The following is a 72089-nucleotide window of genomic DNA, read 5'->3' on the forward strand; positions in this document are numbered from 1 at the left end:
GTGTGTGTGTGCGTGTGCGTGTGTGTGTGCTTGTGTGTGTGTGTGTGTGTGTGTGTGTGTGTGTGTGTGTGTGTGTGTGTGTGAATGCATGTAAGCCTGCATGAAACAAGCAAAGGGGTGACACTACATATGCAATTATAATTTCATAATTATGTATGTATTAGGATGCTATGTTACACGTTTGTTAACCAAGTAGGCCCACTGGACACACATTACAGACAAGCTCACTAATTTAGATATAAACCCTTTTATCACCCACTGGATAGCCAGCTGTCTCGCTGCTATGATCCAGGAGGTCAAAATAGGTGAGACCACCTCCGCCAAAAGACCAATAACTAGCAGAGTCCCCCAGGACTCGGTATTGGGCCCACTCCTTTTTGGCATCTATTTCTCTTAAATGGAGGCAAATGCTGAAGGTTTACAGCTAACTAAGTTTGCAGATGATTGCAAGCTGGACTGCCCTGCAGATACTAGCATTTTTCAAGAAGACCTATTTGTGACTACCAAATGGTGCCAAAGCCATGGTCTTAAACTCAGTGCTAAGAAATGCACAATTGTACATTTGGAAAGTCAACCATCCCAGCTAATTGCCATGTTAATAATACACCCCTAAGGGTCATCCCACTGGTCAGGGATCTGGGTACGCACATAGACAGTAGCCTTACCTTCAACCACCACATGGCCACTGTGGTGAGGAAATCCTTTTATATTGCGCAGCTTATAAGTAAAGGCATGGCATCTAGCTCCAAAGAGGTCATTAACCCACTCCAGTCTGCCCTTATCAGACCAGTCATAGAGTACAGTGCTCCCTTTGGTATGTACTGTACCTGACCAGGCACATGCAGCAACTAGAGCAACTTCAGAGGTTCCTTACAAAACAAAAAACACAAAGTGTAACATACCTGCCTTATGCAGAGCACTTTAAATCCCTTTCGCTCTACTCAGTCTCCTAAAGATTGCTGAGGGGTGATCTATGTCTGGCTTACAAGGCATCTGCAAACCCCACACTTATGAATCTCCTGCATATTGGTAAGTCAGACAGTACCAGAAATACAAAGTCTAGAGACCTGAATGCTGTCTGTGACTTAAGCAGAACATGCTGGAGAGACAGATATGTGTCCTAGAGATTGCCCCTCCTATGGAACAGGCTTCCAGCCATGTAAAGCTGAGTTTGTCTATTACCTAGGCATAACCTAGACCAGTGGATGGGGAATATGAAATTTACTATTGAAAAACTGCACATTAGTTAGAGAAACCTATAACCTCATGTAAAACTCAAAATACTTTTTAATAATGCTAGAAATGTAAAAAGGCATAACAATACGATGCACATAAGCACTTTTGTCCTGTTAATTTACCAAGACTTCATCAGATAAATTCCTACCCAACAAGTATCATTTAAATACTAAATATAATAAATCATATGATTCAAAAATACGAATCCATCCCTGAAAGAGTTAAAGTAATATCATGCTTAAAACAATCTTTTTGGCGCCCCCATTTTAAAACACTTATACTAACAAAAATGATCAAAAACATGCAAGCATATTGAATAAAACTTAAAAACATCTTCGACCTCAAGGTCTACCTTCTTAAGGATCTAAGTTTTAAAACACTAGAGATCGAAATAATTTTGTTAAGTCCAGGCCAGTGATCTACGTTCAGCAGTAATTGCCAAAAAAGTTGTCTTACTTCCAAAAGAAGATGCCATTGGCCAACTCTTGGGGTTTTAAGCAACTGTTCCACCACCATAAATTTAAAATGATATTCTTTATAATCTGTAATATGTTTTGCCAAGGCATTAGTTGAGTTTTGTGAACGTATGTCATACAAATGTTCATACATTCGGTCCTTTAACATCCGTTCTGTCTTACCTATATAAAAACAACAACACCCTTAGCATAATACAATTTAAACTATCCCACTGCTACAACAGTCAGATTTTCCTTTTATTATATAAGATTTCCCTCTGATGACAAAGGATTGTCCAATCTGAATCCATTTACAAAACTTACGCCTGCCACACTTACTCATTACTTTTGTCTCATTCTTCCTCTCTATTTTCGTAGTGACTCCTTCTAAAATATTTTTAAGGTTTGTTTCTCTCCAGAATACTATCTCTGGTTTGCATAGAGTTACTCCTTACAGGTCTGAACTTTCTTTTAATAACAACCAATTTTTATTTAGGTTCCACCTGAGATGGTCATTGTCCATGTTAAAATTTGTGATAAATGAAGTTGAATGTGAGGTAAAATCCTCTGGGCAGTTCCGCGGAAAAGCTGAACTATTACAAGTGGTTCCTCCCAATAAGGGGTTAAAGATCTTCCTACTCCGTTTTGTGATCACCTCATTTTTAAGCTCCACTATTAAGATGTGTGGATAACCCCTGTTAATAAACATTGTTTCCAATAAAATACATTCCTCCATTAAATCTTGATCATAAGGGGTCATTCTCGCAGCCCTGACAAACTGTTCTTTTACCACTGATCTCTTTTGAGTAAAAGGGTGGGTACTTAAGAAATGTAAAAAAGAGTTTGAATAAGTGGCTTTACGGTGAATTGTGGAAATATAACAACCATTGTTGGTGTCCTTTTCAAGTAAAATATCCAAATAAGAAAACTTACTCATAATTTACTGTAAAGTAAAATAAAAAAAATATGTAGAATGATTAATATAATCAAAAAAATTTGTTCAGGACTTCACATGATCCAGACCAAACCAAAAACAAGTTATCTAGGTATCTCGTAGAGTACCTTATATCATGTGCAAAAGGACCTTCCAACACAAAATATCTTTCCCATTTTGCCATAACTATGTTGGCATAAATTGATCCACAATTGGCCCCCATAGCCACCCCTTTCTTTTGACGGTAGTGTTTCTCATTGAATAAAATAAAATAATTGGCCAGCACAATTTCCAATAAAATTTCTAACACATAAACACTTATAGAGACCACCCCTTTAAGTTCCAAAAATTCTCTAAACCAAGTTTGTCATATATTGTGGGGAATCATGGTATATAAATCTCTGACATCAATGGTCACTAAGATGTCCATGTCATGAAATTCAATGGAATTAATCTTAGTTAAAAAGTCCTATGTGCCCCTACATATTTGGGCTTCTTGCATTAGGATGTTCTTCAACTTAAAATCAATGAACATGCAGTTTTTCAATAGTTTGTTTGTTTTTCATGGTTTCCTGGAATATGAAATTTACACCGGGTTTGGTATCCATGTCCTTTATGGACAGAGGTAGCACATAAATGCCCGGCACTCAATGTCCTATTTGAATACAGTATATCATTATTATTTTGGGAAAACTTGGCTAAGCTTAGAAAAACTCCCTGGTTAATTAGCCTAGTAATAATCTGTGAATCTATCTGTCCATATTGCCTTAGCAACTTTAGTGTAAATAATGGGTGTATTATTTATTTATTTATTTAATTAAATTTGTTTACCAGGGTAGAACACTGTTCTTAGAAACACTAACTAGATTAGCCCGTGCCTTCAAGAAGCTCTAGAAGGGAGGGCTGGCATAATAGTTAAGGTCTTCACCTCATAGATGGGTCTATATTACTTCACTAAATAGTAATTGCAATGAAACTGACTTCATCGACCCCAAATCAGCAAAATGAATTTCCACGAATGTTCACTACCTGGAAAGATTTCACCAGGGAAAGGAAGCAGTTGGCCAACAGCACAACTTTGTCCTTTTCCCCACCATAGTGTGATCTCAAAATTGGTATCTATATTTAGGGGTGTGGGTTTGATATACTACGGTTTGCATTCTGTTGTGGTGTTGGCCATGTGATTACTTTCCCTGGTGATTTTTTTTTTTTGATGGGTTAATTCACGGAAATTCAATTTGCTGATTTGGGGTCGATTAAGTCAGCTTCGTTTAAATTACTTTTCGATGAAGTAATATAGACTCCTCATACATACAAGGTACAGTGTTTGATTCTGACCTCAAGTTATATCATTGGACGGGAAATCACAAATTCACACCTGATCTGGTCATCATGTCTCTGATGGACAGAGCTCAACATTAAGCAATCCCCAGCTAACATCCCCCCAATAACCCTTTGCTGCCTATTTACTAATATACCCCACCATATAAGTGTTCAAGGAACTCTGGGACAAAGCTGGGTTGGGTTGCACAGCTAGGCTTGTAAAGACACTGGTAGTCATATAGACCTATGAACCTGTATTCCTATCTGAAACAGTGTTGTAAAGAGATGTGTAGAAGCTGCAAAAGGACTTTCTAAGATTATCATCTCCAGTAATAGTATGTTCCCTTTTTCCAGGGCTATTCCTATTATTAATGAAAACATTGAAATATCAGGTCAAAGCAACTCTACAGGCCCAATCCATTTTGGATGGGATTGTCCTCTTCTTTCTATTGCTTGCTGATGACTGTATGTTAATGAGTAACAACATACCTAATGTGCTAGATAAAGTGTTGAACACTTTTCATCTTTTTTATGAGATCTCAGGCTTAGTTTACAATCTGGTGCTGCTGCAATTTGGAAAGCCAGAATATGTGGTAGACAGGCATTCCTGAACAACAGGATAGTTGCCCGCTGAGTTTGTTGTTGAACGATCTAAGCTATAGGGCGAATTTTTTTGACAAGCATGTCAAACACATAAGCTGATGATGGTCAGCGATCCTATCATAATCTTCAATAACTTTTCCTAAACTTTGCCATAATTGCAGTGCTCCATATACTACATTTATTTTAACAATAAAAACTACAAAAAAATATGTATAAAAATGTATCTTCAGGTAACCCACCTCCAGAGCGCTCATTAGAAGGAAATAATAGATCTTCTAGGGATAGAGAGGCAACATTACTGCGTGGTCCATTTTTTCCCAAGTAACACACACTTTGTTGGGCATTATAGCTTGAATATTTTTTCTTCACTATAATGTTAATCTTGCAAAGGTCTGTTGTAGTTGGCTCCCTGAAAAATACATGGAGAAACATGTTAACACATATATGTATTTTATAGCAGTACTTTGACAAATTCTATATGAAATCGAGATCGCTTATGCAAGAATCACAGCCACAAAAAGGTTTTTTATTCCCTTTCAATTTTGTCATCTAAGCACTTTTGTCAGAAGCACTTCCTATTTTTCTTCCATTGAGTTGCTGTACCCCATGAAAATATGGTATCAGGTACTGAGGATCCAGGCATCTTAATGTCATAATTGTATACCATATAATAACCCATAGGTAACCATCATGAATCTTTCTAGATTAGTATACCACTGTCCCTATATATGATGAATTATTGCATATATTCACTACTCTGCTCTTACCTTTCACTTACAGAGCAAAATCCTTTCAATAGTTTAATTGCGTAATGTGTATTCCCCATTGCAGATCTGTTCTGTAAAGATGACTCATTCTTGAGTGACTAATACCAAATTTTATTACCAAGCCTAAATTAAGATTTTTCCTCTAAGATTTACTTACTTGAGAAAAAGTTACAGGTATTCTGTACTAAATAAATCCTAACTGTACAAAAACTTTAAGCAAGATGAGTGTCTTAACCTTTATAACCATCTCAGATAGATAACTCCGAATGCTGAAAACAATATCTGAAAACTACATTCCTTTAAAATGCTGACGTCAATTAAATATAGAAAGCAACATTTTCTACAATTTCCTTTTCTTAAAGGAGCAATATGGAGGATTGTGACTGGATCTCAAACCACAGTCCACTTCTTAAGTGTTTGTAACAAGAATGCCAAGAAATTTGTCTGAAGGGCAAAGAGGTGAGTCTTGGCATTCATGTCAAAAATGTATAATAAGGATGCTGATCGGTGTCCTAATCATACTTCTTTGTCCTGCTTAGTGCCATATCTGCTTCATGTATTACCAGTTACAGAAAATAAGAGAAAACATGTAGAAGCGCAAAGTGTTTTACCAGCTGCAAATGATGGTTAAGAAGTTAATGCTATCAAAGAAACACCAGCACACCAGTCAACTTCTTTGCTTCAGACAAATACCAAAATAATGGAAAAATAAATGATTAAAATCAAGTATAATTTTATATGCTGCTCTAATTCACTTTAAATGTTAATAGAACAACATGTTTTATATCAACATACCTTTTCTGAACAATAAGAATCATTTGACTCTGAGTGGCATTATTGAATAACTGACCAATTCTTGGTGATTTAGCAGAAAATCAAAGATTTTATGAGGGAGGCAAAATCAGGAACACACCGCAAAGTCAGGGACAGTTGAGATATGCAGCATGCAGAAACAAAGTGACCCCATAGAATAAACTCCCCATCCACATAAAACAAAGTTCATCCCTGTTCATTTTCAAGCACAACTTTGATCTGTGGATGGGAAACTGAAAATTTACCCCAGGACTGCCCCCGTACTACTAATGGATAAATGCAGGTCCTAATGCTTTTTTCCCATGCATTTATTCCCTCAAATAATTATGTTATGTTCCCAGTTATTTTCATTAGGGGCAATAAATAATTATTGATGATTGGATGGGTAAGGCCAGTCTATAACCAAATGGGATAGGTTATTTTGAGCACAAAAAGGGAAACTGGCTATGCTTAAAATGGCCCACAAGGGAAACCAACCTAGCACTTGACAATGAAACCGTATATGTCAACTGTCCCATGTTCACAGGGACATGGTTAAATTATAATACCAGTGATATTGTGGTGCACGTGGAAGGGCTGACATTATTTACAGCTGACAGGAATCAGATCCTCAGTGGTAAATCTCAGGGGGGAGGTGTCTGTATCTACGTAAATAAAAAGAAAAATCTAGCAAAGCTAGACTTCTAACTGTGTGATATCTTAAACCTCTTGCAACAGAGGCCTCATGGGATATATGCAAATAACCCTTTAAAGATATCAGGTGTTTCAGCTAAATGGCAATTCTGAATGTCCATGACTTTTTCTTTTACTTTCATTTTTAAGTCTATTTATGTACAATTTCAGGCCATTAAAGTCAAACCCCTCTAGCTGTAGACATGCATGTCTCTGCCTTCTTATGACATCATCAGCACAGCATAAGAGGAATGTTTGACCTTTGGAAACACAGGGTTGTCATACCCAGCTGATATCCATAAACATTAGGGTGTCTACAAAATATCCCAATTAACAAACTATAACAAAGAGTAAAAAGGTCACACAGATAACCAACTGGTTAAAAAACACAAAAAGCAAAATCTAGCAAAGCTAGACTTCTAACTGTGTGATACCTTAAACCCTGTGTTTCCAAAGGTCAAACATTCCTCTTATGCTGTCTGTGAAGTCTCAACCATCAAGCCTGAAGAACTATTGTGTAGCAGCTCTCACCTCTACCATAATGACGTGCTTCAAAAGACTGTTCAAAGACTATTTAACAACAAATCTCCTTGCAGAACTGGATCCACTCCAACCTGCTTATCAGTCAAACCAATCCACTGCAGATGCCATCTTGCCAGCACTGCACACATCCATCAGCTGGAAAACATGAACAGTTATGTCCAACTATTATTCATTGACTTCAACTCTGCCATTAACACAGTTATACCCCAACATTCGATAAAGAAACTGATTCATTTGGTTGTCAGCACTCCCATGTGTAACTGAATTTTGGATTTCCTTATTGACAGACTACAAAGAGTGTGCGTAGGCAATAACACCTCAGAGAGCACTACACTGAGCAAGGGAGTCCCTCAAGGATATGTTCTCAGTCCTCTGCTGTTCACCATGCTGACCTATGACTGTGAAGCTAGGAACAGCTCAAATTACATCATCAAATTCACAGATGTCACTACATGAGAAGGCTTAATCAGCAATCATGATAAAACGACATACAGGGAGGAGGTGAAATATCTGACTGACTGGTGTGACAACAACAACCTGGCTCTGAACGTAAACAAAATCAAACGGGTAATAGTGGACTTCAGGAAAAACCACAAGGCACATCCCCTCTCACAATCAAAGGAGAAACAGTAGAAAGGGTGAAGAGCACCAAATTCCTGGGGGTGCACATCACAGAGCACTTGACATGGTCCATTAACACAAATCACATTGCCAAGAAGGCATAACAAAGGCTCCACTTCTGGGTCTATATTAAAAACTCGAACATTTACTTACCCGAATACCTAAACACTGACACGTCTTCATCAAACCATGAAAACATCGATCGTCCTGAAGCATGAAATCCAAAACGTCGAATCATCATGGTTCTGTGTTATAGCTCCGTAAGGTAAGTGTGCGATAGTTACGGACCTTAGGGTTAGGGTGCGGGTTAAGGTAAGTGCATAGATGGTAATGTATGTTAGATTTAGTGTAGAGTTAGAAGTAGGGTTTAATTAAATGCATGTGTGGGGATTATTTAGTTTGTTTGGGTATAGCTTTTTAAGGTAAGTGTGCGATAGTTACGGACCTTAGGGTTAGGGTGCGGGTTAAGTTAAGTGCATACATGGTAGTATATGCAAGATTTAGTGTAGGGTTAGAAGTAGGGTTTAGTTCAGGGTTAGAAGTAGAGTTTTGGTTAGTGTATGTATGTGGCTTATTTAGTTTCTTTGTGTAGGTAGTATGTAGCGGGCAGTGGGATGGGACAACTATGACATTTCGAGTTTTTGAATTTCGCGGTTTAGTGCATTCGGTGTATTTGCAATGTTCAGGTAAGTAAATGTTCAAGTTTTTAATATAGACCCCCACTTCTTAATCAGGGTGAAGAGAGCAAACCTTTCATCTTCAGTCCTCACAACCTACTACAGAGGTACCATTGAAAGCATCCTGGCAAGCAATATCACAGTATGGTACAGGAACTGCAAGGTTACAGATCATAAGGCTCTCCAAATGGTGGTGAAGGTGACAGAGAGGATCACCAGGTCCACATTTCCATCTATACAGGATCTGCACTCTGCATGGTGTCTCTATAGAGCTACAAAGATTGCCAGAGACTGAACCCACCTGGCTCAGGGACTGTTCTTCTGCTCAACTTTGGGCAAGTGCTACAGAAGTATACGTTGCAAAATGACTAGATTCAGAAATAGCTTCTTTCCTTAGGCTATCAGACTACTAAACTTGAGTAGCAATACAAGCCAACAGGTCACCTAGTCAGAGGCCACACAGTCTAAAGGGCATGTCTTTCTTAAAGTTCAGTCAACCCACTGTTAGGTTCTTCTCACCTGTGCAATAGCTCAACAGCTTCTTACTTTTTTGTGGAATAACTCACAAAACAGTTACACTGCATATAATTGAAAGTACTCTAGTCTCATAAGGCTCAAGTTTCAACTGTGCAATATATCTACCTGTGCAATACTAAGTGCTACTAATAGACAGAGATACAAAAATGTGATTATGTTTTAGTGTCATGTCAAATGTTACAAATGTTTTTTTTTTTTTATTTATTTTTTTTTTTATCTGTTATATTTATATGTATTGTCTGCACATAGAACTGAAAGCAACAAAATGTTGTTTAGCCTGCACTGAGGTGTGGGCCTACATGACAATAGGTAACTTTGACTTTGAACCCATGAAACTATAAAAAGCTTTTAAAAGATATTAGACACTTCATTGTGCCACACTCTGTTTATAAGTGTGGCACAGTGGTGTTCTAACAGCTTTTAAAAGTTGTTTTACCTTCTGTCGCTGATCTTTTCCAGCTGGCATGGTCTCCTATGCATGAACCCATCATGACAGCACTTAAGGGTGTGTAACAAACTTTGTTAAGTACCCCAAAGCACTGTTACCACTGGATCTAGTGCTAGGGAAGCACTTAACAAGTTTGTCCTTTTCCTGATATTGGAACAGCACGCCATACACTAATTTTTTGTAGAATACTGAACACTTCAATTACTCTACAAAATCAGGAGAAAGATAACTTTGTTAAGCATAATTCTGACTTCAGAAAAGTGCTTGACAAAATTTCACCATTGTTATGCTGTAGTCTCACATTAGAGCAAAAACAGCAGCCACCGTAGAAAAGGGGTAACAGGCTAAAGCAGCTTTAAAAGCTATAATACAGTTTGAGTTGCCACACTTCTTTTTTTTTGTGTGTGTGTGTGTGTGTGTGTGTGTGTGTGTGTGTGTGTGTGTGTGTGTGTGTGTGTGTGTGTGTGTGTGTGTGTGTATATGTGTGTGTCTGTGGCACCAGTGCAATATGTATTACAGCTTGTAAAACGATTATAGAAACAAATATGCAGTTGGCAACTAGCCACTGACAGCAAGTCACTAGTGTGCTATAACCCTTAAAGCTATAAAAAACTTTGTGCTCCCAGACTTGTTTTTTTCCCTCTTTATCTTATAGTACATTAGAACAGCTGAAGCTCCGTGTAGTGGAATTAATCAGTACTCCTACACTTTCATTCTCTCTTTCTCTCTGTCCCTCTGTCTGTTTCTCTTTCTCTCTCTCTATTCTGTAACTGGTAGTACATGTATCAGGTAAAGCTCTATGTTGTTGTTGTTTGTCTTTCGGCTTTTTCCCAGTAAAGGGTCACCACAGTGGAACTCCAGTCCGCTAATGATTGGCAGTAGATTTTTTACAAAACGCCGAGGTGCCAGCTCAATGCCCAACCTTCAACAAAGGCACGCCCATTTATGCACGCATGTCTTTCGAATGTTACTCAACCGTGGGGAGGACATGCAGACTCCACACAGAAGGCACTTCCAAGCCAAGCCGAGAATCGAACGGGAGAACCTCTTGCTGTGAGGTAACAATGCTACCGCCATACCACTGCGGCATTCCAGGTAAAGTTCTATGTACTAAACGGAATTATGGCTGGGCACCTCGATCATAACCAAGTAGTGAAACGTTCAGGAAAAAGATATCAATATTCACTTTTCAAGATTTGCTTCACTCTGCTTTCTAGGAGAAATTGTTGTCATCCATTTTGTTGAACATCATGGTTAGAAACCCAATCACAGTGCTCTGTGAAAATGCATTCCTAAAAAAATCAACTGTTATTGTAGTCTGTTTTTATTAAAGTAATAACAGTTTTCTGAAGGTTACATAAATTAATAATTAAATAGAGAATGTCTGAAAATAGAAAGATGTCCCAAGCTCCATTCAAATGTCTTCAAATGTCCTTCTTTAGATGTATCACCCCCAATTTAGCTTCCAACCGACATTCATTAGTTTTATCAAGACACATAAAAAAACTAAAACCTACCACCCTCACTGCTGACCTCCTCCCTGCAGAGTACCTACAAATAGCTGCAAATGCCATTGCATATCCCATATCTATCCTTATCAACAGAACCTTATCCGAAAGTGCTATCCCCTCCCTCTGGAAAATATCCCACATCATCCCATTCCATAAAGGTGGTAATTCTACATACATATCCAACTATAGACCCATTGCCATTCTTTCACCAAAATAATGGAGAAATGTGTACACAAGCAACTAATGCAATACCTTACACAGAATAACTTACTATCCAACTCTCAGCATGGTTTCAGGCCATACGACAGCACCACCTCAACCCTCCTTTCCTTTACTAATGCCATAAACCAAAACAGGAATGACAATAGGCTATCCTCCACCCTCTTTCTTGACCTATCAAAAGCCTTTGAAATGGTCAACCATGAACTTCTCATTCTTTCTCTAAAATCTATTTCCCTCAATAAGCACGCAATCCAGTGTTTCCAGTCGTACCTGACTGGTAGACAACAGGCAGTACTATGGCAGGGCAAACTCTCCAGCCAGCTACCTCTCACACTTGGTGTCCCTCAAGGCTCCATACTAGGCCCACTACTCTTCTCTATTTTTATCAACAACCTTCACACTGCTATCCCTAAAGCTACCTGTATTCAATATGCGGATGATTCCACGCTGATCTGCTCAGCCACCTCCCCATCCGAACTGCAAATCCTAACCCAAAATACATTTAACACTACTGAGAACTGGCTCGCCAACCAATGCCTACTGCTGAACTCCAATAAAACTAAACTACTCTTCGCCTACACTAGTAGATCTGCCACACTTTCATTCTCTGTCACATCTAACAATGGTACCACTATCTCCCTAGATCAACACACCAAACTTCTAGGGGGTTATCATAGACAATAATCTCAGATTTGACCTACAGGTCAACAAAACCATACAGATCATCAATAAGAAGCTTGGATCACTGTATAGAAAAAAATACATTTTTAACCCCACTGGCTAGAACTGCAATCGCTCGGTCACACCTACTCTCTACTCTTTTATATGCCTCGCCTGTACTCTCAAACCTCAACAAATCCGAACTAGGTAAGCTGTCCCATAGCTACAACCATGTTGCCAGATTCATCGCTGGCTCCACCTATATAAACCACCACTGCCAGAACCTGAAACAACTAGAGTGGCTAGAACTGCCCAGCTTAATTCAATTCAATCAGATCTTAATAGTGAACAAAATTCTGTACCATCCTGAGGATACCCACTCACTTATAAATATTATTAAGCCATATAGCACCCTGAGATCCCTACGGTCAGCCAACAAACTACTGGTCCAAACCCACAAAGCTAATAACTCTGCTGGTGAATCCCTGTTTGCCAACTTTGTTGGCAAAACCTGAAATTCGTTGCCAAACTATATAACCCTACAATCCTCTCTTAAAAAAAACCTCAAGGTAAACTGGCTTTGCCCATGTACGAACACTGATGAAGTTATAAACTGAAAGCGTAATCTGTAAATATCATAACATGCAACTACATCACCAAGCTCTATATACAATTTGACATCACTTGCTTTTAATTGTGTCTGTCCATGAGAATTGTGAATCCCTACTAGGGAACACTACTAAACCATTGTACATAATCACTTTGTTTTATATTTTCTAATGTTATCTAACTTCTTGTATAATCTATGTAAGTTTGTCTAATTGGAGCTTTTCTTCCCGGGCCTCCGCTGAAAATGGACATGTATCCAGTCGGACTATCCCGGTAAACAAATGTAAAATAAATGCAAATAAATAAATAAATTGTATAGAATATTTAGGAATGAAGGCAACTAAAATGCTACTCTCGATTATAATCCGAACAAGTATCTATGCCACTCATGCCATTATAATTTTAAAACAAACTGTCCATCTTCCAGGACCTCATGTGTATGTGAACGTCTGTCAATGTTTTCTTTTTTCTCTGTTTTCCTTATTATGGTTACCTAATGCAGATTAACAATGTTTGCTAAAATTGGTCAGTCTCCTAACACACATATGATTTCTTCAAGTTGCTGGGTGGTTAGCCAAAACGAAGCAGATCCCTACAAATTTTTATGGGTTAAATGTAAAAAAATAGCCATTAATTTAACAGATTTTTTAAAGTATTTGATTTCTATTTCTTGTTTTATAAAGCCATTAAATCTGCTTTGAGACATTTTTGGTTAGCAGTATATACAGATATTTTTTATGTTTGTATAAGTTTTATAAGTGACCTAGATATTACACACGACCACATTAGAAGTGCCTAGCCAATACAGTGGGTTCCCATGTACATATAATTTGACAATGCCCCACTTTGCAACATAGTATTGATGTTCTAAAGCAGTTATTCAATTACTAACAAAACAAGATCTGGGACATTTTTGAGAGCTGCAGTATTCCTAGAAGTAAAAGCGGAGCAAAACTAGATCATTACGTCCTATCACCGTGTAACAAACAAATCTGAACTCAGACAGAAAAGCATGTGATAATACTTGTCTTGATTAGGCTAAAGTACCTCCACAACTATATGTCTTCATCATCAACCCCCTTTTTCCATTTTTCTACATGGTGTCAGAGTGTCATGTCAACAGTCATCATCTCTCTCAATTCAGTGCTACTCTCCTACCTTCTCTGATAGTCATGCCTGACTGTCACAGGTCTTTTCTCACAACTCCACCTGCCTCTTTGCTGGATGGCCTTATTTCCTCTTGTTTTCTTCATGTCTGTTTTATATCTTTTGCACCGTATTACCTTTTGCTTTCCTGCACATGTACCCAAACCACTATAATCTGTTCTCTTTGACCTTATCTGCAACTGAAACTACTTTGGCTTCTGCTCTGATGTCCTCTTATATTCAGTTGTCCCACAGTGTGCATTCTACCACTCATCTCAGCCGCTTCATCTCCATCACTTCCAGCTTCTTCATCTGCTCTGCTTTTACTGCCCATTTTCTGTACCATACAGTACTACTGGTAACACCACTGTTTTGCACACCTTACTTTTCAGCTTCTTTGACATTCTTTTGTCATACACTACCCCTGACACTCTGTGCCAGATGGCCGTAGCCCCTCCTATTCTAGCCTTGACCTTCTCATTCAGACTTCTCTTCACCTCAACCATCCCTGCCAGATACTTGAAGCTGCTAGTCTGTTCCACTATCTTCCCTTCTATCTCATATTTCAGCTTTTTCTGATTTCCAATTTACTGCCATTACAACTGCCTTATCTGTATTCAGTTTCATTCCATGTGCTTTGAGATTTGCATTCCATTCCCCTATCCTTTGTTGATGTTCTTACTTAGAATCTGACTGTAAAGCCACATCATCTGCATACAGCAACTATGTTGATCTGTCCCCTCTGACCTGTTTGCTAATGTAGTCCATCACCAGTAGGAACAGCAGCGGGCTCAGAACTGAACCCTGATGTACACCCACTCCAACTGGGAAACTCTTGTAAGACTGAACACTGTTCACACTTGAGTGAATGTGTCCTTGTACGTAGCCTGAAATAATTCGACTAGTGTTTTTGCAACTTCAAACTACAGAAAGACTGACCAAATCAGTTTTCCATGGAACCTTGTCTTTTGTTTTCTCTAAGTCTAGGAATGCCAGTTTGGAATCTTTCCTCATCTCTAGCTTTTTTCATCAATCTGTCTCACTGAGAACATCAGGTTGGCTGTGCTGCATTTAGATATAAATCCAAACTGTTCATCTCTCATCTTTCTTTCTTTCTACTTTGCATAATCATTTATTAGTCACAGTCTCCAGAACTTTCATGCAGTGTGGTAAGAATTTGATACCTCTGTACTGCCCACAGTTGTGGATGTTCCCTTTACTCTTGTACACTGGCACTAGTATGTTTATTCTCCAGCCATCTAGGATACGCCTTTCTCTCTCCATATTGCAATGAGTACCTTCAGAAACCATTTTTTCCCTGTGTCACCCAACTTCTTGATCATGTCTGCTCTGCCTCATCTTAGCCTTTCCCTAACTTCATTTTCCTTAATGCTGTTCTTACTTTTTCTAAGTCGTTTCCTCCTCTTCTTTCATCGTAGCCTGTGTCTGGGGTAGTACATCTTCTGTGTTGCTTTCCTCTTTCAGAAGCCACTGGAAGTACTCCTTCCATCTGCCTTTGATATCCCGTGGACTGATGAGGGTGTTGTTGCTGGTTTCTCTTATGAAGGGTGACTGAATATCTTCATCTTTCTGTCTTTACCTTACAGCCTGATAAAGTTTCTTTGAGCCATCTACTGAGTCACTTTCCAGAAACTAGTAGAATGCCTCTGATGCCTTGTTCTTTGTTTTTGAAATTCCTCTCTTAGCCTCTTTGTTAACCAACCAGTATTCATTCATAGTCTGGTCCATTTTTTTTCCCACTTTTTCCTTTACTCCTTCTTTCTTGTTATGACTTCCTGGGCGTCTGTATTCCAACATACCTTATTTCCATACCTTGCTTGGTGTATATCTGTTCTATAATCCTCACACATATTATTATGAGGCACTGTCATTCTTCTTCATCTCCACCTATTTCCTCTTCTTCCTGAGGTACTCGAGCCTTGAGCTCCTGTGACTTCTCTCTAGCCAATTTCTATGTCTTCAGCCTAGTTTATTTTGATCATAGAGCGTTTTTTGACTTCTGTTTTCAGCTGCCGTGGCAACCAGTGTTATGCTGTGGACTGACTGTTTCACTGGGGATGACTTTGCAAGTGCCATTTCCTTACTAGGAGGAAGTCTACATGAGTTGCATGCTGGCCACTGTCAAGCCATTTGCCAGACAGAAGTCTAAATAGGCCTCTCTGATTTTATTCCTGCTGCCCCACATATGTGAACCCAGGCAGTTCTCCTATACTGTTCTGTCTGTCTTGTTTCTCCCAATATGTGCATTCAAGTCCTCCATTATCAACACCAATTCATGTTGTTCTTCTTTATCTTGTAGGTCCTGCAACCATTGCTAAATGCATTCTTTTCCTTGCTATTGCAACCCTGCTGTGGGGCATAGGCATAGACTGAGATTACAAATACTTCCCTATCATTCAAATGAAGCCTGACTACCATAAGTCTGTCACTAATTTTGATTACATCCTTCACTGTCCTCTGAAGTCTCTCCCTAGCCACAATTCCCATACCATTTCAAGTATGTCCTCCCCCTGCGTAGCAGAACCCTGGATCCCAAGCTAAGTGGCTTTGCAGCATTGCCCTTCTATCTTGTCTTCTGGATACATAGGATGTCCAGCCTCCTCCTTACCACCGTGACATACACTTCAAAGCTCAATCCTCTCAGTAGTGATTCCTCATTCATGTTTGGCAGATTAATTGGTTTTATATATAGATTTCACTCAAAGGAGCTATCCCAGGTAACCTAAGCTACCCAAATGGACACAGGCTTGCCAGTAGCTTATTGACTCAGAGCTGCTGGTCTTTATGGTGAGCACACACACTGACTGATAGGGGCACATATATGCCAATTTTCCAATTTTCATGGGTCCCTGGCATAGGTTGAAGTAAGCCAGGTCCACAACCCACTTATCACCAGTAAATACTCATGCTCAGTTGTTGACAACATTAGTCAATGTAATCAAATTGCCTAGAGCCATTTTTACACCATTGAGTGGCTAACCCTGATGCTGCATGCAGTCCGTTTTCCATGTTCACCTATCTTGAGAATACCGTACTCCAAAATTGATGCCCAAAGCAGCTGTTCTGTACAACTTTTCCCCTATAGGCACTATCGGTCTGTGCTGCTACCTATAACTCTATTCTTGGGTGAGTTTGAGGTGAAAACACTCAGCATGTTTTTGGAAGGTGGGAGGAACTCACAGAGACACAGGGAGAACATGCAGTCTCCATATAGGCACTGGCAAGAGGTCAGAATCAATCCATGTATCTTGTGTATGGGTAGCTACTACTTCCACTACTATATGTGACTTACATGGTTTTCTTTAGGAAAAAAACATCAAACAGAAATATTTATGAACCAGCTTAATCTGAAATCATCACCTTAACATCGTGGATGCCTTGGATACAACACTTGGACTCCTATAATGATCACATTCTGTTATGCATTTTAAAACTCAGCTAAATAAAGAAAAGTCTGAACACATTTGTCTTTGTAGGACTATTAATGCTGATAAACACATTGTGAAATGCTGTAATCCATCATACCTAAAGGGCAGCGCTGCAGACTGACAGTGGCTTGGAGTAGCATGGAACATAGGTGCTCTGCACTTGTTCTGCTACGAATATACATGGAAGTCAGCATTTCTGAGACTAGCAGGGTCACACAATCCATTTACTGGAAGATGGGCAAAATGAAAGAAAGAATCATTATGCAGATTTAAACACTGAATCTGGAAAGTCATCCAGAGCGTTGAGATCAAATAGTGGTTTCCCTTCAACTGTTTTGTTCTTTGTTGGAATGGTATTTTAAATTGTAACTTTACCTGTCATTCTTGTGGAACCTTTTTATACTTTTGAAAACCGAAAGGTAAACTATTCATGGCTGGGACATGAAATATCCTGAAAAAATAATTATTTTGTAAAAAAAAGCCCGGTGAGGGAACATTGCCTACTAACAACAATGTTCACTTTCTGAGTGATGGTCTGCCAAATATATGTAGAAAATAGATACACACACACACACACACACACACACACACACACACACACACACACACACACACACACACACACACACACACACACACACACACACATGCACACACGCACACATGCACGCACGCACGCACACACACACACACACACACACACACACATACACACACACACACTCTCACACACACACACACACACACACACACACACACACACACACACACACACTAGCAGTTACAGGTAAACCCTGTACTCAATAATACTTCCTCAAAAATGAAGAAATCATGCCTAAGTTATGCAATCTTTGGTGAAGGAGAGGCACTCCTTTATGACCCATCATACAAAAAGCAAAATTGCTTTTAATCACTTTAACAGGGTGCACTTATTTTTCTACCAACAAAGACTTGGTCATAGAGAGGACATCCAAAACATTAGCCTATATATCCTGGGAAACTTTTTTTTCTTCTTTTTTTTTTTCCTTCAGTCATGTTTGGAATTATGTTATAGCAAATACTGTTACCATGGCAGCATTATTACTAGTGTTTGTTGTCAAAAGAAACTATTATTTAATACCTTTTAGAGCCGTATGGATTAGCTCTCATAGGTCACATGACTGCAATAATCCCGTTTGTCATGGTTGCCATTATGATTCAGTGTCTTTAAGGATTCTGCTAGGAGTGTCATGTGAGCTGTGCGAAAGGAATGAAATTGCCACCTACCCTCTATTCTGCTTTATATGATTGTTTTTAGAATCCTTATCAGTAGAATTTGAGAAAATTGTCACCAAACAATTAGTAAAGTCAGCTAACTGTAGAGGTCTGTCATGATAAGAATGGGCAAACAGAAGCATTGCTTTTGTCCTACTGAACTGGGACTTTTGCTATTTTTGGTGACAACTACAAATGATGTGGCTGTGCTCAGAGTTTTAGTTATCACCTTTTTCAGACGTGCTTAAGACCGGTTGCTTACACTGATATAAGTCTATTATGTATAAGATTTTAGCTTCCTTTCCATCATCATCTTCCAGTGATTCTGTTGTTAGTGCCACAACCCTATGCCTAACAAAATTATTAAAGCAGCCTCACAAGAAGAACAACAGCATATTTAAAACATGTTTCCTGCCCAGGACAGCCTGATCATGGGGCATAGAGTGGCACTACACAGATTCACAGTCACTTAGGTCAGAGTAAGAGGACCACTTTTACAGAGCTACACCCACTGCTCAGTACACCACACAAGACACAGGAGCAATGTACGGTAACCTTAGTCTACATTTCTTTAGCACCTTAAAGGCGAATGCCACAGAATGTCACCTCTGTGTTTGCCAAATGGATTTCTGTTTTAGCAGTATAAATTCTTAAAATGCAGTTTATGTTACTTGTACTTATACCCATATATACTAGTAACTGCAGTGATGACTGATATTGTAATGAACCATACTCTAGGCTGTCAAACCTTTACTCTAATGCAGGGTCATGTCACTAACCACTAGGTAGCCCTTAGTTCTTGGTAATCAGTGATGTACAGTTAATTACAGAAAACTGGATAAAGATCATTGTGTGAAAACAGCAACAGACTGGAGTTTAGCACAGCATTCGTCACTGTTTCATATTAAGACATAACTGTCTGTAAGGGAAGGAGTGAAGACTGGGGAGACAGCTGAGAGTTAAGTGAGAACCAGTAGTCAGATAGGTTCCACAAAATGTGTATGTGTGTGTGTGTGTGTGTGTGTGTGTGTGTGTGTGTGTGTGTGTGTGTGTGTGTGTGTGTGTGTGTGTGTGTGTGTAGATAAAGATCTACACATTTTAAAATTAGCTGAGTAATCTGCTGAAATAGGAACTTGTCTTTCAAACTGAGTTGAGTCACCATCAAAATTAAAAATAGAATTGAGTATCTGTTTGTAACGCATTCTGTTAATATTATCCAAATGTTTCTTGTTTTCAAAACAGTTTCCAAAAATCTGTACCAGCATTTTCACTGAGGAAACTGAGTCAAATGGGGTGTGATAAACTATAATATATTTGCATCCCAGAAAGTGCTATGAAGGAAAAAGTTAAACAGAAATTCTAAATGTATATGGTATTCCTAATGGATTAATGACTGTTAAACCTAAAATATTTTGATTTGCAAATGAGCAGATGTGTGCATTCTACAAAATAATTTTGAGTACTTCCAAGCCTTTGTTCTATCATGCTCAATGTGTATGGGGTATACATAATACATACGTGTAGCATAGACTAAATCCAGGCCTGCTGAATCTAGCTTTGTTTGTATCCTTGTTGTTTGTTTGCTTATTTCCCTGAAATGCTAATTTCACCTAAAACGCGGTTTTTCAGCGCTTCTGTGGATCCCTAGTGATATCTGCATTGCTTACTGTACTTATTTCCTTGTTTCACTTGAAAGAAAGTTACTGTTTGTCATTTTTGCATTTAAGTTACCTGTAACACATTGCATTTAAGTTACCTGGCACTTGCTCACTAAGTCAGCACTAAAAAATTAAAAGCACTACACCCTCACAAACTCCCCTTGAGTACCTTGTTCCCCATTGGCCCTTTTTTCAATTATAAAGGAATTCCCAATACTATTCTAGCATGTCCAAAGGTCAGTTGTCAATCTCCTCTCCGGTCCAGTTGGTGAATCTGGGAATCTTGAGGCAATGTTACAACTGCCTCATGTACACAGACAACCCTCTCCTCCTCCCAACAAATTCCAACACATGTGAGAGATGCAACCATACAGCCAACTCAGTACTGGCGTAACCAGTCAGGAGGAGAAGGAAACCACACTCACTACAATTCCAGTCTCACATAGACCTACCATGACTGCAAACCAAACACATAAACACACAAAAACGTACTCGGAGGCTCTAAATAAAAATCTGCCTAAGCAGCAGAGACCTCCAAAGCAGACACCCAAGCAACCGCTACCTCAAAACAAAACACATGCAACACATAGCTCACAAAGCCAGTGTGCCGAACAGTCACAGCCCTTAAGGCTAAACAACACACCTGATACACTTGTAATAGATGACTCTATCGTCAGGCACACTGACATCCTGCTCACCAGGCTGAACAAGGAGAAGGTCATGGTGAGCTGCCTGTCGGGCGCTAGGATCCGCCATATAACACAAGCACTCAGGTCACTCCAAGGCAAGTACAAATATGACTCAGTCATTGTCCATGCTGGTGTGAATGACCTGAGACGTACCTCCCTGGACTACATGAAAAGAGACATAGAGGAGATCTCTGAGCATGTAGATCTCTGAGCATGTAGCCTAGGCCAGTATGACCCTGACCTTGAGTAGCATCTTACCCTCACCAAGAATGATGCCACAATATAAAGACAAGATGATCAATTTCAACAATTTGCTTAAGTATTGGTGTCATCCAAAGGGGATCCAATGCCTGTCAGCCTGGGATGACATGCTCGACAAGCCACAATGCTTCACTAGGGATAGCTTGCACCTGTCACCCCTGGGCTTTTGGATATTGGCAAAGGCTCTTGCTACCCCCATAGTGCATTTTTTAGGCAAGGCTCAAAAGACAAACCCACCTCCATAGGTATCACAAGGGATAAGAAACTAAGAGTAATGCTACTCAACGCCAGACGTCTAAACCTCAAGATGCACGCACTCAAAACTCTCCTTAGCATGGAGAACATCGATATCTGTGCAGTAACAGAAACCTGGTTCAAGGCTCCCAAGAGCACCCCAGCACTACCAGGTTATACCTCATACCATGCTTTTCGGCCCCAAAACTTGGACTGAACCACAAAAGGAGGGGGAGTATCAATATTCGTCAAAGATACCCACACCTCCAGGTTGGTGGCACAGCACGAAGCATCAGAGACTATCCATGTGCAACTAACAGTGGGTAAAACTGCCTTCCAGTTTATAGCCTGCTACAGACCACCCTCCCAAACCCAGGAACCCCACTCGGTCTTCCTGAGAACACTGGAAAATATGAAGGTCTCTCCAAATACCATTATATTGGGTGACTTCAACTACCCAAACATAGACTGGGAGCATTACTCTAGCTCCAACACCCTAGCCCAAAGGTTCCTAGAATTTATAAACTCAAATGCTATGGAACAACTTGTTACCACTCCCACAAGAGGGGAAAACATACTGGACCTGATCATCACCAACATGGGGACTCTATGCTCCAGACCAGAAGTTTATCCCTCACTGGTAAGATCAGACCATAAACTAATCTCACTGGATAGTCACATCCCGACCCCATCCCCTGCCCAGAAAACCACAGTGAAAAACTTCTCTAAAGCAAATTTCACACTCCTCAAAACCAAGGTGGAATCCTTCAAAGCCCCCGGGCATGTGGAAAATATGGCCCAGACTGCAGAATCCTTTATAAATGCATTCTATGAACACCTTCAGGAATGCATGGATCTTGCAATCCCAAATAAAACCAAGACCCAATCCTCCAAAGGCAGACGTCCTGTCTGGTGGACCTCAGCCATAAACAAACTATACAACAGAAGGAGGAAACTACTACATGATAGAGCAAAATCCCAAAAAGGGAAGGCATCTCTGATCAGTATTAGCAAAAAACTATGGGCACTCATAAAATCGTCTAAGGCCAGCTTCGAGAGAAAAATTGCACAGGACACTAAGGATAATCACAAGGCTTTCTTTAGTTATGTTAGGAACCTGGGTGGGAATTCCCAGATATGCTCAGTATTAGTCCAAAATGACAAAAAAATACACCGAACCCACAGACATTGCCAACATCTTCTAGCTGACAGGTTCAGCGCAAACTCCCCCCCCCCCTCCCCACCAAAAGGGCAAATATCTATCCCAGCAGAGTGCTGCCCCCCTGACATCTCGGATGCTCAGGTAAGAGCCGCCCTCTCCAAAGCAAAAAACACAGCATCAATGGGACCAGACGGTGTCCCGGGCTGCGTCCTACATGAACTCCAAGAAGAGCTAAACCCAAACATAAAACTACTGTTCAATCTCAGCCTTACTACAGGATATGTACCCAAAGAGTGGCGTACAGCAACAGTGGTCCCTCTCCACAAAGGTGGTGCCTCAACGGATCCTGGAAACCATCGCCCCATAAGCCTGACTAGCTTGGTCTTCAAAGCTATGGAAAGGATCATCATGGACCTCATAAATAAAGATATTGGGGACCTACAGACACTGGATCCCACCCAGTTCGGCTTTGTTAAGGGCAGATCCTGCCTCTTAAACCTGGTCGATTTCTTTGAAACAGTCACCAAGGCCATTGATGAGGGGAAGGTGGTCCACACAGCCTACCTGGACCTCGCAAAAGCCTTCGATACAATACCCCACTCGGGCATTATAGATAACCTCACCAGCTTAAATATAAACCCCTATGTCACTAGATGGGTTGCAAACTGGCTCAGGGACAGAACCCACATAGTTAGAATTGCTGGAGCCATGTCAGACTGCAAACCAGTTACAAGTGGCGTCCCACAAGGCTCAGTCCTGGGACCTCTCTTGTTCGGTATATATTTCTCGGAGGTACAGGCCAACACGGAAGGACTGTGGCTGGCCAAGTTCGCAGATGACTGCAAACTGGGTGACATAATCAACTCTCCAGCCGACACAAGCATCCTGCAAAAGGGCCTCATAGAAACAGACAACTGGTGCCAGAGCCATGGCCTCAAGCTAAACGCCAAAAAGTGTATAGTCATCCCCTTTGGCAAAAACAAAGTGCCCACAAATTACCACATAGGTGGTAATCCATTAAGTACAGAAGAAGTAATTAGGGACCTGGGGACCCAAGTTGATAGCAATCTCTCATTTGACAACCATGTAGCCAAAGTGGTTAGAAGAACATTTTATATAGCCCACCTAATCATGAAGGGATTCACATCTAGATCAGGGGAGGTCATCATGACTGTTTACTCATCCCTCATCAGGCCCATAATTGAGTACAATGCCCCTTTTGGGATGTACCTTACCAAACACCTGCAGCAACTGGAAAGACCCCAAAAGTACCTCACCAAGAGGATCAAAGGGCTCAAACAGATGCCATATGCTGCCCGGTTAAAGAAACTCCAGCTCTACTCAGTGGCATACCACCTGCTCAGAGGCGATCTGTGCCTGACGTATAAAGCCATGTCCAACCCGGAATTAATGGACATGCTGCACCTCAGAAAATACAAATCCCATCGAGCTACGCGCACGAGAGACTTGAACGTCAGCACTGAAATAAATAGGACATGTTGGAGGGACAGATTCATAACCTAGAGGCTCCCTTCACTCTGGAATAAAATCCCAGTCCAGGTTAGGCAGAGTCCCTCATTGACTCTCTTCAAGAGGAATCTTGATGAGTGGATGGGAGATTGTAGGTTTACCTCGGGTATCACTTCTGTGTCACTGTTAGACAGAGGCACAGTATACTAACCTCGAAAAAGGGCATAGCAAAATTAATTTAAAATGGGTGGCGAAAGCCAAACACACTCTGGCTAGGCTTATAAATGCCCTAGGGCAGATAGCCTAGTATGAACCTATGAACCTATGAACCTATAAATGGCAATTTTCAAGATGTTTTTCTTTTTCATGCCTCAGTACCCAGACATTTCTTGGAGCAGGGAATGTAGCCATCTGTTTGACTCTGACATTGCCAATATAAAGGTGGAAAGCTAGCAGTCTATTTGTTTCCATTTTCAGGAGGAGGATATGTTCATTGAAAGTACCTTTCAGAATAATTTCGTTCTTCAGTCCAGCATGTTGCTGTAAATGTACTTGGCACATTTTATCCATTCCAGTAGTGTGGTCATATGTGTTTCCTGAGACAGAGAAATAGTTGCTTTATGCAATCGGGATAATAGTTTTTAGACACCAAAACAGGATATGCACACAAGGTAGTTTGTTTTTAAGAGCTGTGACTTGTATCTAGAGAGTTTGGTCCACTGTACTTACTAAGCATTAGTGTACTAAACATGTTAACATCTTTTCATCTGTAAACCATTTGTAGCATTAGAAACTAAAACATGAAATAGTAAATCAAGTCCAAGAAAATGTTGAGAATGGTTCGTACAGTTCATCCATTAAAATGCATAATGAATGAGAATAGTTTTATGCTCCTAAATTAAATATCAGCATAGGGTCAGGTAAGAAAGTATGCCAGTTTAAAAAATACAAATGTTTATCTAATGGTATATATTGCTAAATCTGGGATGATGAAACCCATTTCAGTATACAAGTGGTCATAACTTGTCAAGCTATTCCTGAAGATTTTCTTCAGCACAGGAATTTAACACATTTTTTGTTGTTGTTGCTGTAAGCATTACTGAGTTAAAAGGAAATGGAAATGTTTCTTAAGTATTTATTTATTGACATTTGTTGACCGCGTTAGTCCAACTGGGATTTTGTCCCATTTTCAGTGGAGACCTGAGGAGAAAAGCTCCAGAATAGTACAATAAAAATATTATAGTAGTATACAAGCACAGCAAACAGTAGTATACAAGCACAGCAAACTAGTCTTACAATAGTAACACAATATACAAAACAACATCAACAATAGTTATATGACAGTACAAGGCTTTTTTTTTTTTTTTTCGCTATGTAACTGTACTAGTGGGGATAGACAGAGCGATTCCTAAGTGGGGGGAGGAGAGAAATTATATTGGATCATAGCAGGGGCAAATTTTGTAATTGAGTAAACGAGTCTTTAGTTTCTTTTTAAATAGTGGGGTGTGAGAGATTGAGCGAATGTCAAGGGGTAGTTTGTTCCAGTCTTGGACCACAGAGTAATTATGATTCATAGGTAAGGACAAGGCTAGCTGCCTTATAGGCCATTTTAAGCCTAGCTAATTTCCCTTCTGAAAGTGAGAATCAAACATTGTACTTTGTGTTTATGAGATAAACATCTTCACCATTATACAACCCTCAACCAATATACTAGTTCATAGGTAAGTACTAGGCTAGTTGGCTTTGGGAGTTATTTTAAGCATAGTCAATTTGCCTTCTAAAGGTGAAACTCAAACCCTGTATGCTGTATCTGTGAGGTAAACACCTTAACCATTACAACAACCCAGAACTCATAGCTTAGTACTAGGCTACCTGTCCTTGTGTGTGACAAATTTCTCGTCCTAAAGATAAGACTCAAACCCTATCTCTTGTGTCTGTGAAGTAAACACCTTAACCATTATGCCAATCCCTAACAAGATTACATCACCCCAGATGGGACTAGAACCCACAAACCCTTGGCTTAAAAGGCCCATATTTTACTAATCCTTAGGCCACTGGGGCCTGACAGATGCTGAGAATCTTCTGTCAGAGAAATTCTATCCATCTACCCTCTTCCTCTCCATCATTTCCCCTCATGTATCCTCATCTATTTTCCTTCATAGTCCTTCACTTCCCACTACTCACTTAAATCTTACTCCCTGTACTTAATGAACTATTGCATTGTCTACATTTTATTTCTACCACCTTTTTGCTGTCACCATCCACTTACATTCTCTAATTTATTCTACCTGACCTATTTAACTCCATATCCTACATGAAATCTCTCCACTATAATCTGTGTTCTGTTCCCTAGTCAGTCCCACTTCTATTGTTTTCATGTCTTCCCCAATATGCTCTTCTTGCTCTAACCTTTCTAGCTAATGGGATGAATCTAATCCAGTCTAGCCCGTAAAAGTTTTTTTTCTTCTACTTTTTTCCCATTATTGGACTAGCCTTTCTTACACATCAGCATTAAGTACCTTTCTAGGTTATGTACTTGACATAGATATCACCTAAAATGTTCTGTTGCATCTCCTATTGAACATTCGTGACATCTGTGACCTCAGGTGTATTGTTAATTGCATTTAGTGGCCATATCTCTGTGGTCCATGGTGGTGGTGCTGTGGTAGCATTGTTGCCTCACAGTAAGACGCTGTCCGGTTCGATTCTCAGCTAGAGCGTCTTCTGCATGGAGGCATGCGTGAATGGGCATACCTTCGTTGAAGGTTGTGCATCAGGGATGGCAACTCGGCACGTAAAAATCAACTGCCAATCATTAGCAGACCGGAGTTCCGCTGTGGTGACCCCTAACCGGGAAAAGCCGAAGGACACAACACAGTGGCCATATCTCTGTGAACCATGATGTACATGTGCAGATATTACTCAGTATCTATTATTTGTATGTGTTTAATGATCCTTAATGTTACTGCATTATTACTTGGAGCTTTTCTTACTAACCCTCCACTGTGAACAAGCTATACCCAGCTGGAACATCCTTGTAAACAAAATTAAATAAAACAATAATAAAATAGCATTGATACTTTCCTTAAAAGAAATATGGAGCCTTATTCAACAGGATGTAATTAGTTGGAAGTGCTTCTTCATCCATTCTGCATTTAATTCAGTAGCTCTTTGTATGACTGTTTAAAAACTACATATAAATTTCATTGCTAGAAGTAATGTTAAGCTTTAGTGGATTATAGCCCGAGAAATAATTTTTTCATGAGTTTTGGACCAATTAATTTTGCAGCATATAGCTTTTTATAGGGGACTATGACTGGGCTGCTGATCATAACCTGCTCATTATGTGTTCGAGACATGGATACCAAGAAATTCACCTCAAGAGTGAAGCTCTCTAGGTGAATATTGGCATCTATGTCAAGAACACATAATTAAAGGTTATGATCAGAGACCAGATCATAATTCTTTGTAGTGCATGAAGCTTTATCTGCTCCTTGTACTATTAGTTACAGAAAAAAATGGTACGTGTTTTACTGGCTTTCAAATCCATAAAGCACTGAGCAAGCACTGTCAGAAAGACAGTGAACACAGTCTGGTATGCTTACACTCACCTTGCCATTCTTGTCAACTGTCCAGATTCTCACAGAATGTCCACATTTTTGCTTCATATGTTTGATCTGTTCCTCACAAAATCTATTTTTCAGACAAATTATTGAGGTCTGACTTCACAAAATAATTACATATATTTGCATTTCAGACTTCATATCCTTCAGAAAAGGCAGGCAAACAAGCATCCTGTTATTCTAGCTACTTTCAATATTTATAACACTAAGTCAAGTACACATTACTAGTAGAGACGGCAGGCAGAAACAAGTCTGTTGTTATTCTGACTCTGTCTGGTTAATACTAGCAGATTTGACTGCCTAGTGCAAGACCTGACCTTAACAAGTTAAGCAGGGGGATGCTTAAATTTTTAAGGTCATGTCTCACACTATAGTATCACTTAACTGATTTGAATTTTATCAGATATTACGGCATAATCACCACGCTCCATGCAGTACAAGTTGTTTAAGCTTCATAGCGGAGATGATGTTTTATTAGTCTTTCTTTCTTTCTTTCTTTCCTTCTTTTTTGCATTTATTACATTTTCAGCCAGGGTCACCACTACAAAGCAGAGTCCATTTTCATAGGATTATTAGAGAGTAAAGTTCCATTATCATAGGCAATGGGATTTACAAGACACAACAGTTACTATACATCACTCATTTAAGATTAGTGTTTACCAAAATGTAAACCTTACAGCAGTGTATGTCTCAGGATAACAGTCTAATATGCTTAATGCTTGATAGAACATGAACTTGTATGCACAGCAAAACACAACTGTTTTTGAAGCATAGAACATTATAACAGGTAGTACTTGTGTGACCTAACAAAATACTGGAAAGCATACACTTTTTAATATTGTACACAAGAGGCATCATCAATGTAAGAGAACAGAGCTGTAACAAAGGAATGTAGCATCTAGATTGGCGCAAACAATTTGTCACATGCCCTCTAAAACTATAAAAAATATATATAACACATAATACATACCTTTCAACTGTTCAGATTTTCAGTGAATATACAGATTTTTGCCTCTTATTTTTGGTCTGTTCCTCATAAAATTTGTGGTTTTCTGGCAAATCATTGAGGATTTACATCACTAAATAATGACAGGTGCTTGAGTTTCAGACTTCATATCCTTCATAAAACATATAACAATGTAAAATCTGTCATTCTAACAACCATGCAAGTTTATAGGAGCAATATTTAAAATCTGTCCCTATTTTGGACCTTTGTCCCCCAATTATTTTTGGCTTTGTCCAAATTACTTGCTCTGAGATGATGAGAGGTATGACACAATAATTAGTTGGTGCTAGTGTCCCATACAAACTCGCATCTTAGGTTAGGGCCCCTTCAGCCATTCTGTTCTTATTGCTTTGTGAAGAGATTTTCAAAGGTATGGAAGAAGGTGTCTATAAGTGAGTAACTCATTACTGGAATAGCAACTAAATGCTAGTAATGTAGATATGACTGGATGTAAGAAAATAGCGAGTAGAAATGTATCAATGGATGAACTGTGCAAGATAAGTTTGAGAGAACAGGGTGGCGTGGGAGTTATAACATAATGGTATGGAAGTGTGCATAAACTGAACGCATTTGTATTTGCATTAAGCAATAGATTACAGTGTGGTGAAAAACAGGAAGAGACCCATATAACAGGAATCAGAATAATCTCAGGTAATGACATAATGAGTGCAGTCAGAACCTTGTCTCTAAATTTACTTAATGTTTCAGGGATATTTAGCATGTCAGCCTATAATGATATGATCTGCCTTGGAGGTGTACACCATTAATTACACAAAGTTAGAAAACTGTGTTAGTTTGTCAGCAAACAGAGGTGGTATGAATGATATAGTGCTGCAAATGCCTTTCCGATATATTTTTTAACACAAAACAATGGTAAGTGCTTTTCCTACGGTCACAAACAAAGCTTGCAGTACAATGGCAGGCCTACTTATGCTCACTGAGTAACTGAAAAGGATATGTGACAATTACAGCATAACATAATCATTTTAGGAGAGCTGCCCTTACAATTTTCAGATTAAAATTGGGTGTGATGTAGTTTATATAGAAGACAACAGAGTTTTGAACAAAAGTTTTCAAACAATCTGGTCAGCATATGTGGAAAGTCAAGTTTCAATCTAGAGTACTTTTAGGAGGACCAGTTCACCGTGCATTGTAAAGAACTTGTGTAAATTTGAAAAATGGCCTGGCTGTCAGTTAGCCCTGTTTTTTTTTTTTTTTTTTTTGTATGGCATTTTATGCAGTTTCTTTTCCTCTGAAAATAGCTGATTACCATTCAGACACATGGAGATATCTGTTAAACCCTTTTACAATGTGCTTGCGAGTGTCTGTATGATATTTGTAAGGCAAAATAAGGAGTCTCATCTTTATGCTGAATGCACATTATCATCAGTAAAGATCTCTCATTACTTGTTTCATTAAAAAGACATCATGTCCTCTTCACTTGGGTCTTATGTTTGCCATGCATTAAGGCTTCAGGAAAACTGGAGGGCATGTACATATTTGTCAGAAACTATATCGCCTCTAGGCAGATTTTCCAAGATCCACAAACCACACTTATTTGAACTCCAACTTTCCAGAGCAAATTATCAGTTTGTAGTTTGCTTTAGGACTCATTCCATGTTCCCATATAACCACCAGAGATTTCTAAATGTATTCATTGGGTTACCCATAACAAAAAATAATTTTAATGACAGGTAATTTTAACTAGTTATCAATGGACTGCTCCAGCTATGCCTCAAAAAGTAGATTACGCCCAACGATTTCTAGATGTAATAACTTGTAATTTCCTAGAACAAACAGTAAACTGGTCTACAAAGGAGCAAAAGATTCTAGGTCTTGTCCTTGCCAACATTACCTCCACATCTACCACTCCTCCGATTAAATCCACAATTACAAATCAGTGTCTTTCTCTTTCAAAGTTTCAACACCCAGTGAGAAAAATTCTGAATTCAAAGACTTCAAATGGACACAGCTACTCAAGATCTGTGATAAGAGTTCCAAAACTGACCTTCAAGCCTTAATACTGTAATGCTTGCCTAGCTGGGAAAGGTTTAGAAAAATAAAGTAAGTGAAATTCTACCACTGTGACCTTAATGAGAGATCAGACTACAGTTAAATCATTACAGCAATGAGGACAAGGTATTTCCACCACTGTCCAAACAGCTTTCATGCTCTTCACTGAGCACATACATCGCTGTGAGGAGGACTGAAGGATAACCATGAGTGTGTTCATACTAGGATTTCCTAAAAGTGCAAGTGTCGAGAAGATGTATTTACAGCACAGTAAGAGAAATCTGTATTAGCAACAGTAAAACAGTTATTTGTACTTGTTTATTGCATGGAAACAATTCTAAGTGAAGTCAGCAGTGATGTATCAAAATGTTTATAATATATGAGTCACTGAAAAAAAACATTGTTATACTTATGCTATGTGCAAAGCTGTTGAGGTTATTTTTTTTCTAAGGGGTAGAGTTTTGCAAAAAAATAAAGTCCAGTCACAGGTGGCTCAGTGACACAATGAGTAACATTGTTGCTTCACAGTAACAGGTGATCTAATCCAATTCTCATTTAGGGTGCATATTGTGCCAACCTGCATTTTATGCAGACTGTTGAAATCTAAATTGCCCCTAAAGTAAGTGTGTGTGTGTGTGTGTGTGTGTGTGTGTGTGTGTGTGTGTGTGTGTGTGTGTGTGTGTGTGTGTGTGTGTGTGTGTGTGTGTGTGTGTGTTACAGAAAAAAGATCTGTGTCAGTGGTGCAAAAGGTAGCTCACTTGCTTTTGGTGAAGAAAGCTGTGAGTTCTATTCCTACACCATACAGACGGATTATTGATACTGTAGCCCAGTATAAAGGGTTTGTCATCCTTTGGATGAGATATTAAACCTGTCTATCTCTATCTACTTGAATAGGTGGTAGCTCAGGTGGATGTAAATGATCCCATGATGCCTACTGAAAAGAATAGGGGGAAGTCACCTGATGCCTTGGCCAAATTTCATCCAGTAGTGTAAATACTACCACAGCACCCCCCCCCCCCCCTGCAAAGAGGCCAGTAGCCTGGTGGACTAATCTGTTCAACAAAAGATAAATAAATAAAGACTTGCAATCTAATTCTGTTCCCTACTTGCCTTGTAAACTCTTGTGATGGTTGTTGACAGGGTCGCTGTAGCAGTCAGCTGCTACTTGTAAGGAGAGACAGATGGAATGTTTGATAATAAGAAAATAATTAGTATTTTCACTGTCTACTGCCTGTAACAGACAAATTACTTCCACTACTGGTATGTGCACAGTTTAATGCCAAGATTTGGAGTTGTAAGCTAATGCTTCTTTTACATCATAATTGGTATTTATGCATTTTCGGCCTAAGGGTACTGGGCACTTCTTAGCAGAGGGGTGGGTGACATTACTCTTGATATCAAGTTCAGAAGAAGGCCATAGGTAAGAAAATTTTACAAGAGTATCCCAAGTGTCCTAGTTTGCAAAACATTGAGGTAACTCTGCTGCTCTAGTGGTGTGAAGGGACAAAGCCCTGACTATGATCCTGTCTACCCAGGTACAGCTAGTGGCTCAGTGAACAATGGAGCAGCAGAGAGGGATGGAGGTGTGACCATTATGGGAGGGAGGGTGGTTGCTTTGTCGTCTCTATGATGTCTCCAATAGAGGCTGAGATTGGACAGGGAAGGCATAGTCCAAAAGGGATTCAGGTGGGGATTTGGCCAAGTTTCTGCTAAGGTAGGGGAACATGTTGTATGTCTTCACTGCATGCCAACCCCACAACATGACTATGCAGCCAGGGAGGGTAACAAAACCAAGGTAGGCCTTAAAGGCAAAAAAGAGGTAATAACAAATCTAGCAGTCTTATAAGCTTCATTTGCAAAGCTATGGAATGTGTTATAACAGACCTCATAAAATGTGGTATCGAGAATTTTCTCAGACTTGACCCCCAACAGTTTAGTTTTGTGAATGGCAGATCCGGTCACTTTAAATTGGTAAATTTCTTCTGAGGCTATAGATGGTGGTCATGCTGTGTACTTGATGTATCATGCCCTGACTAATGCCCTTGGCACCATTCCCCACACTGGCATCCTACAAAAGCTAAATGCTTAAAAATTGACCTATATGTAAAGGGAGTCACCTGATGTATATTTTCTTTTAGATATTTCTACAAGCAGTTTCTTTGTGGATCTTAGTTGGCAGTTGTTATTGTAGGGATTAAGTAGACATGTTAGAGCTGGTGTTTTTACTGGGGTGGTAGACTATTTGATGTCCCGTGGTAAGTTGGTTAAAGAGTAATAAGTTGGGTAATTCTAGCCAGTCTAATTGCTTAAGGGCTTGACAGTAATGGTATCGATAGCAGGAGTTGATAGCAAATTTTGCTGTTTTGTTATAGCAAGTGGTTAATTTGTTTAAGTCACCTTTTTTTTAGGTTGGTTAGAACAGGGGATGAGTATAGTAAGATGGAGAGTAGATGAGATCTGGCTATGGTGGCTTTACTGTCAGTGGTCAGGTAGTTTTTACATCTGTAAGCGCTGCCTAGTTTTTTGTGGACGTTAGTTATGGTCTGGGCTATATGTATATCAAATTTCAGATTTTGGTCAATGATTATTCCTAGTAGTTTGCTATGTGGTGCTAGGGTGATAAGGGTATTGTCTGCTGAGGATAATTTAAAAGGAGGGGGTAAGTAGCTTTGGGGGGATAGAAATGCATGAGTTGTTTTTTTATGATTTAGAATAATTTGAGAGTTTGACAGCCATGTTTCAATGGTGGTGAAGGATTCTGGGTTTTGTCTTGAAGAATTTGGAGACAGGGAGCCGAACAGATTAGTGTGGCATAATCAGTGTATTGTACAAGATTTGCTTGATGTGTGGATGAGTGTGGGTTGTTTGTGAAAATGGTGAAGAGCAGGGGGCCAAGTATTTATCCCTGAGGTACATCTGGTTTAACTGGAAGGAGGGGAGACAGGGAGTCCATTCATTTGATGGCCTGATGGTGGTTGGAGAGATAGTTTTTGAACCAGTGCAGGGTGGAATAGCTTAGGTTGAGTTCAGACAGGATGGTTAGGAGCTTGTTGTGAGAGAATGTGTCAAATGCTTTTGACAAGTCCAGGAAAACCGTATAGACCAGATTACCTAGGTTCCTCTGCTGATTGACAGTGTTGGTAAAACTAATGAGGGTGGTGGTAGTGCTGTGGCATGGGAGGAAACTGTGTTGTGTTTTGGCAAGGAGGTTGTTAAATAGGAGGTCGTTTACTAGCTGTGAGTGGATACATTTCTGCAATATTTTAGACAGTGGGGATAGTATGGCTATTGGATGGTAGCTGGATAATTCAGCTGGGGAGCCACCTTTGTGTATAGGAATTATGTGCGACATTTTCCAGAGGAAAGGTACCGTATGCTCTGCTATAGATGTCTTAATTAATACGGAAACAGAATAAAGATTGGGTGGCACAATGTCAGGGTAATCCTATGGGCTAGGTTTTTAAAGACTTCAGGGCCATTAGCCTAGTGCACACCTATGAACCTTTGTGATGGCTTTGGCTGTGATCTGAAGGTATTCTGCTAGGAGTTTGTCTGCTCAAGGGTAGTGTGTTTGGGTTTGGACATGTGTTTATAGATGACACTAGTTGGGATTGGTTTGAGTGAAAAGAGGTTTTGATTGTTTGTGGGATCTAGGAAAGTGATAGAGGATGATGGGATAATCAGTTTTAGAACTGTTTTGGAGAAGTAATCATTGAACTGGGTAGCTATGTTGATTACAGCGCCTTCTATGTTAGGGGTTGGGGTAGTGGTTTTACCTGGTTTTAGGATTTTGTTAATTTCCACCTAAAATTTTTGTGTATTAGAGTTGTATTTAGTTTAGATGCTGTAGCAGTGCCTTTTTTATCATTTTTTTTTTTTTTAGCTTTATTTCTTAGTTCAAGAAATGTTTGCCTATTTGAGTTGGTTTTGTTTGTCCATCAGGTGTCCCAGGCTTTATCCCTTTCCTTTAAAAGCAGGCGACTGGTTTTGGAGATCCAAGGGGTGTAGTTGGTTTTAATTCTAATTGTTGTAGAAGGGGCTAGCTGGTTAAGTATGTTTAGGAAGGTGAAGTGTTCTGCTGCCATGTCAAGTCAAAGGGAGTTAAGAGGGGACCAGATGCAGTGGTTTAAGGCTGTTATGAAGTCCTCAGATATGACGTTTTTAGAGCAGCAAATTTGTTGGATTGAAGGTTGCTTTCTGGGTTTAATTTGTTGTCTTAGAATAATGGTGGGAAGGTGATCACTTAGAGTGTTAGGTAGTGTACCGAAGTGTTGTGATGTGGATGAATGTTTATTCTAATCTAATACGGATTTGTTTTGTGTAGATTTGTCTATTTGGGTGGGGGTTTGTATTAACTGCTTAAAACCATAAAGATTTATATGTTTGGAGGGTGAGGCTGAGTTTAGGGTGAACCAGTCTCTGTTAAAGTTCCCTAATATATATATATATATATATATATATATATATATATATATATATATACTGTTGTTTGTTTGTCTTTTCAGCTTTTCCTGGTTAGGGGTCGCCACAGCGGAACTCCGGTCTGCTAATGATTGGCAGTAGATTTTTTTTTATGGTGCTGAGTTGCGAGCCCGATGCCTAACCATTCACGCATGTCTTTCGGAGGCCACTCGACTGCGGGAAGGACAAGTAGACTCCACACAGAAGGCACTCCAGCCGAGAATAACAACGCTACCACTGTACCACCGCGGCTTGTAGGTAAATATATATATATATATATATATATATATATATGGTTCAGGTGTTGTTAGTTAATTTTTACTTTGGTGAAAAAGATGTATGTATTGCTGAAAATGGGGATGTCTTTCTTAATAAGGTCGACGTTGAGGTTGTTTTTGAAAAGAATAGCAACACCACCTCCTCTCTTAATCTGTCAGTTCTAATTATATTGTATCCTGGATGTAGTATTTCATTATCTTTATTGTGTGGCTTGAGCCATGTTTCAGTAAGGAGAACTAAGTCAGGGGAATATAATGACAGAGTTGTGTGGTGGTCATCTATTTTGTTCAGTATACTTCTAATGTTAATGCTAAGTACTAAGTACTTTTTTTTTGACAGGACAGACATCCATACTATCATGCGGTGAGGATGTGCCAAGTGGTAGCATTTGTATTCCATAAGCAGTTCTTTGTAGCTTTGGCTGATATTTGCTGATGTGTTTTGATATTAGGGTAAAGCAATAACCTTTCAGAGATACACAGTAAGAGTTAACAGGGTAAAATGATCTGCGTATCCATGCATAAAGGTATGTGCTATTTTGTGTACTGCCATGACCAACCTATATTATACAGCAAACATAAGATTGTTATCTGGGTGGTGAGAACACGGTACTGTAGATCTACAGCCAGACAGGGAAAATGGTGAGAGGTGCAGAAACAGCTAACAAACTAGGGAGAAAGTGAACATGAAAATGGCACTATTCTAAACCAAGCGTAGAGATGGACTCTGTCTGTTTACAACTGGCAGCTTTTCAACTAAAGTTCAGGCAGCTAATAACACTCTTAGCAGCCAAAAAATCCCGATAGCCTGGTTTCTATGTGTGAAAGAAAGAATTCCTTCCTGTGATACCAAATTAGGCAGTGAGCAATGGTTAAATTCTGATTTATTGACGTATTTATTGTTCACTTGGCAGTTTGTAGTTGAACAATAACTGCCAGTCTTCCTTTTTATTCCGGAGGCCATTTTGTGGTTAATGTAAATTCAAATAAACAAGAAGCTGGGAACAAAAAGAAAATGGCAGATCTTCCATAATACACCAGTACCTATATACTTCACAGACGTGTATGTTTCTCCCTTCCTTGTTTTCCTTCTTTGCTTTTTAGTGACTGTGTAAACACATTAGACAAGACACATCTAATTTATTTGCAACTAAGGATGTTTTACAGTACACAACAGAAATATGGCTAAGTCAAATATTCATAATTGCATCAGGCAAATTATACTTATTAAGAAAAGCCAAGTACACATCATATTAGACAGTAATTAAACATCCTGAGGGAAACATAAATGATATAAAGAAGGAACTGGCGTCACTCCCACAGTGTTAAGAGGAGGAGAAGCAGATACAGTTACAGGAAGAGTCATTTATCTGGAGTTTACAGTGCAGACACTTCAGTTTGTAAAGAGTGGCCTCTTTTGTTACTGATAGAAGTAAAAGGTTTGGCATGAGGAAGTCTAAACTGGAAAGGTATGTGTCAAAAACAGGAGCAGGGATGTTAAAGATATTTTGAAGCAATTTTATTGCAACAATTCCATAGAGACACAATAGGCAGAAATTAATAAACAGACTGTAGTACGCAACAGCAGGTTGTGACAACTCACAGACACAAGCTGGACAGAAATACAATAGCTTGCATCACACATTATGTAATATATACAAATGTCTGCACAACGAGATGTAACTGAAGTTGTGCTGCCAAATGAGGTAATAATGACATGCAAATCATCACCTTCATCATCACCCCCCATTTTCCCATTTTTCTAAATGAGGCCAGGGTGTCATTTCAACTGTCGCCACGCCTCTCTCAATTCAATATCACTCTTCTACCTAATTCAACAGTCATGCCTGAATGTCACTGGTCTTCTTGTCACACAATCTGCCTATATCTTTTCAGGACACCCTTGTTTGCTCTTGCCTACTTCAAGTATGTCCCAAATCTTCTTCACCAGATTGTCTTTTGCTTTTCTGCACGTCACCAACCACTGTAATCTGTTCTCTTTGACCTTCTCTGCAATTGTAGCTATTTTGGCTTCTGCTATGATGTCCTCATTTCTTCGTCTGCCCCACAGTGTGCATCCTACCACCCATCTCATGCACTTCATCTGAATTACCTCTAGCTGATTTCCTTTATTGTCCAGGTTTCTGTACCATGCAGTAGTACTGGTCACACAGCTGTTTTGTACACCTTACTTTTCAGCTTTTTGGCATTTTTCTGTGATACACTACTACTGACACACTGTGCCAGTTGGCCTGCCTACCCTCTGACTGTAGCTTTGACATCCTCATTCAGACTTCCCATCTTTACAACCACCCCTGCCAGATGCTTGAAGCTGTTAACCTGTTCCACTGTTTTCCCTTCTTTCTCAATTCGTAACTCTTTCTGATTGCCCCATTTTCTGCCATTACAACTGTCTTAATCTGTACTCACTTTCATCCCATGTGCCTTCAGTTTTGCATTCCACTCCCCCATCCTTTGCTGAATTTCTTACTGAGAGTCTGCCTGTAATGCCACATCATTGTATACAGCAAATTTGTTGAGCTGTCCTCCTCACCCATTTGTTAATGTAGTCCATCACCAGTACGAATAGCAGTGGGCTCAGAGCTGAATCCTGATGCACACCCACTTATAAGTTCGTAGGTCCATAGGTGTTTACAAGGCTAACAACCACAAAGGCCTTTTTAAGCCTAGCCATGCATCTCAAATCTCTGACAAGTTCTGATTCTCTTGACAAGTGTAAGCATGGGCCAGGGAGATGAACCATTTACAGGTTCCTTGTGTCCATTAGAGACATAGGCACCAAATCAGGAATGAATTTCTGGTCTCCCATCCAATTGTCCAAGTTGCACTTGAACTGGGTTAAGGAAGAACTCTGCTTCACATGGATGGGGAGCCTGTTCCATAGACGGGGTAGTCTCTGGGATACATACCTATCTCTCCAGCAAGTCCGATTTATATCACAGGCAAGGTTTAGGTTCATAGGTTCATAGGATGATGCTAGGCTATTGGCCCGGAGGCCCTTATAAGCCTAGCCAAGAATTTCACCCATGTTCTCTCAAAGTCAGTACCTGTTTCCACTGAGAACCCCTCTGTGAGTTCAGCACTGTTCATACTTGAGTCATTGGGTCCTTGTACATAGCCTGCACTGATTCTACCAATGTTCCTGGGACTTTGAAGCACAACAGGACTACCCAAATAAACATTCTTGGGAATATAACTTCTACAAGTACAGGAAAGTCCAGTTGAACTCTTTCCTCATTTTTAATTTATTCTCAAGTATCTGCCTCACTGCAAACAATTGGCCAGTTGTGCTGCAACCTGATCTGAATCCAAACTGCTCATCTCCCATCTTTCTTTCTACTACTCTGCATATTCGTTTATTTATCACACTCTCCAGAACTTTCATGTAATGTGACAGGAATTTGATATTTCTGTACTGCCCACAGTTGTGGATGCCCCCTTTGTTCTTGTATACTGGCATTAGTAAGCTTATTCTTCAGTTATCTGGGATACAGTACAGACCAGTTTCCATAATGGTTAAGGTCATTGCTTCACATGCACAAGGTATAAGGTTTAGTCCTGACCTCTGGCCAGTGCCTGCTTGCAGTTTGCATGTTTTACCTGTGTTTCTGTGGAGTTCCTCTCACCTCCAAAAAACATGCTGCCTGTGGCAGCAGCACAGACTCTACATGGCGCCATACAGTGGGAAGAGTTTGTACAGACCAATTGCTTTAGGCATCTACTGTGGTGTGCAGTTTCCTCAAGATAGTAGAAGACAGATCACAAACTGCGCACTGTGTTACAGCTAGCCACTCAATGGTGTAAAATATGGCTCTAGATAATTCGGTCATGTTGACTAATGTTACCCAATGGGCATGGTTATTTACCAGTGATAAGTGTGTTGACAACCCGGCCTGCTCTGACCTACTCAAGGGAGGTGTGTTTGTGCCCCTGTTGGCCAGCGTGTGCCTGCCATAAAGTCCAGCAGCCTTTAATCAACAAGCTACTGGCCGGCTGGTGTCCAGTTGCCCACCCTAAGTTACCTGAGATAGCTCTGTTGAGCAAAAGCTGGAAGGAAAACCAATCAACCTGCCAAACATGAATTGGGAATTGCTACACTCAAAGTAGGTTCACTGATAGGATGCAAATTGGAAGTGGATGACATGATTGTACCAAGGAGGTTGGACATCCTCTGTATCCAAGAAACAAGATGGAAGGGCTGTGCAGCAAAAAACTCCATTTTCTTTATAGGCTGTGTCTGGGGAAGTACAACTTCTGTGGGATGTTCGTAATTCAGAAGCTGCTGGAAGTACTCCTTCCATCTACCTTTTATGTCCCCCATTCTTTATGAAGGCTGATTGAATAACTTCTTTCTCTTTCTGCCTTTGCCTTGCAGCCTAATAGAGTTTCTTTGTGCCATCTACTGAGTCACTTTCCAGAAGCTGGTTAAATGCCTCTGATGGCTTGTTCTTTACTAATACAACTCCTGTTTTACCCTCATTATTTAACCAGTATTCCTTTTTAGCCTTGTCTGTCTTTTCTATCTCTCACTTTTTCCTAAACTTCCTCTTTCTTTGGATGACTTCCTGGACTTACCACCACCAGCCTTCCTTATGCACATTATTACCATACCTGTTTTGGTCACATATCTGTTGTACAGTCCTTACACATACTGTTTTGAGGTACTTCTAGTTTTCTTCAACCGCCCACACGTATTTCCTCTTCTTCCTGAGGTGCTAGATTCCTTGAACTCCTGTGTTTTCTCTCCACTCAACTTCCATGTTTTCTGATGACATCCCTTACTGTCTACTGAAGCCTCTCCTTCACCACAATTCCCACACCATTTCTAGCCTTTCCTCCTCCTCCTCCTGAGCGGTAGACTCTGGATCCCAAGCGAAGTGGCTTTGCTATACTACCCTTACATCTTGCCTCCTGGATACTGAGGTTGTGCAGCCTTTTCCTTACCATCATGTTATCCACTTCCAAGCTGCATCCTGTCAGTGAACCTACAGTGAATGCAGCAATTCTTAAATCATGTTTGTCAGGTTGATGTCTTTTTTTATAATGTCCAGCTTTTGCACAAAAGAACTATACCCAAGATGGGCAACTGAACACCAGCCAGCCCCAGGGGCTGCTGGGATTTATGGCAGGCACACACTCCTTCCATCATTAATATGGGTCAGACCCTGATGAAAGTCAGGGTAGGCTGGTCCTCAACCAGCTTATCAACAGCAAATTCCCATGCCCATTTTCATTAACTTTAGTCATCATGACCAAATCATCCAGTGACATTTTTACACCATCAGCAGTCTGTCATCCATGTTCTCCTATCTTGAGGATACTGTGCATCACAGCTGATGCCCAAAGTGGTTGGTCTATACAACTCTTCTCTCTATAGGCACCATTTAGAGTCTGTGCCCTCAGCTCCATTCTTGGGTGAATGTGAGGTAGAAACATTCAGCATGTTTTTGGGAAGTGGGAAGAATCCCACAGCAACAAAAGGCAGAACATGCAAACTCCATCCAGGTATTTTCCTGAAACCAGGTTTGAACCTTGTACCTTGTACATGGTATTTTCCAGAGATCAAGGTTTGAACCTTGTACCTTGTGCATGGAAGGAAGAGTTTAACCCTTAAGCCAACTTGTCAAGGACAAGCAAATATAAGCAAGAAAATAAGTTGTGATTTCTTATCATATGTACTGCAGCTTGCTGTCTCACTACATGACTTTACAAAGAAGCTTAGCATGTAGGAACATTCTGAGCTGCATATCAGCAGAAGAGTAGATGTAGCAGAAGTTTGTGTTCAGCAACCTTAACTTGTTCTTGGAATGGCTGATCATGAATAGATTCAGCATCACTGCAGACTACCACATTAGTGAAGGTTTAGGCAGTAGATATTACACCGTAGCATGACTGATGAACAGATATTTGACTGCTTCCATGCAGACAGAAAAAGAGTTTAGTAGATATGTGTCACCTACATGCTGGGTCTAGTAGAATGCATGTGTTACTGTCCCTGTGGAGACCAAGGCAGGTGTAGTACTTAATATCATAGCTACTATGAACATTCAGCAACCAACTAGCACAGGACTCACAAATACTCAGCAATTTTCTTGACACTATGCGTCTCCATGTGGAAGAGCATATCTGGTTCCACTAGGCAGCATATGAGAGGACTACTATTATGCATGGTTTCCATGCCATTGCTCACCTCACTGAGGTACTGAGTGGCATAGATTATACACATATAGCAATAAAAGCTGTGTCAGTGGCTCAACAGGTAACACACTTACATTTAGTGTCCGAAGATCAGAAGGCCATAGTTCTATTCCCCCACCAGATGCTTGGATCAATTTTCCAGTACTGACACTGCATTTCAGCATAAGGTGGGGGGGGGGTGCTTGAGTATGCCCCCCTTTGGAAGAGGCAGTAAACTGCAGTCCCATCTGCCTGATTTGGTGGTAGCTCAGGTGGATGTAAAAGAGCTCATAGCGCTTATTGAAAAAAAGAGTAGGGGAAATTCCCCAGTGCCATGACCAAATTTTCCCTAGTTAACATGAATATCACCTTGGGTCTCCCCTGTGAAGAAGAAGACAGTAGCCTAATGAGACTAACCTGGTCAACAAAGCATAAATAACACAAACAAAAAGACTTGTCTGATTCCAAGTCGCATACATTTGTGAAAAGGAAGGGCTATAATGCCTGAAATCCCAGGCAAGTACTGTGCAATGCAAAAAGGATTAGCTCCAATGACTGTGTGCAGCATTCTAGCAGTTCTCACAATTACCATATTTGGCAGATATCACATGTATTGCCTTTTTTTAAAGGAAGTGACTTCCCACTGGGCCATCTAGTTGATAGGTGGATACTCATTGTGCAAAATAAATGTTGACTGATAATGAAACTGTGTGTGTAACCACAACCCTCCTAGACCCCCTGCTTTTTTTTTGTTATATATAATACAAAACCACTAATGCAGAAATCAGGAATGCCACTAAATGTGTCTTTAGTATTGCATGCTTCCACTGCCTTGACACATCTGGTAGGACAATGCAGTACTCCCTTGGCAAAGTCAGCAAGCTGATTGTTGCCTATAACATGATTGTGTGAATCAGGATAATCATTCCCGTGTTAGGACCTGTGCCACACATCACAGCAGGTGCAGCAAGAGCAGCTGGTAAGGACAGAGATGTGGGGTAGGAGGACAAGCATGCATGATGAGCCCCTTAAGAATTGACAAATGCAATATATGTGCTGCAAACAAAGTAGCAATGCCTGGCCAACAACTATGGGCCATAACAATCATAAAGTGGTAGTGTCACATAGAATAAATGGAATGTACATAATTTTATCATCAGACTGTGATGGTCAATGCATGGTCAGGATCACATTCCATCAGACATTACCTCAGTACAACACATGATGGTGGGTGCTATGGTTCACAGTGTTCATCTTCATTTGTAGAGGTCTTAGGGGACACAGTAATACAAGAGATCACATACATGATAGGAAGCACAATATACAAATGGCGATGGGGAAATATGTCACTGGGGTTGACGGCAGGAACCACAGTGACCTAGATGTGCAACCACAAAGAGGGATACGTCTAGTGACCTCCTCTGACAGGGATGGGGTACCACTGCATTAGCTGGATCTGGATGCCATGTGCTGGAGAGGGTTGCCAGGTTTTGTGACTTCCTTCAAAAGCTATGGAGTGCCACTGCATGACCTGGACCTGGATGCAGTGTTCTGGAAAAGGGTGCTAGGACTTATAGACTTGAATACAGGTCTTCATGCTTGTCCGTGATAAGGAGCACCAGGATATTTGACACCTCATGATGATGATGCTGTGTATGCACCCTGGTATACGTCTATAGTGATGCCACCCTTCATGTCACTGGATGTCCTGTGCAGAGAGGTATTAATTGAAGTGATGTGTTTCACCTGAGCCCTCACAGCACCCATAATATTCTAAATTCTGTAGTCCACATCCACATACAGATTATGATTATGCAGGGTTGCATCCTCATGAATACCATGTAATATGCTGACAAATTCAGTGCTGATTTTGGAATTACAGACTGCATGCATGCTATTCCTGCACAGTTCTTGGTTTATCCCAGTGCTGCTTATGCGGTCAAATGAGAGCCTTGACATCATTGTTTTCCCCTAGGTCACCGACCTATGATGTGTATGCCCCTATTATACTGATATGAACTCACCTCATCTGACACAGGGGGAGTGTGTATGAGGGTATCATTCTCACAAGGTCTCTGTCCCTGTAAGGATGCTGGACATTCTTCCTCTACAGTCACAGTACCCTCAAGATGTCCGGATGTATTTTCACCCTATGCAGAGGGTGTTTCATTACTCAGGAGCAACAGAGACAGTGTCCTTATTTACTGAAACTGTAACTCGTGACTATGTATTTCCGCATCATCACAACACATATCTGTATCAGTGGCATCAGTACTTTATACAGCCTCTGGAATTTCTATATTATTTGCCCCACCGGGCATAACTATGAATGTGGTACATTCACAATTCTACAGTAAACCTAATGATGCATGTTACTTGGGTGTGGGTTCACATGCAAAGAAATGGTATTCATGCAGCAAATATCGATTCTCTGGACATGTTGAATTCTGTATAAACATAATGACTATGTAGCAACACAGATTTATCATGATTGTGAAAGATATATAAAGTAAATGTACTTGTTTCACATATACACAGTAAGAAGGCCCAAGGTGTCAGAGGCTACCCTTTAAAATGGTTAAGGAAGCATAATAACATCACAGTGTATAACCTCTGCATACGACTGATGCAATACTGGACGCAAATGTCAGAAATGGTAGAAGAGAAGGACCAGGTTGTTAGTTTACCAAAACACTGCCATGGGTATTTAGAGAACTGTAGCAAAGGAATCTGACACCCTGAGCAGTACACTTACTTGCGTTACCCCCTCCAACACTTTCTATAAGTGATCTCAAAGGGAATCATTTAATGACATCTTGTAAACTGTCAAACCTTTTAAATTATGTTTAGAAAAACAGTTCTAGATAGTTATTATATCAAACTGTTTTAAACATTCAGTGTCCCCTACATGTTGGCACCAGAGTAAGTGCCCCATTTGCTCAACCTCTGCTATAACACTGGGTACTTCTGCCCATATGGTAGTCATGGCCAAATGTCTAACAAAAGTGTGGCTATTGTCATTTCCTTGGGAATGGGCCTGCTCCTATGTACTCTGTAAGTACTACTTGTCCTAGCTTTTGTTTCTGGTCTCACTATTGGTAATATTTAAGGAACACTGCTAGTCCTAAAAGTCTTTCCCAGGTGCTAATAATTGCAAGGCTGATCTAAGTTGCAGGTCGGTATGTCACCTTTGCAGTACCTATGTGAAGTAGCTGGGTGTGCATTTCTGTAATGAACAAGGTACTTCTTCTGTATATACAATATATCAGGAAATGCAGCTGAATACGATATACTCAAAACTAATTCTTAACAGGTAGAAGACCAGGTACAGCACCATTTACATGATAACAATACACCTCTCAGTCCTGACTCCTCTTCTCTCATTCCTCCTATGCATAAGCCTGATTTCCAGAATGAAAACTGTGCACTTTACCAGCTAAATCTAGATACGTAAGTAGCTCAGAAAATAAGTTTCCAAAGCGTACCATGCTGCACATTTTTGTGCTCAACTTCAAACAAACTGGCAATGCATTGTCATGCAATTCATCTTTATACTATTTTTACATACCAGGTACTCAGATAAGTACCTGTAACATGTATACCTCCGAATTACCTAATTATGGCCTTGTGCCCCAGATTTTTTACGTATATGCACCTTGTGCCTGAAGCACACGACAGGTCTTTCCACTTCATAGGTTCATTCTGGAAATGTGTGCATGGCCACATGGCATGTAAATGAGCAAAGCAGGACTGCATATGCTGCAATTCAGGATTCATGAAGTTGTGTGCATGACTCTTCCATCTCCATTAACTTCTACAGCTCCTTCTATGGCAAACTAATAATTGCTAAGCCATGCCTGCTTGTGGTGCTGTTAAAAGGAAGGCTTCTACATTGTGTGAGAAGAAGACAAACAATATACAGTATTTTCTTCTCTGGAATTTCAGGGAGTGGCTGCTAGCTGCCTATAACGACCTATTTCAGAAGATGGATGCCTGGTGTGACAAGAGCTTCAGGCATTCCACTATCTGGTGAGCAGTGCAGGCATTGTTATGATGATGACCCAAGGTGTGTCATCCTTGAACTCCTTCAAAAGTGGGAACCAAATATCCTACACCAGTGTCCTAATATGTACTTTAGACATATACTTAACACGTCTTGATATATGGGTCAGTGTTACTGTTACACAACAGGGGTAGAACATGATTATCGTTATGTCAGAAGATATGTTTTGTAGTAAAACTCCGCTGCCAATCATGAGTGGACAGATGATCCACTGTGGCGACCCCTAACTGGGAAAAAACGAAAGAAGAAGAAGAAGATACATTTGCAGTATGTACTGTAAATCAGTGCAGCTAGATAATGATATACACAAACTATGCTTGTTTTATCTGAAACTGACAGATATAGATGTAGGTCACTGATGTCTATCTGTGGTGGCATAGCTTTTTTTGAAGGTGGAGGCACGTGTAGCTCATGACTGGTGTGTGTCTATCCCATCTTGTCATTACTGCTCTAGAAGATATCTTACAGTCATTACATTCATTGCATTGGAATATGCAGCAGAACTACCAGTGATTTTCATAATTTAGAACAGTGATAATCCTTCCTTCTTACTGTTTCATTCTTCACCTGTTCTACTGTACTGACATGCACCTTTATCTTATAGCTTGCAGGAAATGACAGCTGAACAGGGCAGGCTGCCACAAAGGTATCTAAGACGAATGGCTCAGCATATTACTTAGAGTGTACTTAATATTATTTATATCTAATACTGGATAACATAATATACCAATATTCCCACTGTGTCGCCACTTTGTTGGTCCAGATGAGATGCAAAATGAGGCCTAAGTCCAGGTACCACCACCACAGTCATCTCATTTTGAAGTTGATGCTGGTGGTAGTCCTGACTCACCTGAAGAGGATTAAAGCCACTTTCAGACAGCACGAGCCTTCCCCATCACCTGGGCTGTCCCAGCCATGGCTGCAGCAGTCAGTAGAAACTGTGATTGATAAATATATGTATAACATGCTGGGTTATATCAAGAGAGTCCTGTGGCAAATAATAGATTCACTTGAGTTTTTGACCCCATCCATCAGGCCACCAGACAGTAATCAGATCAGTGCTATCAGCCCCTCAAAATTATCCACTGAAGATGGTTCCATTTTTGTTGCCCTCTGGGCCAGTAAGGTCCACCAATCCTCTTGATCATCATTTATCCACCCTGTTTATATCTCTCTGTGTCAATTTTATCTATGTGTTCTCCTCTGCTAGCTATCATAGCTATCATCTTCCTTTCCTACTCATCTATACACTCACTTCCTACCCCATTTTGATACTAAGAGTGGCCATGACCTCCCCTGACCTTAATACAGTAACAAGCTTCACAAAGTAATGTTTTATTCATTTAGAAAAATACATAGAGCTTGCAGTCCCTACCAGAACCAAATATCTTGGGAATTTCAAAAATGAACCAGCCTGCTGGTCCACTGCCACAAATAAACTTTACAACAAAAGAAATACACTCTTTAAATTAGTTAGTAAATCCAAAGCCAATCTTCTCAAGGATAATATCAAAAACATTACAAAATATTGAAGAATACTAAAGGAGCCCATAAATGTAGGCTGGTCTCTCAAGCCAAATATTATTATAAATCCTTATAAATCCTTCTTTGGTTTTGTTACAAAACTAAAACAAGGAAAAAACAGTAGCCTACATTGCTCTGAACTTCCTCATAATGATAAGTCTTATCCTCGTAAACAAAGTTAGTGCCAACTTCACCCTTAAAACTATTCAAAAACCAGAAACATCTGAATACCTTTCTTCTTCAATTACCTCTAAAGATCATTTAATAAAAGTGCTAACCAAGACCAAAAATAAGATGGAGGAGCCATCACTTAGACATCCATTATGGGTGGTTTGAAGGTTTTCTGCACAGCCTTATGTACCTTGTGGATGTCAGGATTGCAGAGCTAAGGGACAGCATGTAGTCATCTCTCACTTTTGCAAGGATCAGTGTCAGCAAGCAGCCAAATGTGTGCCACTAAAGTGTATGACCTGACATTATATCTTTTTGCTTAATTAACAGCATTAAGCATATATCTGCAAACACACTCCTTAAGCTGCTCAACCTATACTTAGCTAATGGCTTTGTCCCAGATGAGTGGCACACTGCAGTGGGGATGCCCCCTCACAAAGGTGGCCCATGGTTTTTGGTAACCTTCAGTCTTGACCGTGGCAGTATTCGGGAAGTCATTATTAAAAATTGGGGGACTTTGACCACTAATCCCTCAAGTTAGAGATAATTTGGGGGAATCACCACATTTTATTAATAATAAGAATTTTAATGTCAAAGAAATTTTAGAGGGGAAGAACACTATAATAAGGAATCCTGAGTTGAGGTTTAAAGGGAACAATGTATGGAAAAATTGTCATTATTATAGGTTTATTTTAAATGTTCCATCTTTTGTCAGAGAACATACGAGGCACCTGGTTATTTTAATTGTAAGTCCATGTGCCTTATATATGTTGTGTCCTGATTAGCTTGTGAGGCATTTTATATATGGTAGATAAAAAGAGACTTTTTAATCATATTTAAGAACATTATTGTGCATTTTCATTCAGAAATTAAAAAAAATGTTTTGAGCAAACATTCAGTTGTTTGTCATAATTTAAAAAAAATGTCTTTTTTATGTTTTGAACGGAGTACAGCCTGATCATAGATCGGCTGTTGAGGATCAATTAAGTGTCGAGGAATACCATTGGCAGGTTTTGTTTAACTCCACAGTGTTTCCCAGGATTAACAATGATATTAATTTTAAAATTGTGTTGAAACAGGGAGGGCGGCCACGGTAGTGCAGCGGTTAGCGTTGCTGCCTCACAGCAAGAGATTCTCCGGTTCAATTCTCGGCTGGGGAGCCTTCTGTGAGGAGTCTGCATGTCCTTCCTGTGGTCGCGTGGGTTTTTTCCGGGTGCTCCGGTTTCCTCCCACATCCCAAAGACATGCAGTAGGTGGATTGGACACTCTAAATTGGCCCTAGGTGTGTGTGTGTGTGTGTGTGTGTGTGTGTGCCTTCTGTGGAAGGTTGGGTGCTGGGCTGGCAACTCGACACTGTAAAACTCCACTGCCAGTCATGAGCAGACAGATGATCCGCTGTGGCGACCCCTAACCGGGAAAAGCTGAAAGAAGAAGTTGAAACAGAAGAGGGTTAAGCATTAAGGAGCTGGTTGTTTTTTACTATGTGACTTGTCTTTCTTGGTTATTTGATTTGTATTTTTGTTAATCCAGTAGTCTGAAGAAGTTTCTTTTTGAGATGAAACTTCTTATGTTTGTATGCGTTGTATTTTAGCACTCAATAAATTGTCAACAGACAGTGGTCTCTGACTTATATATATATTTTTTTTATTTTATTTTATTTTATTTTATTTTTTGTAAGTCATTGGATAATTTTTTGATTTGCATTTTTATACAGTCCTTAAACTGTTTAACTTATGTTAAGCTACTGGTTTTGCCTCAGATGAGTGGAGCACTGCAGTGGTGATGTCCCTCCATAAAGGTGGCCTTACAACAAACCCTCGTAATTACAGACCAATCAGCTTTACAAGCCTCATCTGCAAAGCTATGGAATATACTATAACCTTATAAACTGCAATATGAAGAACATTATTAGACCTGACTCTCAACAGTCTGTCTTTGTAAAGGATAAATCTTGTCTATTTAACCTAGTAAACTTCTTTGAAATGGTTCTGGAGGCTGTAGATGTGGGCCCTGCAGTGAATGAAGTATTTCTTGACCTGGCCTATACAAAGCTAAATGGCCCATACATGGTAAGATGGATTGCAAACTGGATGAAAGATATAATCTATACAATGTGAGTTGCAGATGCCTCATCAGAAAGTATGAAAGTGATCAGTGGTGTCCCTCGGGGGAACAGTGATAGGACATTTCTTTTCTGTTATTTACTTCTCAGATCTACAAGCAGAGAGTCAATACTTCTGGCTAGCAAAGTTTACAGAGGAATGCAAAGTGGCGGGTTGTTGTTATTATATTACCATATGATACTCAAACCCTTCAGAATTAATTCTTCTCAGTAAACTCTTTATATACCAAAAATGGGCTCAAACTAAATGCTAAAAATGTAGTATAATCACTTTTGGTAGACACCCCCTTCCCTCATCTTCCCTCATCATGCTGTATACAACACACCACTGCAAAAATAAAAATGTAGTCAGGAGCCTAGGCACTTGGGTTGATAGCTCCCTGTCTTATGACAATCATGTGACAATAAGTGTCAGGAAATATTTTTATTTAGTCCAACTAATTGCCTAAGAAATATCATCAGTATAAGGAGGCAATAACATCAATTAGTCCAGTTATCAAGTACAATACCCTTTCTGCGATATAGCTCATATAAAATAATTGGAAAGACCCCAGAGGTTCCTAAACAAAAGACATCAGAGGTCTAAAGTCCCTGAGCTACAAGGAGAGGCTGGAAGGTCTCTCTCTGTATTCAGTGTTTACAGACTTTTGAGGGGAGATATATGTCTTGCTTTCTGCACCATTAATGCCCTGATTGTCCTAGATGCCCTGTATCTCCACAAGTTCAATATTTCCACCAGTACTAGAATCAGGGGCCTATTTGTTCACCAATAAATAAATACAACACAATGAAGGGACAGGTTTATAACCTAGCACCTCCCAACCTCTGGAATAAACTTCCTCTGCAAGCTAAGCAGTACAACTCACTCACTATCTTCCTTTACACATAACCTAGTTGACTGGATGGGTATCTACCAATTTACCCCAGGATTGACTGGTATGGCCTCCTGGAAAAAGAAGACTCAGCATGAGGGAAAGTACTGGAAAGGAAAGAATGGCAATGAGACTGTGTGGCCTTGGAATATCTCTGAGTCCATGAATTTATATGTGTTGCCCGCACCTAAAGTTAAACAACATACTTGAGCTGGATTATTACGCTGTGCTATGTGTTTCTGTGCTACAGAGTACATAGACAAGGCTTAACAATACTCCACTGTAATGCACTTTGCTTTATTACATGTTGCAAGACCTGTACTAAGAGGCACATTCTCCTATGCCTGTATTCTGAGCAAAGTCACGTTCCTCTTCTCTGCAAACCCTTGCGAGATCTGTGCTACCAAGTGTGCTACTTTACATTTCCCATCTGCAAAGAGATACATTTCTCTACTTTCCTGAGCAATGTTGCATCTGCATCAGTCAGTTTGGTAGCACAACAGGCGTACTGCTTACTATACCACAAATATTACTCTGTAGAGCCGTCTGCTTCACTAGTGCAGCCTTATCACACTGTACAATGAACCTTATCTGTATCAAGAAGTTATGAGCTAATACCCAACAGTGTTCAAAGCTAGTCCACTATAATACTACACTCTCTGACCCAAAGAAAGTAGCTAATATCCTAGCTAATACATTTAGTACAAATTTTACTCCATCCACAGTTATAGCTATTCCACAGCTGCAACAATCCCAGCCACCCCCTTTAATTACTATGGAAGAAGTTCTCTCAGCCCTTTGTCCATTGTTCATCCATTGCCCTAGACAACGTACCAGGTTATTTGATACTCAGTGCCAAATATGGCCTTTTTGAACACCACCTCTTTAATCTAAGCCTCTCCACTGGTTGCATGCCTGAAGCCTGGGAAACAATTACTGTAGTGCCATTATACAAGGATGGCCCAACCACGGACGCTGGTAACTTTAGACCCATTAGTCTCACTACCCTCATTTGGAAAATGATGGAGTGCATTATCTCAGGCTTCATTAATCTGGATATTAAAAATCTCTTAACTTTGAACCTTCATCAATTTGGCTTTATAAAAGGAAGGTCCTGCCTCTTTTACTTCATTAATTTCTTTGAAAAAAACAACTGAATCAGAGGATAGTGACTATGCAACACATACAGAATATTTAGACCTGGCCAAGGCTTTTGACACTACTCCTTATGCAAGCATTATAGATAGACTTGTAAATATGAATATAAATCCTTATATTGTGCAATGGATAGCTAACTGGTTGACTGACAGAACCCATGTGGTTAGAGTAGCAGGTGCCACTACTGAAAACAAAAAAGTTAATCGTGGTGTACCACAGGGTTCATTTTTGGGCCCTTTCCTATATGGTATATATTTCTCAGACTTTCAAGCCAACACTTCTGGCCTATGGTTAACTATGTTTGCAGATACTGTTTATTAGGTGTTGTTATTCATCTCCAACTGACTCACAATTGTTCTGACACAGCTTAGACTATGTTAATTGGTGTAAGGGCAATAGGCTCAAATTAAATGAAAAAATGTAGCATAGTTAATTTTGGTAAAAAAAAACAGTTTCACTTACTATATAGGAGATGCACCCCCTCCAATCAGACACTGTCATGAGGGATCTGAGTACTCTTTTTATAATTCCTAATCATTTGACCATCATGTCTCCACAGTAGTTCTATCTGCCCATATAAATTTCAAAGGCAGTTCTATTAGATCCAAAGAAGTCTTAACTCCCTTTTACTCTTATCTCATCAGACCCATTATTGAATATAAAGCACCTTTTGGCATGTGCGTATCTAAATATATCACACAACTCTTGAGAGATCTCAGATATTTATAACTAAAAAGATCAGTGGCCTCAAAAATCTTATTTATCAGGACAGACTGGCAGCCCTTTCTCTGCACTCAGTCTCTTACAGCCTCCTCTGTGGATATTTATGTTTAGCTTTTCATGCCATAGAAGATTCAACCCAATTTCATCTCCTATTCCTTTGCAAAACTAATGGTACATCAAATACCCACAGCCAGCAAAACAAAACAACTTAATTTTAAATAATTTCATTCACTTATATAGCATGACCTAATAAAAGTCTATGTCTCTCCCTCCCTCTCTCTCTCTGTCTCTGTCTTTAATGTACAGCAAGCACAGGTCACATCCCTGCTTAATATAGGAAGCAGTACAACAGTGTCTAGCATAAGAAGTAGCGAGTATCATGAATGAGAGGTCTGCTTTCTGCTGCTTTCACTTGGTCAGGGGGCTAGTGAAACAGCAAAACAGGCCAGCAGGGTTGCTATTGGATTTTTCATTTTCTGATAAATCACTGACGGTTAAAAGTCACTGAGGTTTACAGTCAGTCTGTAACACCAGTCATTAGAGTTCTGTGCAGTATTAATGCACTGCTTCATGTAATCATAAGTACAGGGTTTGAGCCACTTCATTACATTTGTCTACTGTGTGACTCCGAGCAAGCTGTAATTGATCATCATTTGGCTACTGTGTGACTCTGAGCAATCTATAATTGATCATCACATGTGTGTGTTTGTATAAATACTTGGGTTCTGCATCTCACTATTCCACTTGTAACTTATGAATTAGTGTAGTTAGTTGGTGCTGCTATTTACTCTGTCAAGGGTTTGAGGTTTGAATCCTTTCCCCTCCCTTTGTACTTTATTCTGGTGGAGAGTTGAAGTTGTATGCTGTAGTTTTTGTCGTACAGGGTTTGATTCCCTCAGTTCTCATTTGCTTACTGTGTGACCTTGAACAGGTCACTTAACCAGACAGTGCTTTGGGACAACTGGAAATTTGGGCTAGGCTCCTCAATAGTCCTCTCATCTGCAAGTCTAGCCAATATATATATGAACCAGAGTAATTATGGAGTGAAGGAAGGAAATTAATTGCAATAAACAGAAACATCATCAAATGAGTCATGTTCTTTGTATACATTTCTTGATTTCCTTGGGGGTTTTTTGAATGTAAACAGTAAGTTTATTATTTAGTTGTGAATAAACTGGACAGCATAAAGTCTGAGTTTAAAGTCAATACTTTAACTATGAATGCATTTTTAATTTAACTTGTTTTTTGCAGGCACACAGGTATGAAATACACTGTGTTTAGGCCACAACAGTTTGTCTAGCACTTAGCGTTATGACCTGTTAAAGAGCTGCTTCATGTAGTACAAGGTTTGATTCCCAAGGCCTTTGTTTGTCTTCTCTATGACTCTGACCAAGTTACTTCACCAGACAGTACTCTAGGACTGCTCCTGAAAAGGGACAGATGTCCAGCAGATTGTTCCAGGCTGTTAGCAAATGCATTACATATTTGTCTATTGGATTACTGAATCCTTCACATAGCTGCTAATTAGTGCATCACTATATGCTATTTGATTATGAATCCCAGCATGTCTCTTATAGTTTAATGAATTTGAGCTTCAAGCAAAGAGAAATTTACTGTTTCTTATGCTGTGTTTTCAGAGTGAGAATTTGTTCTTTAGAAAATATGTCAATATTTTTCCTGTGAAATTTGAAATAAACATTTTGGATGAAATCCAAATCTCTGTGATAATTGTAAAAGTAAAGAAAATAATTTGCACACTAAAAGGTTTGAATAGCATTTTATGGTAACTGGAGAGAGACAAAAAAATAACAGGTTATTGATATGACTTGCCTGGTTCATTACCCTGCATAGAGCCCCATTTGACAACAGACTGGCTTTGTTGACTCTGAAGCTGTATGCTGCAACAATATATCATTATCAGCCATTCAGGTAGGTCATACCTGTACTGAGTGATGTCAGAGGGGATAACTATTTCTGATGGCAGGAAATTCATAGGGAGGTCGAACATGAGATGTAGATGTCCTGCAAGCATGAAAGCCCCCCACCAAAAAAAAACAGTATGTTGTATGCAGTAATATTTCTGATTTTTGTATGGCCTGGTTGTTGAACAAAAGCTGCTGCAGTATTTATATTGTTTTGAATTACTTACTTACTATTGTTTTAATTACTTTGCTTTATTCAGTGCACAAAATAATGAATTACTTCATTAATAAGCCTGGACTGTGTACTATAGTTTAAACATGTTGCATTTTAGTAATCTATTTTTTCAGTGCCTTATTTACAGCCTCCAGCAATTGTAAATGAGTTGACACTTGTCAGGTCATATACTTTGCATTATTTGGGGTGATGATCAGAAACATCTGATCTCAACATCCATTATGCAGTCATTGTTGTATATTACTGTGATACAGTCTTCACTACAAGATTGGATCATAAATTATTTCTGCATTTAATTACAAACTGGTATTCTCTCTGCCAGTAAGAGCAGAGGATTACAGCTCTAATTTGTTAATGAACTGCTTCCTGTGCCATGGGTGCAACTTTATTTACCTGTAGTATGTCCTTGAGCAAGTCACTTAACCAGGCAGTGCTGTGGGGCAATTGGGAATTTGGGCTAGGCTCCTTAATGATCTCCTGGACTAAATGCCTAGCACTTATTGAGGGCAGCAGGCAGTGCATTTGTAGATGAAGCACTGAAATGCAAAGTGGTTTGCCAAGTAGCAACATCTGCATTAGTAATAGTTCACATTATTGTGGAATTATTTAGATGGCTTTTATTTTTTGCAGAGATTGTGCACATTGACTTAGTATATGTTATCAGGTGGTTAATATTTCTTATTCTCTCATCATAAATACTCTTTTATTTATATTTAAGCTGTGCTATATATGGCTTGGTCTTATGGTGTGATGCTAGAGATATTTATGCAATTACATATAGTTCATCCAATGCTGCCAATAAAGTACAAGTCATTTATTTCTTTATAAAAATATGGGGTGTACACAGCCAACAGACTTGCTATAACTGCTAGTGGGGACAGGGTTATCTGTGGATGAATGTATCTCATGCTCATCATTTTTAAATAGTCTTTTTATCTGGCTTTGCAGGAGTAGTGTACATGTGTGTGTGAATTAAGTTTAAATACTTTACTATAGCTACTGTGTGAATTTGTGTGAAACAAATTTGAAATATGTTACTTTGGTCATTATTCTTGTATATTTTTTGACACTGGCATCTGACAAGGATGCCATCAACAATGGCAGTATAATTGCTGGATTTGGGGGATGTCTGTAGCTAAAAATCACTAATCCTGCTGAGCTGATAAAGTTAAAAGATCATTAGTCTTTCTTTGTAGGACAAGTATGTGGACATTTTTGTCATGATCAGACATGTAATGGGGTACACAGTCATTAAAGTAGTCATAATTTATGAATAAGGAAATTGATGCATTATAACAACAGCAGTCTGAGTGGCCTTTTATAATTGAAATGTTCAGAAATGGGTACTTTTGTCATTATTGATTAATACATTTTATTTCACTGCTTACTAGAAAAATGTTCAAATAAAAAATAACAGTCTGACCACAATGTAAGGAACCAGACATAAAATTAGCACTTTCATTCTATTTTAATAGATCAAAACTTCTTCAGAAACAATTACTACAAAAAAAACACCCCAATAAATATGATTTACTAATGGTCATATGACAATGCTGACCAATGAAGCAAGCAGTCTATCCCAATTGCTCAGTTAGACATAACCACTTAAAGAAATACATATATTAATTATACAAAATACATGTAACGTATTTTACATAATAAATATCAAACATAAAATCTTACAATAAAAAATATAACCATAAAGAAGAAGTTCTCGTCTGTTAAAGCAGAACAAAAGTGCTAATTTTGTGTCTGGTTCCTTCTATTGTGGTCAGACTGTTATTTGTTAAAAATGTTCAAAATTACAAATTCAAAACACACTTTAACAGATGCTACTAGTTTAAACAAGAAATATAATTTAAAACAATCAGGAAGGTGAATCTAAAAGAGCATTTATACATGGTCCTAAAAATGTGTTAAGTAATACTGACAGACTGTGCATCATGTTTGCATAGTCACTTCCCCCCCATTCACTCTCCCACACATATACACACATTCAAACATATACTCATTATATATCTCTGAGTTGACATAACATCTCAGATGTCTCTTTTTATTGTTTTGTCTTTGTCCTCATAAAACATGGATCCATACAGACAGTCACTAATGACAGGAATCACAGTTTCATTCTTATTATAGTTCATAATCTGAATCATGATGATATAACTGTTGCTTGATATTACTTTTTGTGTGAAGTACAAGTAATACTGTAAACATTTTCCCAGGTATCATCTAGTCTTCCTCCTAGCTTTGCAGTAAGGTCTCCCCTGAGACAGACACACTCCTGCCTCTTATATGTATCCTTTCTCTAATAAATCATGGAGTGTTGCAATCAATGAATCATGCCAAACATTAAAGTTTCATACTTCTTATTAAGTAAAATAACTGTGGCTATACTAACTGATTAAGCCAACCACAAATAAACAGCTCAATAAAACCAAATAAAAGAACTGAATTAAACCATACAACAGCTATAGATCCACAAAAGGTTTAATCTTCTCCAGCTCCTCGGTCACAAGACCTTCAAGGAGTAACAAAACACATCTAAAAAACATTCTTATTTACAATGCAACAATTATTTAATTAACCAATTAAAGCAATTAAAGCAAATATTTTCAATTAACTTCATAATTCAACACCCCTGGTATTTAAAGTATTATATTTTAAAATAAATAAAAAATATTTTAGTAAAAGATGTTCTTTTAGAACAGAACTACTACCAATATTTAAATTAATCTGTTCAAGTATGGTACCTTTCAACAAACTAAAATCACTATTATGTTGTTCTTTAAAATGTGCTGATACAGACTTCTCTATACACTTATTTTTGATGTCCCTAATATGTTCCAATAACCTAACTCAAAACATTCTTTTGGTTTCACCAATATAAAATAAATCACATGGACATCATAGCACATATATATCCCCTTTAGTGTTACATGAAAAACATCCCCTTGGTGAAAATTTTATATTATTTAGATTCTTAAAAGAACTAACTACATGACTACAAACTGCAGAGCTGTGACATGGAAAAGTCCCAAATTTTATTCTCAACCTATCAAAACTCACAGGAGGGGAAACAAAATTGCTATGAACCAACATGTCTTTGAGGTTACACACCCCGCTTATAAGAGACACAAAGATGTGTCTGAAACATTTTAGCTAAATCTTGATTTTTAAACAAAAAATCCCAATAATACTTCAGTCTACTACTCGTTGTCTCACTTAAAATATTATAAATAGTTACAAAGTACATTTGTTCATTCAGTTCACTACAAGTCAAAGTATCAGTTCCTTTATATACATGTTGTTCATTATTCAACTTTAAAACCCTTCTAACTGCTTCACTGATGTCATCGTGATTGTATCCCCTATTAATCAACATCTTCTTTTGGCTGTTCCCTTTAGGGGTCGCCACAGCGGATCATCTGTTTCCATTTCTTCCTGTCGTCTGCATCATGCTCTTTCACACGAACCACCTGCATGTCCTCTCTCACCACATCCATAAACCTTATCTTAGGCCTTCCTCTTTTCCTCTTACCTGGCAGCTCCATCCTTAGCATCCTTTTCCCAATATACCCAGCATCCCTCCTCAGCACATGTCCAAACCAATGCAATCTCGCCTCTCTTGCTTTGTCTCCAAACTGTCCAACCTGAGCTGACCCTCTAATATACTGATTCCTAATCCTGTCCATCCTAGTCACACCAAGTGCAAATCATAACATCTTTAACTCTGCCATATCCAGCTCTGACTGCTGCCTTTTAGTCAATGCCGTCGTCTCCAACCCATATAACATAGCTGGTCTCACTACCCTCTTGTAGACCTTCCCTTTCACTCTTACTGGTACTCATCTGTCACAAATCACTCCTGACACTCTTCTCCACCCATTCCACCCTGCCTGTACTCTCTTCTTCACCTCTCTTCCACACTCACCATTACTCTGAACTTTTGATCCCAAGTACTTAAACTCATCCACCTTTACCAACTCAGCTCCCTGCATCCTCACCATTCCTCTACCCTCCCTCTCATTTACACACATATATTCTGTTTTAGCCATGCTGACCTTCATTCTTCTCCTTTCTAAAGCATATCTCCACCTCTCCAGGGTCTTCTCAACCTGGTCCCTACTCTCACCACATATCACAATGTCATCTGCAAACATCATAGTCCACGGGGCCTCCTGTCTAATCTCATCTGTCAACCTGTCCATCACCGCTACAAATAAGAAAGGGCTCAGAGCTGATCCTTGATGTAATCCCACCTCCACCTTAAATGTATCTGTCACTCCCACCGCAGTCCTCACCAATGTCACACTACCCTCGTATATATCCTGTACCACTCTTACATACTTCTCTGCCACTCCCGACTTCCTGATACAATACCACAACTCCTCTCTAGGCACCCTGTCATATGCTTTCTCTAAGTCCACAAAGACACAAAGCAACTCCTTCTGACCTTCTCAGTATTTCTTGTATCCCCTATTATAAAACATATTAACAGTTTTATATAGTTCATCATAAAAATCATCCTCATTACTACAAATTTGAGCAACCTTAACAATTCCCCATATGGCAATGAAGCAAGTAAATGTGGAGGGTGACAGCTCTTCCCATGTAAAAATTGCACTCCATCTAAAATGCTATAGCCGGTTGTGTTGTATACTAACTGATTAGTTAGCACAGCAGGTTGATGCTGCTGTTTTCTGTATCAATGGTGCAAGGCTTGAACCCTTTTCCCCTGTTTTGCGTTACACACTTTTTTCTTAAACAGTTAAGTAATATTTTCATCTATCCCTGGTGTCTAGTAGTGGCATGGAGGACTAATAACCTCTCTGTAAGGTGGGAGCGTACATGGTTTGAACCTTTTTTACTGCCATTAGGACATGCTATATAGAACATCCCTGGTGTCTAGTGTTCCCCCGACCCGTGTCTCTCATTTTGACAAACTTATCTGTTGGTGTGTTAAATGACTTTATGTCATTATTTACAGAGTATTCCTGGTGTCTAATGGTCCACTGACCGTAAGTACCGGTAAGGCACAATGTCTGAAGTTATCGTTGATGTCTAGTGCTGTTTTACTACCAGTGTTGGAGGACATGCTAGTTAGTCTAGGGAAGTGTGGAGGTATAACATCTTCAAGCCACCCACCCATACACATGCACACATGCACACATTCATGCATACACACACACACACACACACACACACACACACACACACACACACACACACACACACACACACACTCACACATACACTCACACACACACACACACACACACACACACACACACACACACACACACACACACACACACACACACACACACACACACACACACACACACACACACACACACACACACACAGACACACCTACCCTATCATCTAACAACCACTGTCCCCCACTGCAATCTTCTAAACACACACTCACACATACAGCACCTCACATACACAGTTACTCACACACCCAAACACTACCTGTCTGAAAAACTCCCCAGCACTTATCTCAACAGTGATGGATGAAGATGAGCCTTTGGCCATGAGCGGCTGCATAAATTCTTTATGTCAGGCAGTTCCAGGGGTGAGCGCATGACAAATTAGCATATTTCTCTTCCATGTAATGCCTTATTTACACTTAGCAGGTCTATATTATAACATTGAATTCTAAAAACATCGAATGTTATAATATCGACCCCATCCAATCGAAACACCAGAAAACCAAACAGTCAGAATAGGCTGTTCCGACAAACATACACACAACTCAAGCACACCAAAATAAATAATCCACACACATACACTTCACGAAACCCTACACTAAACCAAACATACACCACTAGCTACCCACTTACCTTAACCCAACCCTAACCCTAAGGTCCCTAACTATCTCAAACTCACCTTAACCACTCCCTAACCCTAACTCACCTATCCCACCCTAACCCTCACGTCCACACAATTGCACATTTACCTGACCCGCGCCCTAACCCTAACTCACCTAACCCATGCTCAATCGCACACTCACCTTCATTCGCATACTTACCTTAACCCGGTCTGTAACCTTTGCTCCACAGTTGAGGAAATAGTGAAGCTGCAGAAACGGCCCACTAAATACTTTCCCTAGAAAAGTATTCGGTGTTCTGCAGCTTCACTATTTCAAGCATTTGCTCTACTGGGTTCGATATTATAACATTCAAAGTTTTTGAACTTCGATGTTATAATATAGACCCGCACTTTGCATGGCTGTGGAGGCAGCCCACCACTATGTTGCACATCTTTGTGCTAAAGTACTGTGGTAGGACTGTCTGCAAATACAATATGGTTACGACGAGTTGTACACTCCATGTACATGTCTCAGTAACCTTTCAGAACTGGTCCCATTGTCTTCACAGATTTTAGAAAGATTTTGTCTGTTAACCATGACATTTTGGTAAAAACAGTTGTAACAACAGGTGTGAACCTTTGCTAGTTGACTACATACTACATTGTTTAATATAAGGGAATACAGAACCAAAGTAAGTGATGCATTGACAACTTGGCACAGAGTAAATACATTCATAGGAGATTACTAGGCTAACTGCTCCAGAGCCCTTACAAGCCTAGCCAGTTTTACCCAGATTTTACCCAATTTTCTATCCCTAGGGGAAAGATAACAAGGGTTAGCAAGAGTTTAAACTATTTTTAGAGACTGCCTCTGTCCATAAGGAAGATGGGAACCACCTCAGGAGTAAATTTGTGATTTCCCATCCATCGGTCCAGATTTCACTTGAAGATGATCAGAGAAGGACTAGGCTTCACATGAATATGAAGCCTATTCCCGAGGAGGTGCAATCTCTGGAACACATATCTGTCTCTCCAGCATGATCTATTCATGTCAGAGATTTGGTTTAGATCTTTGGAGCGGGTAACACTCATACAATTAGTTTTGTGACTATGCAACATTTCCATTAAGGTTGGGTCAGAGACTGCCTTGTAGGTCAGATACAGATCACCCCTCATTAATGGGTAGGAAAATGAATACAGCGATAGGGCTTTTAATCAATTTATATACAACATGCTGGTTATACCCTGTATTCTTTGGTGAGAATCCTCTAAGGGTGCTCCAACTGTTGCAGGTGCCTGATGAGGTACATGCCAAAGAGTGCATTATACTTGATTACTGGTCTGATGAGGGATGATTACTGTAGTGCTATAACATCCTTAGATCTAAGGATGTTATAGCATTACTGTACTTATCCCTCTAAGGATGCTCCAACTGTTGCAGGTGCCTGATGAGGTACATGCCAAAGAGTGCATTATACTTGATTATTGGTCTGACGAAGGATGAATAAAGTAGTACTATAACATCCTTAGATCTGGATGCCATGCCCCTACTTATAACCTGAGCCACATAGAAGGATTTCCTCACCACTGTGGACACATGGTGATCAAAGTTCAGATTACTGTCTATCTCAGTACCCAGATCTCTCACCACTGGGTCCACTCTTGGAGGGGGGCTATCAATGTTGTAATTTGCAGGGGTATTTGATTACCCAAAGGGTATTATTATGCACTTCTTCACATTTAGTTTGAGGTCATGGCTGTGACCCCAGTAATTAGTCTGTGTCAGCATTGTTTGGGGAGTCAGTGATTGCCCCCAACTTGCAGTCCTCAGCAAACTTGGTCAGCCAAAGGTCATCAACATTTGCCTTGACATCTGAGAAGTATACCCCAAACAGGAAGGGGCCCAGCACTGAGTCCTGTGGTACTCCACTAGTGACTGGCCTCTTACTGGTTGTGGATTCCTCCACTCTAACAACATGTGTCCTATCCATAAGTCATTTTGCTATCCATGTAGTGATGTAGAGGTTTATGCCAAATTTTGTGAGTTTATCTATAACACCCAAGTGGGGTATTATGTCAGATGCCTTGGTCAGCTCATGGTAGGTGGTATGCACTTGTCTTACCCTCTTCAGTGGCCTTGGTGACCTTCTCAAAGAAGTCCATCAAACTGAGCAGCTAGGACCTGCCCTTGACCAAGCCAAACTGGGCTGGGTCTAGAATCAGGAGATTTCCTATGTTGTTGTTAATCATGTCCATGATTATCCTTTCCATAGCTTTGCATATGAGGCAATCAGACTTATGAGTCAGAAGTATCCTGGGTCAGTTGATGGTTCCCCCTTGTGCAAAGGGATGACTATTGCTGTCCTCCACTCTACTGGGACAAAGCCTTTCTGGAGACTGTAGTTAAATAAAGATCTGACTGGGTCTGCTATGTCTTGTTGCAAGCTATTTATTAGGCACCCTGGGATTCTGTTAGGGCCCATTGATGCTGTGTTTGTATCTTTACAGAGTGCAGTGACAACCTGTTCTTCTGTGATAACAGACAAAGGAATGGTAAGGTGTATTTTATCAGGATTGACCAGAGGTGATGAGAGGTGAAATTTGAGCTGAATTTATCAGCCAACAGGATTGCTATTTCTTCTGGCTGAGTATAGGTAGTGCCAACTACAGCCAACTCAGCACATTGTTGAGTGTTTCCCTTAAGATTTTGGATATAACTAAAAAATACTTTGTGGTTATCCTTTGCTTAGTGGGCTATTTCAGTCTTGTATTCAGTTTTTGAAGACTTGATTTGTTCCCTGATTTGCATGTTGAGACTAATGAAGGATTTTTTTCCTCTGTTGTGCACCCTCCCATTTACTTCTAGACAGGAATTTCTTCCTTCTCTTGTATAATCTATTTATGACCAAGGTGGCTTGTTTTTCCAGCTAGACCTGGGTCTAGTTTAGTCAGATATTGCTGTTTCTATGCAGTTGTTTAAGTGGTTACATAGGTTTATAAGTTCATAGGAGGTTACTAGGCTAATGGCTCTAAGATCTTAACAAGCCTAGCCATATAATACCTTTGTTGCCTAGCTGATCATGATTAGATGGTCATTGTTAACAGACCAAGTCAGTGATTAGCACCAACTGCCCTTGTCCATGAGGAACGTAGTTGCCACCCCCAGGGTGAATTTGCAGTCTCCCATCCAATTGTCAAGGTTGCACTTAAATAGGGTTATTGAGGAGCTCTGCTTCACATGAAGTGGGTGATTATTGCAGAGGACAGGCAATCTCTGGTATACTGTCTCTCCAAAATCTTCTGTTTATGTCACAGGCTATGTTGAGATCCCTGAAACAAGTGATTCTTGTCTCATTTGCTTTGCGGACTTGCAGCATTTCCATTAGGGCAGGATCAGAGATTGCTCTGTAGGCCAGGCACAGGTCGCCTCTCAGCACCCTGTAGGATACAAAGTACAGAGACAGGGCCTTCAGTCTTTCCATGTAGGTCAGGTTTGAAGGCCCTTAATTTTCTTGGTTAGAAACCTCTGTGGTCTGTCCAGTTGTAGGTGTCTGGTGAGGTACATGCAAAAGGAAGCATTCTACTCAATAAGTGGACTAATGAGGGTTGAGTATAGATGAGTTATAACATCCTGAGTCTTGGATGCGATGCCCTTATTTATGAGATGAGCAACGTAGAAGGCTTTCCTTACTACTATGAAGACATGGTTATCATAGTTGAAGTTGCTGTCAACCTGTGTTCCCCAGTCTCTCATCACTGTGTTTGAGCTTAGGGGGGTGTTATCTATAATGTAATTTGCAGGAACAATTCTTTGCCAAAGGGGATAATGATGCACTTTTTTTGCATTTAGTTTTAGACCGTGACTCTGGCACCAGTCATTAGTCTGCATTAGCCCTTTTTTTAATATGTTAACATCATTGGGGGGGGGGGCTCAATGATTATACCTAGTTTGCAGTCATCTGCAAACTTGGTAAGCTACAAGCCATCTACTTTCACCTAGGCATCCAAGAAATATATTCCAAATAGCAGACGGCCCAGCACAGATCCTTCTGGTACACCACTAGTAACTGGTCTACTAGTGGAGATGGAATCCCCAACTCTGACAGTATGCTTTCTGTTGGTGAGCCAGTTTGCTACCCATCTAGTGACATAAGGATTAATCCCTAGCTGGGAGATTTCTCAGTGATACCTGAATGGGAGATTGTGTTGAAGGCCTTGGCTAAGTCAAGACAGGCAGTATGTACTACTTTGCCCTCATCCAGGGCTTTGGTGACATTCTTGAAGAAGTTTACCAGGTTCAGTAAGCAAGACCTGTTCTTAATGAAGCAAAGCTAGGTCAGCTCAAGAGTTTAGAGGTCGCCTATGTCCTTGTTGATAAGGTCCATTATTATTCTTTCCATGGCCTTGCAGATACGGCTGGTTAGGCTTATGGGTCTATAGTTCCAAGGGTCAGTTGATGGACCCTCTTTGTGTAAGGGGATTATGGCTGCTGTTCTCCACTTTGATGGAACAAAGCCATCGCTCAGGCTATGGTTGAAGAGAGTACCAAGCAGTTCCACTAGGTCTTATTTTAGATTGTTTAGTAAGCAGCCTGGGATGTTATCTGGTCCTCTGGAGGCTATGTTTTTGGCCTTGGAGAGGGTGGATATTACCTGCTTTTTGGAGATGCTAGGTAGTGGACTGGTGACAAGGATGCTTTGGGATGTGTCTGATGGGGACAAGGGGGATGAAATTTGTGCCAAATCTGTCTGTCAGAAGGTTGGAAATTTCTTCAGGTTCAGTGTGAGTAGCACTATCCACAGTGCATTCATGTATACTTCTGCATAGGCCTTCATGTTTTCAGGGTTACAGGGAGCTTTAAAATTACTTATGCTATTACTTAATACAAGGTAATTTACCTTGGAAAAATTATTTAGGATTTTAGGATTTGATGGGGGTTCTACCATTACATTTATTTCAAAGGAGACCAATTTATGATCCATTCTTACCAATGAGGACATTATGCTGGAGGGGTATAACACTCCCATATGTTTGTGAGTACTATGTCAAGGATATTTGGCCCCTAATGGAAGTTCAGACCAGCTGTTCATAGGTTCATAGGTTCATACTAGGCTATCTGCCCGAGGGCATTTACAAGCCTAGCCCATCGTTTTGTGGCTTACGCCACCCCTTTAGTATGGGGAACTATACCCATTATTTTGCTGTGCCTCTGTCGAGCAGTGACACTGAGGTAATCCCTGGGGTATATCTGCGATCTCCCATCCATTGGTCAAGATTTCTCAGCACTTGCACTGATAAAGTCTCTGAGCCTGCATGTTAGTGGTCGTATATGTTTCCTAGTTTATGAAGGGGTAGTTAAAATCACCCATGGGTAGTGTGTTGGGCTGAATGGTAAGTTATTCTAGTAACTTCAGTTATTTGGAGTGGTTTTCATAGCTCATGACTGGGGACATTTAGCTAGTGATGATATGGTGGGAGATTTTGCCCATGGTTAACTGGACATGGAGTAGCTCAAGTGAGTCAACCTGCTTGACCAATCCTAGAGGTGTAATTTTTTTTTTGTATAAATAGAAACGCCTACTCCTTTCATTTTTTCCTTTTTAGAGGGTGGTCTGAATGTGTGATAGGCACTGTAGCCTTGCACTGCCGGGGTGCTTTCCACAGCCTTAAACCACATCTCTGTAACAACACAGATGTCAGAGTTCTCCAGGGTGAGGAGCACTTCCAGCACTGCAGTTTCTTGTTAAGACTTCTAGCACTGAGCAGTAATACCTTCAGCTTGGCATTAAAATAATTTGTTACATTGGTAGCTCTGTTGATTTGGCAATGCCTAACAAAGACACTGTGGAGGTGCTAAATGCCTTTGTCAATATTCAAAAGCCTAGCAACAGGTGCAGACCATCTCTGACAAAACAGAGTGTTCTGTCAAACATATCATCCCAGACTGACAAATACTGGATTCCCTTGGAATGACACAAGTAGCTAAGCCAATTATTAAAGTCAATCATTTTCTGTTGTATTGTACCATTCCTGGTGAGGGTAGAATGCTGGTCACTGTGAGTCTCACAGCAGCCTGTAACACATATTCAGAGAGGTCCATTATATCTCTCTTCATATAATCCAAGGAGGTATGTCTCATGTCATTCACACACACATGGACTACAACTGAGTCATACTGGAACTTGTGATTGAGTAACCTGAGTGTCTGCATGCTCTGGCAAATCCTGACACCCGACAGGCAAAATATGTAACCCTCTCTTTATCCAGCCTAGTGAGGGGGTGTCTATGTGTCTCACGATGGAGTCTCACATGATCAAGATGGTTGAATGTGTGGTGTTTCACCTTAGTGACTTGCCTGAGGATACACTGTGATGTGCATTTTTATGTGTAGCGGTTGGTGTTGACTTAGTTTTGTTTGCATGTGGTTTCTGAGGACAGCATAAGGGATGCCTCTGGGATTTTGGTAAGTTACTTGTTTGCACCTCTGCATATGTGAGTTTATGTGTGGAAACCTTATTTAGTGAGGGAAATGTGTGTGTGTGTGTGTGTGTGTGTAGACAACCTGTTTGTAATTTGATTTGTCAAAATGTGAGAGTCGTGTCTCAATTTTCATAGTATAACTACATCTCTCACATACTGTGTTTGTTTGTTTGTTTCAGGATTAAGTGATTGTCAGTAGGCATGAGACAATTGCTACATTGCCTCACGATGCCCCTGTTCACCAGGCTGGCCACAGAGATAGCAGTAAAGTGCATATCCACGGTTACAGTTTTTTTACTATGGGTTTAACCAGGGAGAAGAGTGGGGAGATTTAACTGGACTAGGATGATGGCACACAGATGAAGAATGGGTGCTATACTCAGGGTAAACTGTAGTTATCCAACAAGACGATGCTACTATGCACGCAACTCAGATGCACCTAGAGCAGGAGAGGGGCTGGGGGAAAGTTTGCAGAGATAGTTATTCTAAGGGAAATTTTAACTTGATAGTGTTTATGTTTATATAGGGCACTGCTAACTGCTGCTGCATGGATAGCAGCTTAGAGCAAACACTGGGCTTATACAGAATCAGAAAAACAAGTTTTATAGCAACAAGACCTACAGACCAATCAGGAAAACACACAATGAGCTTTCAGCCAGCAGCCCCCAACTCAGACACATTTACTACAGCACACTTCTGCCACAAGAGTACAGTCAAAATAAATAAATAAATATCATAACTAGGATCTTGTAGGTTTACAAGCCACTATTCTTCAGAAAGTGCATTTTAAACACACCACAGAGGTAGTGCTTAAAAATAAATTGTTATTTAAGGAATCTATGTCTATAATGAAGTTTAATACTTTGTTCCCAATGGTCTGAACAATGAATGTGATTGGGAGGTTCTTATTTAAACGTGATGTTTTTAATAGGTTAATTATAGTATTGTTTAATTGGTTTTACAGAATATGAGTATATATAGAATTTTTGTTATTTGTGATTTTACTCCTAGAAGGCTGTTCTAGCCGAGGATCCAGAGTGTGTTATTAAAGTTTGAGTTTGGATTTTCGCTTGCCTAGTGGATTTTATTTATTTGCAGTCAAAATAACCTCTCAATGTGAAAATGCTGGTTTTAGATCTCAAGTGCAGGAAACCACACTATCTAGATACTATTGCCTTGTAAAACTAGTAGACACAATGTAATTAAGTACTACAGCAGCAGTGGAAACAGTTCAGCTTTGAGAAACTCTACTGAAATGCAAGAAATGCAACAATTAATACAGGATTCTTAGGAAATACAGTAAAATAATCAGCAGAAGTGCAAAATTATACTTACTTTTGTTCTTTTAGCAGCAGATGGCTTTAGAAGCAGCAGATTCTCTGTAACTTTCAGGCAGAGAAGCCAATCCAAGAGCAGCTCTGAGTAACTGAGCACAAACCCAGGCAAACACTGGCTGGAAAGATAAGCAGAAGAACAGATTTTAGAACAGCAACACCTACAGACCATTCAAGAAAACACACAATAAGCTTTCAGCCAGCAGTCCCCAACTCAGATATATTTGTAAAGCACACTTCCGCCAAAAGAGTGCAGTCAGAAAATCCTCTTAATGTAAAAATGATGGTCTAAGAGCTAAATTGCAGATTATCTGTAACTCTCAGGTAAAGTAGCCAGTGAGTTTTCTACATCGGTTCATAGGTTCATAGGTTCATACTAGGCTATCTGCCCTAGGGCATTTATAAGCCTAGCCAGAGTGTGTTTGGCTTTCACCACCGATTTTAAATTAATTTTGCTATGCCTTTTTTTGAGGTTAGTATACTGTGCCTCTGTCTAACAGTGACACAGAAGTGATAGCCGGGGTAAACCTACGATCTCCCATCCACTCATCAAGATTCCTCTTGAAGAGAGTTAATGTGGGACTCTGCCTAACCTGGACTGGGATTTTATTCCAGAGTGAAGGGAGCCTCTGGGTTATGAATCTGTCCCTCCAGCATGTCCTATTTATTTCAGTGCTGAGGTTCAAGTCTCTCGAGCGCGTAGCTCGATGGGATTTGGATTTTCTGAGGTGCAGCATGTCCATTAATTCAGGGTTGGACATGGCTTTATACGTCAGGCACAGATCTCCTCTGAGCAGGCGGTATGCCACTGAGTAGAGCTGGAGTTTCTTTAACCGGGCAGCATATGGCATGTGTTTGAGCCCTTTGATCCTCTTGGTGAGGTACTTTTGGGGTCTTTCCAGTTGCTGCAGGTGTCTGGTAAGGTACATCCCAAAAGGGCATTGTACTCAATTATGGGCCTGATGAGGGATGAGTAAAGAGGCGATGACCTCCCTGATCTAGATGTGAATCCCTTCATGATTAGGTGGGCTATATAAAATGTTTTTCTAACCACTTTGGCCACGTGGTTGTCAAATGAGAGATTGCTATCAACTTGGGTCCCCAGGTCCCTAATGACTGCTTCTGTACTTAATGGATTACCACCTATGTGGTAATTTGTGGGCACTTTGTTTTTGCCAAACGGGATGACTATACACTTTTTGGCGTTTAGCTTGAGGCCATGGCTCTGGCACCAGTTGTCTGTTTCTACGAGGCCCTTTTGGAGGATGCTTGTGTCGGCTGGAGAGTTGATTATGGCGCCCAGTTTGCAGTCATCTGCGAACTTGGTCAGCCACAGTCCTTCCGTGTTGGCCTGTACCGCCAAGAAATATATACCGAACAAGAGAGGTCCCAGGACTGAGCCTTGTGGGACGCCACTTGTAACTGGTTTGGAGTCTGACATGGCTCCAGCAATTCTAACCATGTGGGTTCTGTCCTTGAGCCAGTTTGCAACCCATCTAGTGACATGGGGTTTATATTTAAGCTGGTGAGCTTATCTATAATGCCCGAGTGGGGTATTGTATCGAAGGCTTTTGCGAGGTCCAGGTAGGCTGTGTGGACCACCTTCCCTCGTCAATGGCCTTGGTGACTGTTTCAAAGAAATCGACCAGGTTTAAGAGGCAGGATCTGCCCTTAACAAAGCCAAACTGGGTAGGATCCAGTGTCTGTAGGTCCCCAATATCTTTATTTATGAGGTCCATGATGATCCTTTCCATAGCTTTGCAGACCAAGCTAGTCAGGCTTATGGGGCGATAGTTTCCAGGATCCGTTGAGGCACCACCTTTGTGGAGAGGGACCACTGTTGCTGTACGCCACTCTTTGGGTACATATCCTGTAGTAAGGCTAAGATTGAACAGTAGTTTTATGTTTGGGTTTAGCTCTTCTTGGAGTTCATGTAGAGCAGCCGGGACACCATCTGGTCCCATTGATGCTGTGTTTTTTGCTTTGGAGAGGGCGGCTCTTACCTGAGCATCTGAGATGTCAGGGGGGCAGCACTCTGTTGGGATAGATATTTGCCCTTTTGGTGAGGAGAGGGGGGAGAAGTTTGCACTGAACCTGTCAGCTAGGATGTTGGCAATGTCTGTGTGCTCGGTGTATTTTTTGTCATTTTGGACTAATTCTGAGCATATCTGGGAATTCCTACCCAGATTCCTAACATAACTAAAGAAAGCCTTGTGATTATCCTTAGTGTCCTGTGCAATTTTTCTCTCAAAGCTGGCCTTAGACGATTTTATGAGTGCCCGTAGTTTTTTGCTAATACTGATCAGAGATGCCTTCCCTTTTTGGGATTTTGCTCTATCATGTAGTAGCTTCCTCCTTCTATTGTATAGTTTGTTTATGGCTGGGGTCCACCAGACAGGACGTCTGCCTTTGGAGGATTGGGTTTTATTTGGGATTGCATGATCCATGCATTCCTGAAGGTGTTCATAGAATGCGTTTATAAAGGATTCTGCGGTCTGGGCCGTATTTTCCACAGGCCCGGGGGCTTTGAAGGATTTCGCCTCTGTTTTGAGGCGTGTGAAATTTGCTTTAGAGAAGTTTTTCACTGTGGTTTTCTGGGCAGGGGGTGGGGTCGGGATGTGAATATCCAGTGAGATTAGTTTATGGTCTGATCTTACCAGTGAGGGATACACTTCTGGTCTGGAGCATAGTGTCCCCATGTTGGTGATGATCAGGTCCAGTATGTTTTCCCCTCTTGTGGGAGTGGTAACAAGTTGTTCCATAGCATTTGAGTTTATAAATTCTAGGAACCTTTGGGCTAGGGTGTTGGAGCTAGAGTAATGCTCCCAGTCTATGTTTGGATAGTTGAAGTCACCCAATATAATGGTGTTTGGAGAGACCTTCATATTTTCCAGTATTCTCAGGAAGGCCAAGTGGGGTTCCTGTGTTTGGGAGGGTGGTCTGTAGCAGGCTATAAACTGGAAGGCAGTTTTACCCACAGTTAGTTGCACATGGATAGTCTCTGATGCTTCGTGCTGTGCCACCAACCTGGAGGTGTGGGTATCTTTGACGAATATTGATACTCCCCTCCTTTTGTGGTTCGGTCCAAGTTTTGGGTCCGAAAAGCATGGTATGAGGTATAACCTGGTAGTGCTGGGGTGCTCTCGGGAGCCTTGAACCAGGTTTCTGTTACTGCACAGATATCGATGTTCTCCATGCTAAGGAGAGTTTTGAGTGCGTGCATCTTGAGGTTTAGACTTCTGGCGTTGAGTAGCATTACTCTTAGTTTCTTATCCCTTGTGATACCTATGGAGGTGGGTTTGTCTTTTGAGCCTTGCCTAAAAAAGGCACTATGGGGGTAGCAAGAGCCTTTGCCAATATCCGAAAGCCCAGGGGTGACAGGTGCAAGCCGTCCCTAGCGAAGCATCGTGGCTTGTCGAGCATGTCATCCCAGGCTGACAGTCATTGGATCCCCTTTGAATGACACCAACACTTAAGCCAATTGTTGAAATTGATCATCTTGTTTTCATATTGTGGCATCATTCTTGGCGAGGGTAAGATGCTACTCAAGGTCAGGGTCATACCGGCCTGGGCTACATGCTCAGAGAGCTCCTCTATGTCTCTTTTCATGTAGTCCAGGGAGGTACATCTCAGGTCATTCACACCAGCATGGACAATGACTGAGTCATATTTGTACTTGCCTTGGAGTGACCTGAGTGCTTGTGTTATGTGGCGGATCCTAGCGCCCGACAGGCAGCTCACCGTGACCTTCTCCTTGTTCAGCCTGGTGAGCGGGACGTCAGTGTGCCTGACGATAGAGTCACCTATTACAAGTGTATCAGGTGTGTTGTTTAGCCTTAAGGGCTGTGACAGTTCAACACACTGGCTTTGTGAGCTATGTGTTGCACGTGTTTTGTTTTGGGGTAGCGGCTGCTTGGGTGTCTGCTTTGGAGGTTTCTGCTGCTTAGGCAGATTTTTATTTAGAGCCTCTGAGTATGTTTTTGTGTGTTTATGTGTTTGGTTTGTTGTCGTGGTAGGTCTATGTGAGACTGGAATTGTAGTGAGTGTGGTTTCCTTCTCCTCCTGACTGGTTACGCCAGTACTGAGTTGAGAGAGCTTAGCCTCCAGTTTGGCTATATGGTTGCATCTCTCA

The sequence above is a fragment of the Protopterus annectens genome, chromosome 2.part0 (assembly GCF_019279795.1).
Source record: "Protopterus annectens isolate FY-2018-M chromosome 2.part0, PAN1.0, whole genome shotgun sequence".
Taxonomy (NCBI): Eukaryota; Metazoa; Chordata; order Ceratodontiformes; family Protopteridae; genus Protopterus; species Protopterus annectens.